This window comes from Mesoplodon mirus (genome assembly GCF_964341445.2).
Source record: "Mesoplodon mirus genome assembly, chromosome: 15".
NCBI lineage: Eukaryota > Metazoa > Chordata > Mammalia > Artiodactyla > Ziphiidae > Mesoplodon > Mesoplodon mirus.
In genome coordinates this window covers 66749352-66810299 of record NC_138991.1, presented here as the reverse complement: position 1 = coordinate 66810299, position 60948 = coordinate 66749352, and the positions used below count along the sequence as shown (strand labels likewise).

General features: G+C 45.7%; 2 protein-coding genes across 5 annotated transcripts; one reads left to right on the top strand and one right to left on the bottom strand.

Moving 5' to 3' along the window:
* Window positions 1-409: 409 nt before the first annotated feature.
* Window positions 410-10491, bottom strand: MGME1 (mitochondrial genome maintenance exonuclease 1). Of its 2 annotated transcripts, none has more exons than XM_082644728.1 (5): window positions 10404-10491; window positions 8585-9162; window positions 5244-5463; window positions 2182-2314; window positions 410-1565 (listed from the first exon to the last, which is right to left on the bottom strand). In XM_082644728.1, the coding sequence occupies exons 2-5, from the start codon at window positions 9093-9095 to the stop codon at window positions 1404-1406; spliced, it is 1026 nt and encodes a 341-aa protein (XP_082500854.1). In that variant the 5' UTR covers window positions 9096-9162; window positions 10404-10491; the 3' UTR covers window positions 410-1403. The 2 variants fall into 2 exon arrangements, with proteins under 2 accessions (XP_082500854.1, XP_082500853.1); XM_082644727.1 differs by lacking the exon at window positions 10404-10491 and adding an exon at window positions 10243-10344.
* Window positions 10492-10564: 73 nt separating this feature from the next.
* On the top strand, window positions 10565-33416 carry SNX5 (sorting nexin 5). Of its 3 annotated transcripts, none has more exons than XM_082644726.1 (14): window positions 10565-10679; window positions 10923-11000; window positions 20580-20684; window positions 21796-21906; window positions 22963-23084; window positions 24147-24270; window positions 24947-25042; window positions 26253-26358; window positions 26441-26516; window positions 27782-27821; window positions 27911-27997; window positions 29229-29388; window positions 31901-31986; window positions 33233-33416. In XM_082644726.1, exons 2-14 carry the CDS (start codon window positions 10950-10952, stop codon window positions 33281-33283), a joined length of 1215 nt encoding a protein of 404 aa, XP_082500852.1. In that variant the 5' UTR covers window positions 10565-10679; window positions 10923-10949; the 3' UTR covers window positions 33284-33416. The 3 variants fall into 3 exon arrangements, with proteins under 3 accessions (XP_082500852.1, XP_082500851.1, XP_082500850.1); XM_082644725.1 differs by having other exon boundaries at window positions 10594-10679; window positions 10919-11000; XM_082644724.1 differs by lacking the exon at window positions 10565-10679 and having other exon boundaries at window positions 10772-11000.
* The last annotated feature ends 27532 nt before the right edge of the window (window positions 33417-60948 follow it).

Genomic DNA, 60948 nt, shown 5'->3' with positions numbered 1-60948 from the left:
GCCGAGAGAACCTGCTGGGTCTGGGCTCCTCAACTGTAGGGTGAGGCTTGGTGGAGCAGTGGCCACACCTGCTGGGACAACTCCGAATGCTCTCACTTGGTTTCTGACTTTGGAAATTACAGGCTACAGGAATATACGCTGCTTGAAAAATATGCGAGGTGTGTGGAGTCAACACCAGGTCTCCCTCAATCCTCCCCGCTCCGACCCGAAGCTTACTTTCCATGTGAGGTGACCGTGGTCAAGGGCACCTCCTTCGTGTGTGCATGTACATACAACACGCCCCAGAGCTACTGGGTCAATGGTAAAATTCTGAATTTAAAAACAAAATCTAAACAATTCCAGGTTTGTGAAATCACTCTATAAATGTACAAATTTAAATAAAAAGCAAAACCAGAAGCCTCATTCCTTAATCACATCTTGTATTTTATTTCTTATAATTAATGGCTAATGAAGGAAAAAAGTGTTACTATTTTAAGACAGCAACTGTAACTTAAATGCTAATCTACTCCATAACACAGGGAGCCTTCCCCCAGGGCTGTAGTGGGCGTTTATTAAGTTTCCCGAACCCAGGGGCAACTAGTCAGTTTTATTACTTATCAAACATAGGAAAAAATTGCATATTATTGTTTCCCATAGCTGGAAAATTCCACAAACAATACATTTTCTCCCTGCACACAATCCCTCGACTCAAACCAGAAGCTAGCTACCAAAATACCTACAATTAGGATTCTCAGACTGGAGCCTGGCTGCTTCTGAGGGTTATTTGGTGGGATGCCAAGGGGCACTGCCCACGATAAGGTGAGTATGCTCCATCTGTCCAGAGAGCAATGTCTACTTGAGGCTAAGGAATCATGTTTATTTTTCAAAAATGTCAAATGGAAGCTTTTCCCCCAAAATGAAATACAGGGAACCACATACATAAAACAAGTTTTAGGAGCCGGCACTAGCAGCAGTTAGTTGGCTGATACGAATTCTCACTGCACACATACCCTAGGGGTGCGCGCAGCCCTCCCCCACGGCGTGCCGAGGGGAAATGCTCGGCACACCAAGCCTCACCGCCCTGAATCTCTCAGTTCAAAGACTGGGCGTCCTGCCTGGGACACAGAAAGGTCTATGGGGGTCCAAGAGCCGCCAACACTGTGGCGGTGTTGCTGCCCTTTTTTCGGGTAAATGCTAGTCAGAGGTAGCAGAGCTGGTCTTTTATGTGCTAAAGTCCAGCTCTTTAAATTTAACTTTTCTGGCTTTGCCTTTTTGGTTGCAATAAACTTCAACAAATTACTAGTTCTGCTTGTGTTACTGCAGCTCTCAGACCCTGTGGCACCTCGTTCCAGATCACAGCAAACAGCGATACATGTTCCCAAACTCTGAGAAAGCCCTGAATGTTCCCACACAGCTTCCTGCCCTTAATCTAGTTTCCGAATATTCTGGTTCTTTTCCTTCTTTGTATATTCTTCTAGTCGAAGAAGCCACTTTGCCCAGTACTGGGAGCAGAGCTCTGCGTCCATGAAGTGTGGGTGGGCAGGGGACCCGTCTTTGTAGGCAACCACAATCAAGCCGCACTGAACCTAGGAAGGAACACAGGGCAATTCCAGCATCTCCACAGTAGCAACACAGTTGAGGTCCATTTCCTTCTCACTCCAGGGCACACTCAGAACAAAACAATCTACAGTAACAGCTCCTAACTCAATTTCTTTTTTTTTTCTTTCTTTTGCTGTATCCGGGCCTCTCACTGTTGTGGCCTCTCCTGTTGCGGAGCACAGGCTCTGGACGTGCAGGCTCAGTGGCCATGGCTCACGGGCCCAGCCGCTACACGGCGTATGGGATCTTCCCAGACCAGGGCACGAACCCGTGTCCCCTGCATCGGCAGGCGGACTCTCAACCACTGCGCCACCAGGGAAGCCCCCTAACTCAATTTCTAAGATGGCTTGATGAAAGACTGGCCCAGGATACATACGAACACAAAGATGACAGTTAAGACGCTAAAGAATGGACTGTGATCATTAAAGAACTATTAACACCAACAAAAAGCCCAGGAAGAGGGGGAAAGTGCTTTTTAAAGTGGTGGAAGGACAGCAACAGAGTAAGCAGTGGGTTACAAACAGAATAAAACCCTAAGGAGGGAAGGAGCTATAACCCAGCATCAAGCAAAGCTTTAAGTAAGTGGAGGCTCCGCGTCCTGACCTGAAAGCTGTAGTTGATGTCATGGTTTATGGCACCAACATACGCCACGACTTGCAGCGGGTTGTCAAATGTATTTTGGATGAAAGGCTTTCGCTTCTCCGATGTCTTCCAATCAATCACACACAGCTTGCCCCTAAAGAGAAACCAAAGGAAGCCCTTGAAGGTCTTACACATAGTTTGCTACTTGTCACCCAATGACTGTTGCTTCTATTCCCCACATTCCAAGAAGACGGCTCTCCTGAGCTTTACTTAGGGTTGAAGAGGTGTGACGTTCTTTCCTTTGAGCCCCTCATTCAGGTCAGCCACGAGGTATGACGGAAGATGCTTCCTAAGTGCACCCATGGGAGCTGCAGGTGCGGGCCCAGGTGCAAGTGCTGGGAAACAACTTCTCCAGCACAAGCTTCTAAACTTTCTAGAAGTTTCTTTGGACCTCCATGGTTTAACAGTTGACAAGGGAATTGAAACTATTATTATCTTAGTTGATTTGGGTTCAAACGTCTATCAGAACGAACCACAACAGACCAGTAGCAAAGTCCCCATCGTAAAGGACTAAGCATCGTGGTGCCTCAGAAACCAAAGCTGGAGTTCAAATCCATCAACACTTAACAGGCACCAACTATATGCAGAAATACAAAGAAGAAGACCTGGTCCCTGTCCTAAAAGTTTATATACAGGGTAGAGATATTACTATTAGGGATATTGGGAGAATAGAAAAATTCCTGCCACTTTTTTTTAGTTAAATAACCAGTACATCCCCCACCCCCACCCCATCCCGGTGGACTTTTACACTTGCCAAGCACAGATGTCAAAAGGGCCGCAGGGCGGGTGCACTGAGAACCGGTGATTCTCAAAGGGCTCTATCTGCTCACTTCAGCTTCAAAACCAGCAGTTTAGAGGGAGATTTGCACAGAGTTACCTTTCTGTCACCATAGCCCTAGATTACAACTTATGCAAGGTATTTATAAAATCTATAAAGTCTAGAATAGCACCGTCTGAAGAAATAAAATGCGAGCTACACACATCATTTAAAATTTTCTAGTAGCTACATCCAAAAAGAAAAAAAAAAGGTGAAATTTTAATATTTTATTTAACCCAACGTATCCAAAATATCATTTCAATATATAATTAATATTAAAAAGTTATTAATGAGATATTTTACATTCTTTTTTGTACGAAGTCATTGAAATCTAGTTTGTATATTTACAGCATACCTCTGTTTGGACTGGCCACAGTCATGTGCTTAATGATGGCCTTTTATGGCTAAAGGCTACTCTACTGGACAGTGCAGGTATACAGGTAACATGTCATCTTTATAACTGTTTTCTATTGCTGTAGAGCTTGACAATCTATGCAAATGAAGAGAAGGCCCCAGCATCCTCAGGGCACTACGATTTCCAGTTCTCTCTCTTGAAAAAAATCAAAATACGCTACAGTAAAGACTTCTGCCATGTACCACTGTTTCTAGCAATGTACTATAACTTGTAGAACTTAATAACATGGAAGAAAACTTAGTAGTATAAACCCAAATTAAAATTGCAATGAGACAGTCCACAAATAGCTCTTTAACAAATAAAAAGAGCTAATTTATTTTGCTCAGCCTAATTTATTTTGAAATGCAGGCTGAAATGACGAAACAGTGTTAAAACGCATGTTCCCTGTGGCCCCGCAATTTCCCTTTTAGGTCTGTACCATAGAGCAATGCTTTGCTATCCTGGGTGCAAGTGACACATGCCTGGAAAATTTAAGAAGTATTCACACCCAGGCCTACTTCAGATCAACGGAATTTATCCAAACCTCACATATCATTCACCAAAACAAACAAACCAACGAACCCACGCACCTGCCGAGAGAAACTCACGACAGAATAGGAGGAGACACAGTCATTGCTGTAGTTTGTAACTGAAAAACTAGAATAACCTGAGTGCTCCCAACAGGGAACTGGATATGGTTCATTCATACCCAACAGCAGTTAAAAAGAGAGAATAGGATCAAGAGAGAATAGGATCAAAATAATGTTGCTAACATTTACTGAGTAGATAGTGTGCACTTTAAGTACCGTACAGGGAATGTCTCATTTAACGTCTATAACAAACCTATGAGGTAGGTACTATTATTTGTCCTATTTTACAGATAAACAAATTGAGGTACAGAGAAGCCAAAGCCAAGTAAGTAGCCCAGGGTTAAGAAGAAAAGCCAGAAACCAAACTCAGGCAGCCTGTCTCCAGAGCCCAGTAACTTTTAACTGGAGTTCCAAGGGTTTCACTCACAGATTTTCCCCTTATCCTGTTGTATCGCTCATATGCTTTTTTCTTTTCTTTTTTTTTGGAATAGGGGTATCTGCAGGTTATATCTACCCTTGAAATCTGGAGTAAGTGGTGAAAACAGTAACAGAGCAGCAATTTAAAAGCCACGGGAAGCTTTATTAAGCTCAGAGTTCCTATCCATGTCAATCACTGCCTGGAAGCCAGGCAAAGAGTTGATTTTCAGGGCCAACAGATCAAGGTGCTATTTTTAGGGAAACAGGAAAGAAAATGCAGGAATCAAATTGGATCTTATGGCTGGTACTTTGCTTGGGGTGGGGGGGGAGGGGAGGGGAACATGCTGGAAAACAGGCCATCCTAGGGATACTGGGAAGTTGTACCTTTTCTCCACGAAACACTTTGACTTCGGAATGTAGATTTACAAGGATGAGATGGCTCTTACCTGATGTGACTTTACAGAGGCCACACCTTGAAGCAGGAATTAAAAGGAAAAACTAGCATTGGAAGGGAACCATGTGTCCCACCCAGAATGAATTCACCTCCACACTTGATGTAAAAAATTGAATACTGGGGCTTCCCTGGTGGCGCAGTGGTTGAGAGTCCGCCTGCTAATGCAGGGGACGTGGGTTCGTGCCCCGGTCCGGGAAGATCCCACATGCCACGGAGCGGCTGGGCCCGTGAGCCATGGCCGCTGGGCCTGCGCGTCCGGAGCCTGTGCTCCACAACGGGAGAGGCCCGCGTAACGCAAAAAAAAAAAAAAAAAAAAAAAAAAAAAAAAACAATGAAAAATTGAATACTTACTGATAATCAGCTACACAGTCCAGCAGACCTACATACTTTAGGGTCTCATGTTTAACAGCACTTTCCAGAGCCTGCACTCCACTGACATCTCTCAGAACATGCTGGATACTTTGGATGTAGCCAGATTTGAGGAGATTTTCATCAGGTTCTTTTAAGTTCCCCTGGGGTGACAGTATGCTTTCCAAGGCTTCATGAAACCGTTTCCCTTGTAAAAACATGTCTGAAAAGAAAATCGGGGAAAAGGAAAACAACAGCAATAACAAAAAACCCCCAAACAAAGCTAATACTAAGGAACAGATACTAAACTCTCAACAATCAAATTAAAAATTACATGAATTACCTTTAAGTGATAACCCCTAAGACTTGTGAAATACACTAAGAATGCACTTTGAAAACAAAAGGGACTAGAAGAGCCTAGATAATAAGATAGATTAAAATGAAGTATTTCTAGTAGCATTAGGTCAAAGCTAGAATTGAAGATCTGGGGGCTACAGGACCACACCTAGTGAATTCACACAGAATGTAAGTGTCCGTTTAATTTAGGTAACCAGTAAGTTAACTAGCTGTGATAAATAGTTATTAGACATTTAGGGAACTGTGCTTGTTTACAGTTCTTTTTACAACCAAATCTTCATTATGAACTTAGGTGGAGGCATCCTTTTACCAACAGGCTTAGTGACTGGCAAAGAGTGAAAATCAAGGCACACACTAATGTTGTGGGATTTGGGGCAGAGGGGAGGAAAATATATGACATTCTTCTCCTGCACTTTCTTTTAGGGCAAGAACAGCCTAAGACAGTGGCTCTGTCCTGAATTTTTTTTCCTCATACACTATTTTTTTGGCCTCCATGTAGCATGTGGGTTCTTGGTTCCCTGAGCAGAGATCAAACCCGTGCCCCTTGCAATGGAAGCGTGGAGTCTTAACCACTGGACCACCAGGGAAGTCCCTTCTCATACACTTTTAAGAAAAGAGGACACAAACATATTCAACAAATGCAAGAAACACTACATATTCACTTGACTCTTGATAAGGGAAGGAGAGAAAGAAAGAAAAAGAGGGCATTGTTGTGCTAAGCAGTGGCCTTGGCGCTTTCAAACTGTTAACTTTCAAACACAACAACCTGGCAAGATACGGATCATCACCCCCATTTTAATGAAGAAGGCCTAGGCAGTGCTGTTAATTTGCCCCAGGCACCAGAGCGTAAGGTCATTCTGGTCCCTCACACAGCAGAGTGAGAGATGAAAAATCAGGGACCATCAGTAAGATACACACAGAAACAGAGCAGGAGCTATATATGCTTGGAGACAGACCCACAGAAAATGAGGAAAACCATCTCATCTAATGAGGTAATGTCAAACCATATTACCTTTGTCAAGTATTTTTTACAAAGATTTTGAAAGGTCAGTTCTACCATTGGCAAAAAGTGGAACTGCTTCAGGGAAATTACTTGGAAAGAGAGGTGAAATTCAACTGAGGAAATAAGTTATTCTACTCCAAATTTACTTGGCTTAATTGGACTTATTAGCACATAAAAGGCCTACAAATTTAAGACTTACGGAATTAAAACCTAGGGAAAAGAAGAGCAGTATTTATCTACAGACTAGCTTTACTGAAGCAGAACACAAACATGTTAAAAACATGAAGGAAAAAAATTCGTTTATCAACAGCCAAGCAAACAGACAACTCATTCCCCACTGCAGTCTTAACCCCAGGGAGGTCTTCATATGTAAGGGGCAACAAACATGGGATCTGGGTTACAGAATCCCTTAGGATTGTAAAGCTAAGAACATTAAACATGATTAAACTTGTGAAAATAAATCTTAAAAGATTCAAGAGTTATTGCAGATAGCATCAAGTCAGAGTATTCACTCAATAAATTAAAGGAATAAAAGTGAAATATTTTCAAGTCCCAGTAAATAAAATGTATTATAAAAAAAAACATGAGTCTCCTATATTCTGACTGACAGCGTGGATATTTTAGAATTAAAAAAGTCAGTGTAGGACTTCCCTGGTGGCGCAGTGGTTAAGAATCCGCCTGCCAACGCAGGGGACACAGGTTCGAGCCCTGGCCCGGGAAGCTCCCACATGCTGTGGAACAACGAAGCCCGTGTGCCACAACTACTGAGCCTTCGCTCTAGAGCCCTCAAGCCACAACTACTGAGCCCACGTGCTACAACTACTGAAGCCTGTGCGCCTAGAGCCCGTGCTTCGCAACAAGAGAAGCCACCGCAATGAGAAGCCCGCGCACCGCAATGAGAAGCCCGCGCACCGCAATGAAGAGTAGCCCCCGCTCACCGCAACTAGAGAAAGCCCGCGCGCAGCAACGAACACCCAACGCAGCCAAAAGTAAATAAAATAAATTTATATAAAAATAAAAGGCAATTAGCTCCTGCATATAGTCCTTGCCCCAGGGAGCCAAGGAATTTACATGGGGCTCCGACCTTGACCATTTTGGCCATGTCCAAGTGCCACCTAAATACTTAATATTTTTTCTTTAAAACACGTGACCACAGGTTTAATGTGTTATGCATACACACAGGTTTTTTCTAAGATGCCTCAAAATAAGTGCATTGCTCTTAAATTAAAAATTAAAGTGCTTGTGTACCACGAGGGGTACATGTACTGCTCTCTGGGAAGCATGGCCTAAGGAATGCTCAGTGTAAAACTTAGCTTCAACAACTATAATCCTGATGGGGGACCAGGTAATTCTCCTGTACCATTGGTCTTTTCTTTCATCTTGCTTTTGAATGGAATCTATTTTAAGAAAGCTATTCTCACTTGTCTAAGAAGTTAGTGAGTTAGGAGTTGAAGGCTGAAGTTTATCAATTCTCAGTTCCTAATGAAGAACATCTGATCATCTCAATTTACTAAGACCTAAATACAGATCACATGTTCTGGCTTATTGACCATCTTTAAATTTATGGGTCAGTCTCTGATGATAAGCAGAGCAAGGGGGTATTTACTAGATTCTGAACAGAATGCCTAGCAAACAACTAGAATTCCATTATGAGGCGATCGACTCTCCCATAATCAAACAAAACAGGCAAGTCTAACACTTAAGTTTGTAGCTTATAAAATAAATGAATTTCATACATCTTTAGTCAAAGTACTTGATCTCTGTGCTTCAATTTCATCTGTGAAATGGGGATAATAGTATCTGTGCTTCATAGGGTTGTCATGAGGATTGAGTTAATATATAAAAAGTACTGTTAATACTAATTATCATTTGAAAGTAGTTTCTCACTAGTTAACGTTAAAAAAAGAACAACTCATCCTTTTGACACTGGTGCTGTGTTCTGGAAAACATAATAACCATACAGAATCAGGATTAAGAAAATTACTTGAAGTATATTCTGCAAAGCCATCCTCTCCCAGTTCCAGAATCATCCGACGTTTCCACCTCTCCAAACAGGAAATCTGTTCTGAGGTCATGGTCTGCTGAAGGATTCGGGTCACACTTGGTATCATATTCCTTTGCAAAGGGATTTTCAAAGGAATTGTAGGATCACTTGTTGCATTTGGTTTTCCGCTTTTCTCTGGATTGAAGAGAGGACACCAGTTTCGTGGAACTCCTGCTTCTTCTTGCTTTGGGGCCTTACACTTCCTCACAGGTCCGTAGAGTAAAGCATCTTCCTCAAACAAAGACTGTGGCGGCTGAGCATGGCCTCTGAATGACAAGACAGACCTTACTAAATCAGAGTACTTTTCTTGGTCCACTTCTTCATAAGGGTTCACTTTTTTCTTCCGGCCACACAAATAAGAGGAAGTGGAGAAGACCACACGGGGGGCTGGTTCTACAGAAAACCCCTTTGAACTTTTAAGCTGCCTGCAGATGGTCTGAAATACCTTCATCTTTAGATATTTTTCCACTTCCCTCTAGTCCTCTTGTAATGTCGAGGACCTTTTTAATTTTGCTTTCCTATCAAAGAGAAAAGTGGTGTTAGATATCAAATGTGTTAAATATTTGAACCATCAAAGCGAAAGCTGCAACAGTATGATATTGCACATTAAAATTGTATTCGGTAAGTTTTTTCGACATGTTTAACAGAGGAAAACAAACCTGACTCCATACTGAATCTATTACTTTAGCTCTAACCTTTGTGCCCTGTTGCAGGGGGCTTAGTCTTTCAGGCTCTGCATCTTTTGGAAAAGTACGTTGCCTATAGCCTGAGATACACAGGAGAACCCATTCTCAAGGCTCTGACCTTTAAAGGTATTAACACTTTTCCAATCATATAGAGATTAAAAATTCTGCAGGACAGAAAATAACGATCTTGTTGCAGGTATATAGGAACACTGTGACCAGACCTGCGTGGACAGCTGTAAGAACAAAGGATTCTGGCACCGAGAAGTGGGCAACAAGCAGCCACACCCCCTCCCCTTTTAGTATAAAAGAAGCCTGAACTCTAACTGGGGAAGATAGTTCTTTGGGACACAAGTCCACCATCTTCTCTGGCTGCTGGCTTTCTGAATAAGGTCTCTATACTTTGCCCTAACAGCTCATCTGTCAATTTATTGGCTTGTCCTGCAGCCGAGCTTGGACTCGGTAATACTCGGACAAAACTATTTCTAAAGAACCGGCACCTGTTAAACGTGAAGTAGACAGCTTGGGGCCACATGTCCCCAGCTATGGAGCCATGTGCCGGCCACGAAGGGAGGCGTGTGTGAGACAAAGAAACACAGGACGCTGGAGGGGCGGCGACAGAGTTAACAGTGCCTCCACTCATCCCTGAACACCAGATTCTCTGCTACGTATCCTGCGTGGAGAGTTCTCATCTAACCCCTCACACCCTCCAAGGTGGGCACCACTGCGACCCGGCCCGCTCAAGACACGGCACTCGCGCTCCGGAAGGGTCCCCATTGATCTGCCGGCCAGAGGCCATCAGCAGGGCCCACGGCCCAATCCCCGCTCCGGCGGAGGCGGAGCCCCGGCGGGGACAGGACGGCGGCGGCCCCTCGGGCGGGCGTCAGGGTTAGGGAGGGCCGGCAGGGGAGGTACCTCGGAAGCCGGCGCGCTCCGCTAGCTCCAGGGCGCGACAACCCCGCGAACAGGTACTTTCGTCAGTCCCGCGCTTTGCTCCCGACTTAGGCCCCGCCCCAGGCACGGCGGCCCCAGCATGCACTGCGGCGCTCACGCCCCACCCCTAGCCCCTCGTGCACCTCAGTGGACACTGGAGCGATCCGTGGGGAGACCCTCCCCGCACGCAGAAGCGCGGGCGCCTCCAAATCTCGCGCTCTCTCTCTCTCTCTCTCTCTCTCTCTCTCTCTCTCTCTCACGAGATCTCGTTTACGTCAGAGCTCGTCGCCATCTTGGACTCTGGCTGAATAATAAATTCCCTCCCTCCAAGAGCGCGCATCCGTTCTTGAGAAGCGCCTCGCTGGGAGAGTGCCCGTGGCGGCAGGTGGTCGGCGGCTTCTGCGTGGCTCGGAACGAGGGTAGGCCCCGCGTAGCTTGTTTGCCCGGCTCCAAGATGGACGGCAGCGGGGACGGGGGAGGCCGCCCTGGGGGAGCACGTGGGGCGCCGCTCGCCTTTCCCGGGGCTGCTGGGACGGTGGAGGAGTCGCGAGGCCTCCCGCCGCCGTCGGGCAGAGAGGCTGGCGGAGGCGGGGCTGCGGCCGCCCCCGAGACGAGCCCTGGCGGCGGCGGCGGCCCAGCCTCTTCTCTCCTCGCACAGCCAGGCGGCCACGCTCGAGGCCCGCGTCGCCATGGCCGCGGTTCCCGAGTTGCTGCAGCAGCAGGAGGAGGACCGCAGCAAGGTGAGGCCCTGGCCGCCCTCGGCCCCCGGGCCGGGAGGCCCTGGCGGTCACCCAGACCCCACGCTCCTTGCCTTGGTTCCCGGGAGGGGCTCGCGGGGCAGGGGCCGGAGACGCTGGAGCGCGCTCTCGGCGTGGAAAGTTGCTAAAACTTCTCGGGGGAGACAGCGCGGTGCACGCGAGACCCGTTTTGCAGCAAACGACGGAGCTCGAAACCGCGCCGCAGCCCCTCCAAAATACTGGGGAAATTCAGTCGAGTCAGGTATCGGGAGTGTGTCTCTTGCGACTTCATAAGCGCTCAGTGCGCCTCTCTGGGAGGGAGTTTAGTCATTTTTAGGAGGTGCTCAAATAGTTGAACTTAATTTTCGCTCTTAAGATTTGCGTGTTGATGTAAGGTACCCCCATGCCGCTTGGATCTTGAGGTCTAAAAGGTGACTAATGCAGTCAATTTATGTCACCATAGCCAATTGAAGATTGAGGCAAGCCTCTACTTTGATTGGACCTTTACTTGTAAGTTAGTTTGAAATATACAGGGGTTGGTATGAGCCGCAACGTTTTGTGTAGAATCGTCAACAGAAACGTTTTTCTAACAGAAAATGAAAAAAAACTAATCCAGGAATTCGAGGCGCTCTGACATTTAAGTAACGTGGAAGGCATTTCTTTAGAAATCAGAGGCATTTTTGATCCACAGCTCTTTGGAGAGACCTTTTCATCTAGTGGTGCCAAAGCTCGCAGAAGGCTGCCGGATTCTTCAGCAAGGGGGTCACTGCTGTATTAGTTACTGAAATGAAGCGTGAGGATAGGGTCTTGGTTGGGGTATTTTTATTTCTTTCAAAGTGGAAAGAAGTAATTTTTTTTCCCCTCCCTAAAGCCGGAAGTGGGAACTTGAGAACCATTTTTTCTAGAACTATTCCAAAGGTAGTTTTCTCTCTAGAAGTTTAGATGGCTGAATAGAAATTTGGGTAGATGGATTCCCCCCCCCATCCCCCACCTTCCATCTTCTTTCTTGGTCGAGAATTTATTTTAGACAGCTCTTTACAACTTCAATCGACCTTCCTATTTGTTAGTATAGTATACCTGTGGTTGGTTTTTAAAATAACTTCCCCACCATTCTGATTCTCGAGCAGAAGAGGATTCTGAAGGCTGTTTCCTGCCTCCTGGTTTTAGTGACTACAGGAAAGGATTTTATAGAATTATCTTCCTGCTTTTCTTTTAATTGCAGAAATAAGGAAATAATAAACTTAATAAAATATTACTCTAACACGTGGTTTCATTTTTCTTCCTGGTGTCCGATACTAGTCCTGGGATGTGGATCAAGTCTAGATGATTTTTACTGTTCACCAAAGGGGAGTTTGGGACAAGAGTGAAATAACAGGAGGGCAAATCTTGGGCAAACTGTTCTCTTGCTGTAATTTAGCTTTGTTAGTTAACTGAAATATTTTTACGTTTTTGCTGAAAATGTAAGTTTAAGCTTTCTGATTGCCTTGGAATTTCCATGAGGATAGGGGTTCTTGAGGTTTAGACCTGCTAATAAGGCAAGGAACATAATTAATTCTTGAGGATTTTGAGTGCTCCTGCAGAACTTTTGGCTACTTTAGCAAAACAGGAGTACTGGCCTATATCCGGTAGCCTGGCACTTCCATTTAGTCGTATCCTTTTGAGCTGAAGGTGTTGATTTGTCTCCTTTCCCAGAAAGCAGTTGTATGATTAATTTGTTCTTTAGTCTTCTACTGATGGGAAAGATGGTGTTCTGGTCTTTAAATTTAGAAAAGTAAGGATTTGCTGAGTCGAGCCCCTGAGAAATTTAACTGAACCTTTAACACCATTAGGCCGCATCTTCATGATAAAGAAACTGGTGTAGTGCAGCCCCCGCCCCGCCTCCCTCACTGGCTGCATCAACATTCTAAGGTGTCTGGAGTTTTTAATGGTTGGGGGGAGAAATAGAGATTATGCAGAACCTTGTTCCCATAAGGTATTTACCCAGGCTTCCTGTTTGCCAAGAGGTCCTTTAAACAGCGGGCGTCACGTTTAGGCTCCCACTCACACTCAGTGTATGTCTATTGTGATGAGTCTTGGTCCCGTTAGTCTTGCCAACCTCCCGGCAAATGGAGTGCGAGTCCTGATTGTCTCCTGGGATTTTTATTATTCTTAACTTGTTAGTGGACTGAAGCAAGTGATCACACAGGAGAAGCTTTGTAGGGGCCCTCCCCAGCCTAGCGCTGTTACTTTCACTAGTTGGTTACATGGGCTTTGGGTGGACAGTGTTTCCTTCCCAGAGCCAGTCATTAACGTTTTACCTTTATGCTGCTGCTCTTGTTTGCAGATTGTTAACTGGTGTGGAAGTTGTCTCTAGGGACACCACTCTCCACCAGCTTAGATGAAGAGTGTTAAAATTTATGTTAGTATAGGAACAGTCCTGAATTTTCACCAATACTGTAGCAAGTCCAGAGTAACTGATTCTTGTGGAGTTACGTTTTCTACTATGTTTATGACTTGACTTCTTAAATTCGGGAAGTGTGGCTTCTCAGAGCTGCCTAAGCCTTAGTTCTGGATCAGTAACTTGCAGGCAGTGTCTTAAGATCCCCATTTGTGAATACTACTATAGCAGGTCATGATCTGCCTACTGGTTTTTTTTTTTTGGCTGTAGGAAGAAATGGCCTAGGGCGACTATGAGAGTATTTTCTGGATTCTGAGATCCAAATTCTCATTTGGTATGAGACCTAGTAAGTGACTAACATCTAATGTAGAGCTTCAGTTTAAACCAGGGTTTCTTAACCTGAGCACTACCGATTGACATTTTGGGCTTGATAATTTTTTGTTGTGGGGAATTGTCCTTCCTGCACATTGTAGCAGTATTCCTGGCCTTTATTGGGTGACTGTAGCTCCCTTCCCTTCATCAGTGACAGTCAAAAATACATGTAGACACTGTCAAATGTCCCTTGGTTGAGAATCACCAGTTTAAACTTTCTAAAATGGTGTGATATGGGTGGGTCAGATTGTGTTAGAGGCTAATCTTTAGTGTGCCAGTCTGTTTCAAGTTTTTTTCAGATGCTTGATAAATTCTAAGGAAATAACAGGCCGTTTAAAACATCAGCATCGTTAACTATCTTTGGTAGAATTAGCCTTCCCCCCGGTATTGAGGAGCCTTACCAAAAAATGGTAAAGGATTCGGGGCAGTTGAGAGTTACAAACTCTGCTGTGTTTACCATGTTGGAGTTCACTGCCCCCTTTGGACGATGGAAACCTGAGGCTCGGATGCCACAGTACTCACAAAGCATTGTGGGGCAGAATTGAAGATCACTGAGAAATGTGCTACAGGGTGGAACTTGGTTTTAAAATCCTGCTTTTTTGCTCTGTTGTCCTGATTGCTTGAGGAAATTAGGACGTACTTCTGTAGGTCAGTAGTACCACTGGCCAGTGGTGAAAGGCATATGCAGTGAAGTTAGGTTGTATTTAGGGAAACAACCTTTTAATGAACCCAGTTATTCAGAGAAAAGTATTTTTGCGCTTTATAAGTTCTGCCTTTTATTTTTGAAATAGCGAAGGGATAGTGGGACATCTTGTCTTGCATGAATAGCAAATTTGTTTTTTACAGGTTCAAATTGAGAAGTTTCTTTACATCTTTACATGAGAAACTAGCTCCCCCCCCCCAAAAAAAAAGATACTTCACCTCCAACACCTGTATATTTTCTGATTGGCCATTGAGTTAACTCTTAAGAAGAGAGGTTTCCCCCTAAAAGGGGGGTATGGAATTTCTCAACTGTTTCATACCCCAAAGGCAAACCGTAAATACACAGGGAGGAGTGAAGTTGCAGTTTGAGGTTCAGGAGAGACTGAACTTTAGTTTAGAGATTGGGTTCTTGGATTGACTCCCCGCCTTCCTTTTAGAAATTTGGTGTGGCTTTTTCAGGCACTGCTATATCGTCTGGAGAGAAAAGTGTAGTTTTCTCAAAATAGTTGCTTATGTTAATCTGTGGTATGCGTTTTTTGCCAGAAGAGTTTATGGTTTGCTTGTTTTTGAGGGGCAGATCCCTAAGCCTTTGGGTCTAGTTAGTGTAAATGGTGAGGAGCACAAATGCAGATGTCGCCAGCCTTAAGGCTTTCGCCTGATCTTTAGTGAAGAGCAGTACAAAGCTTACATGTTGTGCTAGTGGGGACCAGGTACCTGGTGAGTGATGAAGGGCTGAAATATTTATATCTGAAAGAGCTGGGAAATGTGTGGTGCCTCTGACTAGCATACAAGGAATCCCACCAGGAAGCAGGCAAGCTTTTCTTCTCTCCACGCTGCCATTTGTGTCTTAAACTCATGACACAAGCTCAAGCTCAGCTCCATCCACGTTGCTGAATCATCTTTGTTGGTGAAGGTAAATTTTATTCTCACATCTTTTTCTATTTCATCTTGGGTTGATCATAAAGTAAGACTGCTTTGTAGTAAGGAGCTGTGGACTTGATAGACCAGGAACTTTTGGAAGGGAGACTTGATGACATCTAGTAGTAGGTGAAGGGCTTTAGCTTTGAATGGAGGAAACGAGTTTTCTGTTTGTGGCAGCTGCTTCCTCTGTAGCAGTGGTATGTCGTTTCCCAATAGAATTTCTGTGCTAGGAGAGCATTATAGATCATATGGTTCAACAGTTCACTTTGTGAACTCCTGAAAATAATCCAGGTATCTTGCAATTAGATGGATTGTAAGTAGATGGATTTCACAATGAATTTTATTTTAGCCAGTAATCCAACTTAATCTCTTTCTGGTTCCATGTTGGGATTCCACTGGCTCGTGGGCTTGCAGCCTTGTGAAATGATGATTCAGTTTATCCATTCGCTGAGTGCGCTGCACTGACCTTCTTCCAAGCCTGGATTTCTGTTCTGGGAACTCTGGGCTGCGTAGCCTCCAAGTGCCCTGCAGTCTGCAGTGTTCTACTGTAGACAGCTTGTGTGTTGGTGGACTACCGGTAAGAATGGTTGGTGTCAGCAGGGATGGGTCCCTGTGGGTCTCATCTCACCAAGATGAGTGGTGGAAATCTGATCACTTGCTGCAGCTCTTTATCTAGTTGTTAAGCTTGTGGCTAATTTCCATAACTATTATCTATGTTAGTAGACTGAGATCTAGAAGTCGTTGGTTCTGTTGTCCTTGAGGACTATGATACGATATTCGCAGGCCTGAATTATAGGAAGCGGGGAGCCAGTGGTGGGGGGAAGGAGATGAACACATATACCTGTAAAAGCAGCTCATGTATTGCACACAGTCAATTCAATTGTTTTTCATGCACCAGTGCCTCAGGGATAAGTGGGATAGAGCACAGACAAGTTTTGGTTACCTTCAGGGTGGGAAAAAATAGTAAGAAATAATTCAGTACCATTACAGTGTTTGAGCCATGAAGAGGGGTTCGGAGAAAGATACAGTATTAGAATTTCTTACAGAGCACTTCCTTCCTGTGAGCTGAAACAGTAACAAAGTAATATATGTTTCATAAGTATGTATCATGCGAGTCAGTTTTCAGAAATTACTGCAAATCCAATGTGTCTGCCGCAGAGCATTTTTGGATTTATTTCCTCACTAGTGAGTATTGGACTAGGCAAGGTATCCGTACCTGTCTAGCTGAAATATGGCTTGGTTGTTTCTTGCCTGTTCTGGCTCCATGCTGCTTACAGACCATTCAAAGATTATTTGTCGTATTGGCCCTCTCCCTGGTAGGGGTCTTTAGTACCTTAGCCATTGGGCGAAGGGAAAGCGAAGCAGAATCCTTAGGAGAGAAACAGTTTGAAGGAGAGGCACACTGATGTAGCATGTGCCGGTTAAGTACATTTCTGCTTCGGGACTGGAGAATGGAAAGTCTTTTCAGTGTATACATGCAGGCTTTTCTTCTAAATGCAGTAGTTTCCTTGCAACATTCAAATTAAGATGGAAATAATAGGGGCTGGCATATTCAGTTTCTTGCATGTATACAAAACTGGTTAGACTTAAGTGGCTATTCAACTAGACCCCATTCTAGCAGATCAGAGTTACTGTGGAGATGATTTCTTCCCATTGTGTTTTGTCATTTGGCTATATGTCAGTAGTGTAAACTGGAGTCTGCAGCTGCCGTAACATTTTTTATACTTTATGTATCTTCTTCTGTGGGTTCTGAGTTTCTGAATCTGGCTTTCTGTGTTGTCCAGCCACAGAGGTGCTCTTCGCAATCTCTGTGCCACTTAACCTTTTGAAGAGGAGGCTTTGCAATGGCGTTAAATTAAAGTCGTGTACCAAAGTGAGTCATAAGTGAGATCTGGACCAAAAGTGGTTCTTAGCAGCTCAGAGCTTTGCAGATCTGTCCTGTGGCCAGTGTCAGGTGCCCCAGCTGGGAGGCTGATGAACAAGTGAGGGAATGCACAAGGATTGATTTAATTTTTCTCCTTTTCAGCTCTCTTACCAAGCCTTCAGATTTCTTAAAACAGTTAAAATTTTGTTTTCTAAATGAAGCAATGCTTGTTTACCCCCTTTTCTTCTCACAAAGATCACTGTAATCCTTACTGTAAGGATTAGTCTGATAAGGAAGTATATTGGGGACTGAAACTCCATCTAAAACTTGGAGTATGTGATGTAGTGGTTTCTGTGGAAATCTACAAAAGAAAGTCTGTTTTAAAACTTAACATTGCGCATTGGAGAGTAAATGTGTTTTAAATTTGATTCTCACCAGTGGCCTAAGGGAATGGGAAAGGGAAAGCTAACGTGCCTAAGGTTAGACCCCTTTCTGAAGCCTGCCTCTCCTGCCTGCCTCTCCCCGCTGCTTTAAACAGCTGTCCCAGTCATTTTGACACCTGTGGCCCAGGTCAGACAGTGTTGGCCAGCAGGGCTAAGGCAGCACTCACTTAGTCTAGGGGGCAGAGATGGTGAGTGGGCGAAAGTGTATGGAGGCGTGTCACCCACTTGCTGTACCCTCCACCCTGTTGATTATTTAGCAAGTACTGTGCCATGGGGCTATGGAGTGTTGGTTCTGTTGACCAAGCAGAAAAAGGAATGCTGAGCTTTTAATCACAGTTGATGCTTCCGGAGTGAGGAGAGAGTGCTGACTTAGAAGCTTTAAACATTTCACAACTTTTTGCTCCTTGGTGATTTATGGGCTTTATTATCTGGAGGGTTATCTTGCTACAATACAAGAAAGTTCCTTTGACTTGTGAATAGGGATCATTTGAGTTGGTGATGGTCTGCATACTCAGAATTTTGCCACCATCCTTTTTCAGACAATTCTTTGAGGCCCAAATGCAGACTTTTTCGTGTTATCTGTTGTGGGTTTTTTTTGTTTGTTTGTTTGTTTTGTTTTCGTGGTGGGGTGGGAGTGTTTATCATGTCAGGTGGTGGGATTGTTGAGTCCCTTCCTAGGGTGGTATATTTAGGCAGAAGTGATTACTGCCAGAGAAGCTGGGCGCTTGGCATCTTGTTACAGTGCACAGTCTTTCCAAACGTCTAGTGGTTTTTGTTATTTTGTGTCCTCATCACGCTCTTACACTAAAAAACAAAATATCTTTGCTGACAAGAAGATAGTAACACAGTGAATAACCTGCGCTGTTACTTCTGTATGGTTGGAGGTGTGGGAAAGAGGTGACATCTGATGTTCGCTGGTGAAGTCCATCGCCGCTTTGACTGGTGCTTCAATGAGCCCTGTTTACTAGATTACATTCCCCTTGGGTCTTCCAACCCTAATTCCCAAGGCAATCCTTGTGGTGTTCGTGGGCTCACTGGGCTTGGAGTGAGCTAAAATGGAATTGACAGTATGTTCAGAAATTGAGAGACTGCCGGAAACCAGAATTTGTGACCTCGTTAGGAAATGGAATCTCAGGAAACATGGCTGTTGTTGCTGAACTCAGGGAAATGCACCTTAGACACGGTCCCTGGCCCGGCCCCATCTTTCCACCAGTAACCTGACCCACTTTATTCGTGTACTTACTCTTGACGCATACAAACATGAGATCAGTGGGGTGGCCAGTATTCTCTGCAGTCAAATTTAGTGTATATTTTGAGGTCTTTTTGAAAGCTGCATTTACCCAGTGGTAAATTATCAGGAGGAAGGAAGCTTTTATCAGAAATGTGTCAGAGCTAGAGTCACAGCTGTGATAAAATGAAGTATCCCTGACCTTGAAGCTTTATCTTTGTTTGCAGAGATTTCATAAAGGGACATGTGAAAATTAAGCCAAACAAGCAAATATTTCATAGGAGTCATCAAGAATCCACTTGGAAGATGTATTTAGGTTGACATGTCAGGAACTGTTAAGTATATTGTGACCTTAAAATACTTGATGTTAAAAATCAAGTTCTGGTGGCAAGACCGTGAGCCTTAGTTCTTAGAGGAAAGCCATTGTTCTAGGGCTCACTCTGGTTTTTGCAATTAAAATTTTTTTCTTGGTCACAGTGCTGAAGGAAAAAGGGAAGTACTGACAGTTTCTGAGATACTACAAAGGAGAGAGAAGTAATCCATGTGTTCTTAGAGAATATGTTTCATCTTTTCATACCTAATAGAACCAGTTTTTCTATTTTCAGAAGTTCATCAGTCTTTGGTCTTCTTATTTTGAAGAAAGGAATTCAAAGGGAAATTTAGAGGGAAATACTCAGGATTCCCTGTTCTCTCATCCTCTTAACTCCAGTCTTCACTTGGCATTTCCTGTGTTAATAGTCTAGAGGGTTCTGGCAACTTTAGCACTAGCTTACAATTGGGGGCTGGGGGAAGGATGAGATGTTTAATCCCTGCAATCTCTTATTTGTGTCGGGCCTTCAGATCCACTGTCAGCTTGTCTGTCTTAAGAATGAAAGAATTTATCATATTTTAGATTCAGTAGGAAAGCTTTTTTTAAAGGAAGACCATTTTTACCACTTTTTCCTAACAGTCCACTTCTTCCAAGAATTCTTTTTAAACAGGCAAAACTGGAGTTGGATATTATTTTCCTCTGAGTTTCCAACTCACAAAAATCATTTACTTTTGTTTCCAGGGCAGTGCTCACACTTCTCCCTTATATGTAATTGCAGTGGAATTCTGATAATTAAGGCCTTTGTTGGTTTTTACAATTCACTTCTTGTGTCTAGATTTCTCATCTCCTTGACAGTCCCTGAATATCAATAGGTCCACTCTTGAGTGGATTTTTATCTCTCCACGCAAGATCCCATACCACCTGACTGTTCTCTGTACTTCCAAATTTTACCAGCCTCTAACTTTCAGATAGTCTGTTAATGCCTCTTGAATGTTCTTGTAATTTGGGCATTTATGTAAGAAGTTCAGGATTTCATTCTATCCAGTTGAAGCCTTCTTATTCTTAGTACAGTTCTTCAAGTATTTGGTTAAATGTATTTTTCATGTACACACAAAGTATGTAACATACATGATATTAGAATTATATAGTTGCTTTGTTTAGATTACAGGAATTCACTGGACCCACCCATGCATTTAAGAGCAGGTTTTCCCACAGTTTCAAATACTATCTCAACTGAGTTTGTTCTAAATAGAACAATAGAAGTCTTGTATAGACTGCTTTTTAATTACTAGCTCCCCATTTTTGGAAGGATACTTTTTAGGACTAAAATGAACTTGAGACTAATAGCCAAAAAATGTATTTCAGCTAAGATCTGTATCAGTGGACCTGAATGTTGATCCCTCGCTTCAGATTGACATACCTGATGCACTCAGTGAGAGGGATAAAGTCAAATTTACAGTGCACACCAAGGTAAGTGACAGAATGACTTCAGTAATAAAAACAGTGCCAGGTTGCAGCCTTGGTACTCACATTGGGCATGAGAAGAGACCTAGTGACCTGAGTGCAGTGTGGCACTCCTGCTAAGTGAGGCCCCTCCCTCCGCTTGCTCCTAGTAAGCGTCAGATGAGTGCTGTTCTTACAGCATCGTCTACTGTGGTGGAGCCCTGGGGCTGTGGGCTTTGCTGGTGTTTAGTGTGGCTTGTGCTCTGCTGCGTGGGGAAGCAAGCCAGGCAGAGCGACAGAGCTGGAGCCACCTGCCACAGAACTCCACCTTTGTTTTTAATTTGCACGCGTGGGAAGTGCTTGCTTTTCCCATATTTACTAAGTTCTTGGCCGTCACCCCACCTATTATGATTCAGAAGAGTTTTTTTTCTTCCAGATTTTTTAAAAAATTTACTTTGAAGTATAACCGATTTATAATGTTGTGTTAATTTTTCTCCAGATTTTTAATTTGACAAAAGCAATATGCCAATCTGTGAAAAATATAGAAAGTTTAATTTCTTGGGATCTTTTCAGGAACATTTTTAGTCTCCTTTCAACTTCCATACTAGTTAAAATGTATTGAGTGCTTGTCTTATGCCAGGCACTTTTGTAAAGGGTTTACATGGGCTTAATTTTCTCTTTCTAACAATCTTATGGTATTCTGTTATCCCCATCTTACAGGTGAGGAACTGAGGTACAGGTTTAAATGAAGTAAATGGCTGAGGCACAATTTGAGTCAGGAAGTTTGAAGCTAGAGCTCTTGGTTTATGCCATCTCCAGCATAATATTGGTAATATGTTGTCTATGAGGTCCTCGCCCATGAGGTTTTCTCTGCGTACCTTGGTGGCTTGATTAACATACCTGTCACTCAGGCAGCGTGAGGCCTACGTGATTATATCTGTCTGAGTTGACCTGAAAGGTGGAGTTGTGTGACTAGAACTCCGTAAAGAACGTGTTGAATCTTAGCTTTGTTCTTTATTGGATCTCATTAAAAAACTGGATGTTCTATTATGCAGAATTTTCCCATAGTGTACTGCATGAAACCCAAGCCACTTTATCTGAAAATAGTAGTTAACAGTCACTTCTTTTTTCTTTACAGACCACGCTGCCCACGTTTCAGAGCCCAGAGTTTTCTGTTACAAGGCAACATGAAGACTTTGTGTGGCTACATGACACTCTTATTGAAACTACAGACTATGCTGGGCTTATTGTAAGTATATTTTGGATAATCAGGTAATTACTGAAGCCAATTTCTTCTACCTTGCTGTTCATTTTGTTTTGAGAGACTTTTACCCACTTTTTTTTATAATAGATTGTGAAAATAGTCTGATTTCATTTGTCAACTAGAGTATGTGTTAACTATTACTGGTAAAATCTAAAGTATGTGAAAGTAGCGTTTTAGCTGTAAGATGAAGCATAGTCTTATATTCTGTACAGTAAAAGAGAGTAAGCAGTTTCATGGTGTAAAGTCTTGTCTACCTTTGGGTTTAGCATTTCTCGGGCATTTCCTTTCAGCCATCAAGTGGAATTGATCTTTGCTGGTGGTAGTGTGTGCTGGGTTTCTCAGGTGTGTTCTGCTGAAGGCATAAAGGGGGCAGTTGTCTTTGTGCTCGGCCCTTGAGAGTTAACGCGTGGCTCTAGGAAGAGACTTAGCTGATTTTATTTATTTTTATTTTTTGGCTGCACTGTGCAGCTCGCAGGATCTTAGTTCCCCAACCAGGGATTGAACCCGCGCCCTTGGCAGTGAAAACACAGAGTCCTAACCGCTGGACTGCCAAGGAAGTCCCTTAGTCGATTTTAAAGGAGAGAAACATGGCTTTTCCTGCCAGGCCAGCTGAAGAATCTGGCCAAATAGTTAAACAAAATCAGTACTGAAGCTTATGTTTAAGAATGTCCACGCAAATTTAGAATCTTTTATCCTCTGGAATAAATTCCTTTATAAATCCAGAGATTATTATCTTCATCGTACTTCATTGGCTTCATTTTAGCATTGATTGTAATATATAAATTAAACTGACAGTTGAAGCAGGATAATAAACTGTCATACCTACCAACTGTCCAGTGATTAACTGAACAAATGATTGCAGTCAAAGTGAGTGCCCATTGTAGGGGATACTTCTTTTAAATGGCTGAAAGGAATAAGGTTAAGAGAGAAGTGCAAGTTGATTTTCAGGCAGCCCCACTGGGCTCCCTGCCTCCTGTGCACAGGCACTGAGTTGCACGTCTCGGGGGCGAGAACCCTCACGAGTTACTGTCTTGACTGCAGATTCCGCCCGCGCCTGCAAAGCCTGACTTCGACGGCCCTCGAGAGAAGATGCAGAAACTGGGAGAGGGTGAAGGGTCTATGACCAAAGAAGAATTTGCCAAGATGAAGCAAGAGCTGGAAGCGTAAGTGCATTTTCTTGATGGGGGCTCTACCCTTTGAGAATAAAAATGGTGATGTGTGCAGAAACGAGAATCTGACAGCTAATTTCAGTTAATTAGTTAACGTGTCTGTTGTCTTCTCAAGCCACATTTTGCAGAGTGTGGGTGAAGGGGCATGGTCTTTGTACTTTAGACATTGATTCCCTGGGGACTGCTGACGTTGAGTAGATGGTGGTTCTGTTTGTAGACCATGCTTGTCATGGAGTGTTGGTCTGGCATAAAGTGAAGAACTAAACGTTTGTCTTTATATATAAGCAAGTCTTCAGGCTGTGATAATGTACAAAACTTTCTTCCCTGAAGTTTGTTTACTGGAAGTATAGTTGAAACTAGATGGCAGTGAGTGCTGCTACAAAGAAGCATTCTAAGAATAGCCACAGCTATGGCTCTTTTAATCTGGTTGTAATTCTTCCAAAGAAAAATGGATTCTTTATTCTGTATCATCGTTGGAGGTTTGCATAGTTTCTTATGACGCCGTCCTTGCACTTCTTTCCCTTGGCTCCCTCCCTTCTTTGGGGTCCATCTCAGCGAGTCTCTTCAGCACGCTGCCACAGGCCCATTAGCCTGGTACCCCGTGGACAGCTCTGAGGATAGAGCGCTGAACACAACAGACGCAAGTTCCTACTGTTGGGAAGTTTAGAGTCATCTCTAGTGTGTAGATTGAGATGAAGCCACTTTGTAGTTTCTGATGGTTCCAGGCTTTGTTAGACTCACTGCTGTGTACATGGCTGCAAAATTAAAGGGTTTTCATGGTTTTAAAGAAGCCAGTGTTTTGTGCTTAAGTACACGTGGGTTTGGGCTTCACAGATGTACCCTATCAACTCTGGTTATATTGCTTCCCCTTTCGGTGGCTGTTCCACAGATTCCAAAACAAGAACTGCCTTATTACCTAGTTGGATGCTACATTATACCAAGCTGCTTTGGGTCCAGTTGAGGTGTTCTGCATGGCTGCAGGAGCAGCGCAGTGAGGTCCCAGGGAGCAGTGTTGGGTGGTCAGCTGAGCTGAGGCCTTGTGCGCTTCTCTTCCAGTGAGTATCTCGCGGTCTTCAAGAAGACTGTTTCTTCCCATGAAGTCTTTCTTCAGCGGCTCTCCTCTCACCCTGTTCTCAGTAAAGATCGCAACTTTCACATTTTCCTGGAATATGATCAAGATGTAAGGCATTTTTATTCCATTTCCATGATCCAGTTAAAATGTACAAAGAATATACTTGATATATTTTCTGAAAAATTGACTTTCAAGGTTGAGTTTCTTATCAACACAACAGAAACCTTTCTTAGATGCTCCTCCCCTTGCTCACCTCCCCCAGGGCAATAGATCCAATGTGTAAGGCATTTTTATAAAATGTTGCATGTAAATATTTTGACCTTTTTCCCCTCAGTTAAGCTTGGGATTATTCGAAAGAATTTAAGTTGATCCACATTTGTCTTTTTCGTTGAAAGGGAGACATATGCTTGCTTTTTTACAAAAATACGTTACATTTCTTGGTGTTTAATATGTATGAGGCAAGCCCTGACCTACACATTTCCTCACAGGTCTTCTAACTAGTGAATAATCAGCATAACAGAACAGTAATTCTATCAAGAATTTAAAGGCACTAAGACTTGATATTGATACCTAGATAGTTTTTCAAAATATCTCCTAAGTCACACTTTTAGAATTACAACCTGTGCTTAGATTTAGCTGTTTATTTGATATTTTAGGTCTGTTGTTAACGATGGAATTAGAGGTATCTTAAATGTATACTTACACTAGTAAACAGTTACTTGGAATGTGTTCAGGACTTGATGGGAAATATATGTACAGTTAACTGTTTTGGATTTCTCTTTAGCTAAGTGTTAGGCGGAAAAATACCAAAGAGATGTTTGGTGGCTTTTTCAAAAGTGTGGTGAAAAGTGCTGATGAAGTCCTTTTTTCAGGAGTTAAGGTAAGTGGCCTTTAGCTGTTTGAGAAAATTCTCTTTGTGTGAATAGGTGACCTTTTGTTTCTTCAGAATAGATATTTGTGAAACAAATGGTATTAGCTTCTCAAAAATGTAAATAATTTTTTTCAAATTTGGTTATTTTTATCTACTCATTGAATTTTCACTTATTTTCCGAAAATACTCCGTTCTTTCCCAGGAGAAGGGATAAGAACCTTTCCACACTTAAGTCTTCATTTTCTCCTTTTCTGTAAGGAGAGGTTACTCAGTTATTTTTTTTTTTAAATAAGCTACAAGACCAGTATTTCCTGCTATTCTCCAGAATTGCACTGTCCCCTGGTAGCCCCGGCCTCAGGTGGCAGTTGAGCACTTGACAGATGCAGTTGGCTGGTGTAATAAAGGAACTGAATTTTATGTTTTGTTTACATGCTGGATTTCAAGGACTTGATAGGAAGAAAGAACCATAAAATATGGGTTTTACCTGTTTCTTTTTGTAACATGGTTACTACAAAAGTTTTAAGTGGCCCCGCACGTGTAGCTCACATGTTTCTATTGGACAGTGCTGTTCTAGAACATCAAATAAATGTACAAGTTTCTCACTAGCCTTGTAGGTGTGGTTTATTTCTTCACTCCTCAGCGCCCCTCCCTTCTACCATAACAGTTACTGTCTGGTGTCTGACTTTGCCACTTGAGGGCTTGAGTAGGGAGCCCAGGGTGTAGGTGCTGAGAAAGACAGGGCATTGTCAGAAATGTGGAAGCTCTGGGGCTGTCTCTGGCACAGCTGAAGGTGTGCTGTCCCCATGCATTGCGGGGGCGTTTGACATCCCTGGTCATTGCCCGCCAGATGCCAGCGTTGCCTCCCAGTCTGGAACCGAACACATTTGTCAGGTGCAGGTATCCGAGGCGAGGGAGCCACCCACCAGGCGGAACCACTGCTCTAGCGGAATTACTGGAGGTTAGAGAGGATGCTGAGTTTTACTGGGCTGTGCTAAATGGCTCTTCAAAATGGTTCTCTGTTGACATTTCCTGCCAACATTTCACTTTTCCTAATCCCAGGTATGAAAAGTGCATTTCAAAAAAAATATTTTTATTTCCCTAGTCTTTAGAGTTTAAACTTCTTATGCATAAGCTTATTTCTTTAGTGCTTTTTTCTAATATAAAATACATATTTGTAAGAAGTTTTGCTTCTTAAACCTCTTTTTTTCCTTCCCTTTAGGAAGTAGATGACTTCTTTGAGCAAGAGAAGCATTTCCTCAGTAACTATTACGATAGGATCAAGGGTTCCTGTGCAAAGGCTGACAGAATGACCAGCGCTCATAAAAGTAAATACGTTCGCCCATTAGCCCCTTAGTCTGCTAATGTGCCAGCTCTGCTCACATAAAAGGACTATCCTTGTTCCTGCAGATGTAGCGGACGATTACATCCACACCGCAGCCTGCTTGCATAGCCTGGCTTTAGAAGAGCCCACAGTCATCAAAAAGTAAGTTTTTGTCGGAAGACATTTTCTCTAATCCCCTAATTGAAAACTGTTGGGTGGTAAAATGGGTAATGACTGCACAGGTTCAGTTCCGCTCTTGAGCCAAGCCCACCTCGGGTCGACCATAGTCTCCAGCACTCACTTGATACTATACAGCCTCTGAACGTAAATACTTGTAAGACGTTTGTAGGGGACTCAGGGCACTTCTGTACCAAAACGTGGTAGCTGTTGTCAAAGCCTTTATTTCTGTCAAACTTACTTGTGTCTGTTGTTGATTATTTTAGTTTTGGAATTGTCTTTGAGAGAAGTTTGCTTTGTGTTTGCTGGCAAATGGTGCTTGCGCTTTACTCGGTAATGCCCTGGGCTGACTTGAAGAGGTTTGGTTAAGGTGGCCATAAGGGTAAAGTAATGACCCCAGTCTGATTTTGAGCATTTTTTATATTAATTTTTCACAGTTTCTTCATTCTAGTTATTTCTGGTATGAGATGGTGTGGTTGGCCCCTTCCATATCTGTGGGTTCTGCATCTACAGCGTCAAACAATTGCAGATCGAAAATACTTGTTTTTAAATTCCAGAAAGTTCCAAAAAGCAAAACTTGAGTTTGCTGTGCATCAGCAACTGTTTGCATAGCATTTACATTGTACTTACAACTATTTACATAGCATTTACATTTTAGGTGTGATAAGTAATCTAGAGATGATTTAACATATACAGGAGGGTGTACCTGCATTATATGCAAATACACCATATAGATAAGGGACTTGATCAACTGTGGGTTTTAGTCTGTGTGCAGGGTGGGCACTGTATCCTGGAACCACCCCTCGCTGTTACTGTCAAACGACTGTGTTCTACTTACACCTAGGCTTGGTCTAGGGGGCGTTAGTATTTCAGACTTGAAAATGGGAGTCAGGCTGATGGCAGAACCAAGACAAACTAGTAGCGTATTTATGGCTTAGAACCTGACCTTGGCTAACACAAGTTTAACAGCGGATAAGAACTTGGGGACATAGGTTCTGCACAGCAAGGTGGCTGAGGGGCAGCAAGAGAGGCCAACGCCGGTGAGTGCGGCACTGGACGTGTGCTCGATTTCGTAACCGTGTTCTCTGCTATATTGGGCCACTTGTGATGAAAGCATTGCTTTGATATGTTAATTCTAAAGCGCCACAGACTAGGACCCCTGAATTTGCCCATTCATGTCTTAGAGCATTGATAAGATCATATTTCATACATGATTTAAGACCGTAAGCCAAAATCGTGTATATTTGCAGGTACCTGTTGAAGGCGGCTGAGCTATTTGAAAAACTTAGGGTAAGGATTTTTATGTTGGTCTTCAAGGTATCTATTTTATAATCTGTAGATTTCTGCTTAGACGATGGTGGCCTTTGATTTTTTAACAGAAAGTAGAGAGTCGAGTCTCCTCAGATGAAGACTTAAAGCTGACAGAGCTCCTCCGATACTACATGCTCAACATAGAGGCTGCTAAGGTGAGGGAGTTCTCCCAGAAGAGGTCTGGTGATACAGATGTATTCTCTTTGTTAAAAATGAAAGAAGATAGGAATTTGTCAGGATTGTTCATGTAAGTGATGTCAGCCTAAATAAAGAAGTAAACTGAGGTAAGCTCGAGTTTCTTCAGGAATAGCAGAGGAGTTGCATGCAGTATGGGAAACACTGTAGCAAGCCACAGGAGAGTCCATTGAGGGTGTGGGGTGGGATGTATTTTGGGGCAAGGGGTGCAAAGAGGAAGAGTCTTTGGCAGTAAGATGGTTGGCGTAGGGGAGCTGGTCCCCAGCAGTAAGCTCATTGGCTGGTGTTCACTGGTCGGGAGGTAAGTCTGGGTCTCCTGTATATCAGGTGTTTGTGGGAAATCAGTCTCTCAGTTCTTAAGTTGTATAGTTATATTCTGAGGGTGCGGGTGTGTCTCCTCCAGTTCTGTTTTAGATGGAAATCATCTCACAGTGACGTGCCTTTTTGTTACGTTGTGTCCTTAGTTTGTATTGCTTAGGAACTCAGGGGCAGTAGGGCTGGTGCTGAGTAGGCAGGTAGTGGTTTGGGAGATTATATGCCGTTGGATGCAGAGATAACTGGACACATGCCAAAGGGGCTGTTTCTGAGGCAGAAAAGTCTTTGGGGTTGTGGTCTTTCATTGAATTGCAGTTGTCACTGCAGCCTTTGAGTCATAAAGCATTACTTAACCAAAGCGAGATGAAGTGGTGAGCAGAATGACCTTTGGGAATGGAACATGGATTCTTCACTGTCTACACTGTCCTGAAGAAAAATGTTTAAATTATTTTTATATGAAATATACTAAACCTGGCAGCATAAAATTAGGTAGGGAAAATACCTAATGGGAAAATGTCATCAGGTAGTAGAAATTCATTCCTTCCCTCATAGTTTAATTTTAGGTGACTTGTCTTGTGACATGTTTTCTTAGAGAAAAAAATCCTGTAGTTGTCACTGTTTGGTTCCTCCTCTTGATCCACATAAAGAATTCTGGAAAGGCCGTCAGCAGTGCATCAAGCGCTGCCATTACCAGCCTAATGTTGAGATTTAAGGGGGGGGCGGTGCAGGAGGTGGTTGATGGCTGACATGTTAGGCAGTGCCCCAAGGTACTTGTCTGTTTTTTAGAGTACTTCAGATAGTCTTCCTGTTCTGTTCTAGAGGTTTTTCGGTATAGGTTTAACTACCATGCATTATACCTGTTAATTTTCTTCTCAGGATCTCTTATACAGACGCACTAAAGCCCTCATTGACTATGAGAACTCAAACAAGGCGCTGGATAAGGCCCGGTTAAAAAGCAAAGATGTCAAGCTGGCTGAGGCACACCAGCAGGAATGCTGCCAGAAATTTGAACAGCTTTCTGAATCTGCAAAAGAAGGTTGAGTGGGGCCACTCTTTATTTACCTTTTGCTTTTTATTAGGAAATAATCTCAAGCTTACAGAGAGAAGTTGCACGAATGGTACAGAGAACACCCATACATCCTCTGCCTTGTCACTTGCACACGTACATGTGCTCCTACTTGTGTGATTTTATAAACATATCTGGGTTGGTTTTTTTTTTTTTTAGCCATTTGAGATTAAGTTGTATCTTTCTTAGTCGTTTTATCCCTGAAAACTTGGCTGTGTTTCTCTTACATCCCTACAGTACAGTTACCAACTTCCGGTAACCTTTGATACAGTACAGAGTTGTCCCCTCCCCCACGCCTCCAGGTCCGCACTTGGTGCTGTCTGTCCTTCATTAACACAAGCCTTCCCTTCTCTCCCATATTTTTTTTTTATCATCTTCATGAGACTCATGGATTCCTGTTTTCAAAAAGTTTTAAAATTCATGACTGTACAAAGTTATTTTGGTGTTCATACTGTCCAGACTGAGCCAGTGAGAGTGCCTTTAAAGCTGGCGTGTCCTTATGACACCCCCATATTTTTGAGGATTAGATGTTTTGTGCTAATCTTAGACCTTTTCTACTCCAGCCATGAAAATCGCCATTTCTTCCAGGAGCCCAGATTGAGTGCTACGTGTGCTCATTTCTTCTGGGGTGCCTCTGCTTCTAGACCTTTCAGCCAACAGTGGGGAAATGTCAGGATGTGTGCATACACGTATATACTCTTCAGGGATCACGAGTCTGTGATAATGACTCAATTGTATTCCATCTCCACAGGGTTGGTTCTTGCCTTCCACCATTCCAGAGTAAGGGGCTTTTAAAATATAATTTAGGACTTCCCTGGTGGTCCAGTGATTAAGACCCTGTGCTTCCAATGCAGGGGGCACAGGTTCAATCCCTGGTCAGGGAACTAAGATCCCGCATGCCACGCAGCGTGGCCAGAAAAATAAAACAAAATAAAATTGGGAGATGGTGTCCCCTGTCCACTGAACATGAGTGTAATAGGTAGTCTTTTCCTTAGTGGGGATCTCCCTGTCCTGAAGTTCTTAGGGGCCATGGAACATGCCAGAGCAAAAAGTAAAGACTGTGTCTTCCAGGATGTGAATGTAACTTAGAGTGGACACTTGATTCACCCTCAGAACACCCTCCCCCTTCAGAACTCAGGTTTCCATGTGGAATCCGTATCTCATCATAAGACTGTTTCCTCAGAACCTCCCCCTCCTCTGTGGCGCTGCAGTCCCGGGGTATCTGGAAGAGCTCCGCTCCTTTGTCCTGGCTTCTCTCTGTGCAGGACTCCGGTGCCCTCACTGAGGGACAGGGCTTCTCTGTACAGTCTTTGCAAATGGCCTGCAGACATTCTCCCATGGCTGCCCTTTGTATTCTTTCAGAGGAGCCTCCTTCTCACTGCCCTGTAGTTTAAATAAAAATTCTAGCTTTAAAAAAAAAAAAAAAAAGCTAATTTAAATTTATAAGGAAAAAGAACACTTCAAAACTACTGAGTTGAAATCTTAGGTTATTATATAGGTCAGAGTTTAGTGGCTTTGAGAATTTTTTTTAAAGAGAAGCCACAAAGCTTTACAGTGGTGCCGGGTTAGGCCTGTCTCTATTGCCCAAGGTTTGTCCCTTTGTTGTTTGATCGTATCCTCCTCATTCAAAATGTAAGCCTGGGTGTACACTATTTAAAAGTGCAGTACTCTGTAGAATAATGAGATAAATGGCTCCTAGCCTGTTTGTCTTAGGTTGAGGTTCTAAGGTTGTGGCTGAATTGATGGGAGCTCTTGCAGAAGCACAGGGCAGTGGGCAGGTGTCCTGGGAGACAGATGGGTCAGTCTGGAGTTCTGGTCCTGGAGGGAAGGAGAAGAGCTTATTCTGACATCTGACAAGACCAGCCTGATCTATCCGAGTTACTGTCGTTAACATCACTATACATTTTTTGAGTTTTTATTTTTTAATGTGGCTGCTTGTATTACATTTCTGTTGGATGGTGCTGTGTAGACAAGATACAGGACTCTGAGCACCAGCTTAAGCTAAGGGAGGATTTTGATCACAGGAATGATGGTGAGAGCTGCAGGGTAGAGCCTGAGTTCACAAGTGTGTGGAAGGAATCAGAGGGAGTCTGATAGGACAGTGATCCTGAATTTTCATGATGGATAGACACAAAGGTGGCATGTTTTGTAGAAATAGCCACAAAAAAGCAGTTTTCAGAGTTTAAAAATGATCCATAAAAAAGGTCATTGGTGCAAGTATGTGTGGCCCACTACCTCCCTAGCCCACCCTCCACAAGCACTGGTTCCTAGAGGGAAAGGGCAAGGCAGCTCAACTCAGAAACCTCCAGGTGTTAAGGGGCCATTCTTGGTGACTGGGGGTGTGTTCCAATGGCAGAGATAACAAAAATGTGAGAAAATGTGTGGGGTACCAAAGCTTTGGAGATCATTTTATTTGTAAGAATGGTATTGGAAGTTAAAGATGAAGATTGTTCTGTTTTACTTGGTAAACTTTGCTTTGTAGAGCTAATCAATTTCAAACGGAAGAGAGTGGCAGCATTTAGGAAGAATCTGATTGAAATGTCTGAACTGGAAATAAAGCATGCCAGGGTAAGTGTTATCTTCACACCAAGTCAACTTTGGGGGTCTTTTTCAAGTTATTTACCAATTCACTATTCCAGTGTCATCAAGCAGATGGCATTTGTTTTGTGGTTTTAATCCCCTGAGGTGTGGGTGGGAGCCACTTGTCAGAGTATTTTTTCCACTGCAAACCAAAACTACGTATGTCTTGACGAAATACTGCTTTTTGAGAAGGGCATTCTTGGTGGCGGTTACCCAGCTTCTCTCTTGACATCCTTGCGGGCCACACCCTGAAGGAATTTTTCCAGTAATTTGTGAGCATCCATCATAGCATTTATAAGCTCTTCGTTATCTGGAGTTTTCATGGAAGATTTTTTTTATAAATAGTTTTCTAATTTGCTAAGCGTCTTCTGATATTAATTCCCTTTTGGTTTAAAAAGGAGGAAAACTTCCTCATAATGTCTGTAGCATAATTTAGCCCAGAAAAGATGGAGAACAGTGGCTCTCAGTGCTAGAGCATAGTAGAATCCTACTGGGGAGCTCTTAGGGGTTTTTCGTTTTTGTTTTTTTTGTGTCCAGGCTCATTCACTCAGGGTTTCTGGGCTCTCTGGGTGGTTCCTGGGTGCAGCAGATCCTGAACCTCAGGGTGCTGTCTGAGCCAGGGCAGTCAGGTTACTGTCACTGTCCATCTGTGCTGGTTAAAGCAGGAAGACTGAATGTTTGTGTGTATTTTGAATTCCTTTATTTTGACCACAACAGAGATGCTTACTCACTTGCCTCTTTAAGTCCTGCTGTATATATGACCTTTTAAAGTGGAGTTTTAAAGTATCATTTATGGGTCATTTATGATAGTGTTCTGAGTATTCTAGGTTTTTTGAATTCCTTTAAAGTGAGAACTTTGTACAGTATTTCCTGCCAAGTCCTTTGTGAATATTTATCATTTGTAATCTCATTTATAATCTCACCCATAACTACTTTTTAGCAACTTTTTATCCAGTCTTTCCAAGGCTTTCAAATACCACATTTAGGTTAAGTCACATGAGTGGGATTGGCATGATTGCAGTGGGAGCAAACCTGGGGTGTGGGGTGGAGGTGCTGAAGTGCTGACCAGCCCTTCTGAGGGTGAGGAAATCCCCAGCGTGAAATTGGGATGAGGGGAATTGTGGTTCAGGGGTCATTGAATGAAAAACAAGCACCCGGCCACATGTCTTGTGACAAGTGAAGTCTGTGGGTCTGAGGTCCGTGCCTCACCAGTGCCCTGACGTCTGTCTTCTAGAACAACGTCTCCCTTCTGCAGAGCTGCATCGACTTGTTCAAGAACAACTGAACGAAGGATGTGAATGTGAAGAAAGCCCGCATCACTTGCACTCAGATCATTACCACGGAAGATTTATTACCTTTGACTTTAGTTTAAAATTATGTGAATAAATATTTTGATTTCTAAAGATCTTAACACTTAACCATGTTGGTTCAAAAATATTTCTATTGCATGCTACTTGGACATAACTGATCTTTATGCATTTAATACCTCAGAGTGGGTAGAATCTAAGTACTGGGTTCTCCTCTAATTTGTCTTTCGTAATTAAGAAAGGGTGTGGGAATCTTGCGCCTTCTGGAGTCTGTGTAAGCAGTGGTCTGGCACACACTGCCTCACTGTTCCTGTGCCCATGCCCCTACAAACCGGTTACTTTAGGGTAGGTGCCGATTATAACAGATGAGTCAGCCGCTTGTTACAGGTAAGAGACATTCCATCTCTTCATTAGGTAATTTCCCCCTTTCTTACTCTCCTGGTTCTTTAATCACCTTGAGTTGTTTGTACTATAACAAGAGCAAGAAAAATCTCATATCTTTATATACACCCTTTGCAACTCCATTTTTGTAGTTGGGAGATAAATATTTGAGGGGAGAGAAGCATCTTAAGGGTATAAGAACAAGTAATAAGACCTAATTTAGAAGGTGGCCAGATCTACGTTAAGAAAGATGTGAACTCCCTACCTAATGGGGGGGGCGGTATGTGTGTGTTTGGACTTTTTATAAAGTGTACAATAAAATAATCCATGCTCTACTATGGAGTGTTTTTGTGGGAAACAAGGCCAGGTGCGCCTTGAGACTGCAGTTGCAGCTAAGCCTTGGGGGTGGTGAGGGCTTTGGTATCTGCCAAGCGTTGTCCCAGCCTCTGTTCTAATCTTAACAGTTTAGAAGACTGCAGACCTGTTTTTAAGGGTATATCTGTCCCATCATCGGTGTGACTGAGCCTTAAGGCGGTGCCTGCCAGGTTTATGTCTGTCTTTTGTAATTATTCGAAAGATACTTTGAGACTATGTAAAAAGTTTACCCACTCTTTTAGCCTGTGTTTTAATCAGCTGTAACTGGTGTGAGGGTTGTAAAACTCTGGTTTTGGACACCATAGGTGACTTTTTCTGATGTTAAACTGATGCCGAAGTCTTGCCCTCCCAGCCAGTTACAGTGACTAAAATTTACTAAACAAGCCTAGACACAGTAATTCCTGCTCCCTTCACGTAAAGCATTTGGGAGGTGTGGTGCAGGAAGCGAGTGCATTTAAACAAGCTGTGCTCCAGTCTGGGTTCCTAACCATATCTCGGTTCCCGCACACCTGTCACCCCCGGATCCCCCACAGTAACACAGGCGGCGTGTGGCATTGGGGTGTGTGACTCTGCCTAGTGTGCCTGGGTCACAGCTGGTCCCAGGAGTTCTGGCTATGGCTCACCTTGCCTCAGCCCTTGACTGGGGGCCACTTTGGACTAGGTCTGTTGCTGGATGTGGAACAGGTGGTTGGGATGCTGGGGTCCAAGTCCCAGCCCTGCTTGGTGGCTAAGGGGGCACCCTTCTGAACCAGACAGATCTGTAAGGTGCAGCAGTGCTTTAAACTAGGTGCTCCTCAAGTTAATTTTATACGAGTGATTTCAGATTGTTTGCGTTTACCTTCTGCACTAAAGTCTTCATAGGCCTGCCGGTCATTCATGAAACTGCACGGGGTTCTGGGCGGGTGAAGGTGTTTCTAGTCCTCCCCTTCCCTGCCCACGTCGGCCAGTGGAGCCATTGCTGCCTCTGCAAACCTGGGCTGTTCCTCAGGAGCCAGGCGACCTGGCTAAATGGGAGCCAATGCCCTGATGCAGGAAGGCAAGGCTCGGTGTGGGACTGGGTCCTGACATCTGCGTGCCGCCTGGGGGGGCGGCGGAGGGTGCAGACCCCAGGGAGGGGCTCCCTTGTGCAGCCTCGGCAGGAGAGCCAAGTGGGAAACTTAGAGCTGCCCAGGCACCTTCCAGGGGCACAGGTGGGCACAGAGCATTCTAAAGTGCTTTTCCTCAAGCCCATGGGTGAATTGGGGCCACTTCTGAGTGGTGCGTGGGAGGCTTTTGTTGGGGTGTCTTCTGAAAGCTTCAGTGAGTGTGCTGTAGGGTTGAGGATTGCTCTGAGAGACCTGGTAGCTAGTGACCCTTCTGTACCACATACAGCGCGTGTCAGGTACTGCCTTCGAGGTTCATCTGAGGTGATGCCTAGACCCAGCTCTGTAAGAGGTGGTTTCTATTGGGAAGTCACCTTGCACCGTCAGCTTCCACCTGTATGGGCAGAGGCAGCCAGAGCCCACACGTGCCCTCAGCTTGTGGGACAAAGGGGCAGCCCGGTGTCTGCAGTTGTTTCCGATGGTCTCTTCCCAGAGCAGCAGCCCTCTCTGGGTGACCCAAGACACTCTGTTGCTGAGGCTGCTCCTTGCGTTCTGGGACTGGTGTCAGACAGGTGGCAGGTAATGGGTTCGGAGCTGGGCCGTGTGACAAGTCTGGAAGGAAGGCAGGGGGCACCACAGCTGGGCAGGGGCCGGTTATGAACTTGAGAGACAGCTGGGAGTTGAGCGGTCCAGGAGGAGCCTCCCCCATCCCTGTTCCCCATGCCCCTCAAAACAGATGCACGGCTCCCCTTGCTTGGGTGGGCAGAGCAAAGTGACTCCTTATTGCAGGTTTAGTTTGTTGCCATTCAAAAGGCATTTCATTGCTGTTTTTAATCTTTACTTCTGACTACCAAAAAGGAATTCAGACGATACAAACTAAACTAGGAAGTAAAAATCCTATTTTACCACATCCCATAAAAGTCAGTTAATATGTTTCTGATTTTCCCCCTACCTATGTAGGTAGTGTATTTTACAGAGAATGGTTCAGGATGCCAGAGTAGGGCTTGGTTTCTGGAGGTTCCTAACCGTTGAGTACCTTCTCTCTCCCTTTGGAATGGTCTCCATGGTCCAGGGGCCTGAACACCTTTTGTTTCTTTGTCTTTCCACTGCCAGTCCCACCAGAAAGAGGGCAGGACCCCCTGGGGGTCACGTGTGGAGGAAGTGAGGGTTGCTTGGCCTTCCCACCCTCGGGCCTCTCCAGCAATCTTTTTTCCCATCCCGCAAAGTCTTCACTTGTTAAACCAAAGACTTACATAGCCATTTTAGGAAGATTTTAATTTTAATTGGGTCTTACTTTCATGTTTTACAAAACCTCTTTTTAAAGCTTGTTAAATTGTGAGACCTGTAATCTTCAAAACACTCAGGAGATAGGAGAGCCCATAATCCCAGCCCACAGCCATTTTATTTCTGATGGCTGCCTTCCAGCTCTTGCATTAATTCATCTGGTGCACCCTCAGCTGAAGGAGGATTTTTTAGCATCAGTCAAAGGGGAGAGGCTTGTGGGGTCGGGATAGGATTTCCGCTGAAGCTTGCTGCACAGATGATGTAGTGGAAGGCTGGCCAGGTGCTACGTTTCAGGAACTGTTTACTGGCCTCTTTTTTTTTTTTTTTTTTTTTTTTTTTTTTTTTTTTTTTTTTTTTTGCGGTACGCAGGCCTCTCACTGTTGTGGCCTCTCCCGTTGCGGAGCACGGGTTCTGGACGCGCAGGCCCAGCCGCCATGGCTCACGGGCCCAGCCGCTCCACGGCACGTGGGATCCTCCCAGACCGGGGCAAGAACCCGCGTCCACTGCACCAGCAGGCGGACCCCCAACCACTGCGCCACCAGGGAAGCCCTGGCCTCATTTTTTAACTGCCACGCTGCAGACTCTTGTCATTTTCGTGGAGTTTGGAGATGAAATGGAGATTGTGTGTCTGTACTTTGCCATGTCCCCTCACAATGCAGAATCACAGGAGGGGTCTCTGCCTGCTCTGGATGATCAACCTAAGACAGCAAGATTCCGGGACGCTGCTGCTGGGCTTAGGCTAGTACCAATTTCCCCAGATACAGGCCTGGTACACATGCTAATTCCTGGCCTAGTGGTGGGAGTCCCAACGCCACAGTGGCCTGTCCTGTCTGGGGAAGGGAGGTTCCTGCAAAGCAGCTGAGCAGGTCACTCGAGGGTGAGTTAGCCTTTGGCTCCAGCAGAGGCTCTTGGGGCCTCCCTGTCCTCGGGGATTGATCGTATCACGAGCCCATTTGGTCTTGTTGGGAGGCATGCGGCATGGATTTGGGGGCAGAAAAAGTGGCCAGAGGAGGAGGGGGAGGAAAAGGGATCCTCAGGAGATGAGGGGAGAAGCAGCCAGTGAGCGCCCACAAACAGGTGATGGATAAAGCCCATGTCGAGAGGGAAACTCTGGAAACGCCTGCTCAGAAGCCTGTGGGGCTTGCACAAGTGTTTTTCTAGAGTCTGGTTTTTGTCTTTGGGCCCGTTCACACCGCCTGCAAAGTGCTTGTCCCACTGAGTGGGGTGGGGACAGGCCAGCGTGGGGTGCTGTCGCGAGGGTCCTTGTTGCGTAAGCAGAGAGGAGGTGGGCAGGGGCCGGGATTGTCGGGGAGCCTCCGCATCACCAGCACTGGCAGCCACGTGCTGGACGAGCTCACGGTCCCCCACTTCGCTCCTAACGTTTCAGTTTAAAACTGAGTCTGATCATTACCCTCATCCACAAAACACCCTTCCAGGATGCCCCCATCTGATGCAACATAAAGGCGCAAGTCCTTCCAACGACTGCAAGACCCCACCTGATTTGTAGACCCCACCCTCAGGTGGTATTTTCCAAAGGGGTCCACGTCCCCTGTGTGCTTCCTTAATGTGACTGCCCGGCACAGGAATTTAATTCCCCTCCCCTTGAACCTGGGCTGGCTTTAGTGACATGTTTGTAATCCATAGAATGGGACACAGTGACACTGCGGGTGGGGTGGGGGTGGAACTTCCCGGTAGGGACCAGAGGAAGCCTTGCGCTCTCTTCCCTCCGGTCTCTGTCTCTCTCTGTTCCCAGTTGCTGTGCTGGGAGAAGCCAAGCCACATGCAGGAGAGGTCACAGGTCCCAGCTAAGCCCAGCCTTCAAGCCATCCGGACGCAGACGATAGAACTTACCGTGTGATGGGAAGGTTCTGTCTGTGCGGTCTCGCGAGGTGCCCGTCGGCCACATGGTAGCTCTGGTGTAGAGAAAACACAGAATACCCTGTCAAATTGGTTCTGAATTCAACACTACTTACTTAGTGTAAGTATGTCTCATGCAATATTTGGAATATATTTATACCAAAACAATTGTGTTGTTTTTCAGATATCCAAATTTACTGGGCATCCTGCATTTTTATTTGCAAAGTCGCACCCGGAATGCAGCTAGTACAACTGAGGAAGTGACTTTTTTTTTTTTTTCTTTCCCACGGCTTGTGGGATCTTGGTTCCCCAGCCAGGGATCGAACCTGGGCCACGACAGTGAAAGCACCGAGTCCTAACCACTGGACTGTCAGGGAATTCGCAGGAAGTGACTTTTCAATTTTTAAAAATTTGAATAAATTTAAACAGCCACATGTTCCTGGTGGCTACTGTATTGGCCAGTGTCCTCTAGAGAAAGCCAGGTCCAGTCATTCACCCCAGGACAGTTGCCGCTCCCCAGCTGAGGCCCCAGATGATGTGTAACAGAGACTAGCTGTCCCCCTAGGCCCTGAGTCCTTGACTCACAGAATCCCTGAGCGCGTCGTAACGTGGTGCTTGTTTCATGCGCTAAATTTGTGGTCATTTGTAGCTGGAACTCCCTCAGTCCCCCAGGAACCCAGCTCACTTCCACCCCGGGCCCTGAGCTGGAATGTTCTCCCACACGCCCTTGGCTCCTTCCCTCACCTGCTTCCAATCTTTGCTCAGATCTTGCCTTTCACTGAGGCCTCCCTGACCATCCTACTTAATTCCTGATCTCCTTTACCTACTTTATTGAAAAAATGTTCACAAACCTCTCCATCTTTACTCTTGGTATGTTCAGCTCATTTTCTGTCTCTTTGCTGGACTGTGAACTCAAGGAGGCTGGGCAGGGCTCCACACCTTTTCTGTTCCCTGATGTGCCTGGACGCCTGGAACAGTGCCTGCCATGCAGTGGGTCCTTGGCAGACGTCTGTGGAAGGAGTGACCACTGCTTAGTGGAGAGGCGGACCTGTCTTTCCAAACGCCCTCGAGTATTCAGCCCGGCTGATTGCTGACCCTAGATTCCTTGTAGGTGTAAGGTTTCGTTCTGTTACCAGCATTCATTCAACAAACACTCTATGCCATGTACCGTCCCAGGCCCTGGGGCTGCAAAGGTGGCTGTGACAGATGAGGGCCCTGTCCTCAAGTAGTCTCTGTTCTAGGAGGGTGGGGATCTGGGAGGGCGACCCCAAATCAGCCATTTAACTTGGTGTTGGTGACACGAACCAAGGAGTTGTAGCCGCTTTCACAGGCCTGGTCTAGTCTCAACCTGCTGTTGGTGTGGGAGATTTTTAAATGCTGATGCCTGGGCCCACCCCCAAGGTTCTGATTTCAGTGGTGGGGGGTACAGCCCCAGTGCTGGCAGTTCACAGTGCTCACCATGGTTCTGATGGAGAGGCAGGATCAGAACCATTTGTTAGGCATATCCCTGGTCATTGCCTGTGAGCTAGGTTCTCGTAAACCCCATTTCACAGATGAGAAAAATGAGGCTTGGCCGGGCACGCAGGTCAGAGGGTCCCTCCGGGAGCCCCTTGGCTTCTTCCCTACAGTGAGGGGACAGGGTGTGCCCAGAAGGCGGAAGCCAGGGCTGGGGTGCCCTGGGCTTCAGAGGGGCCCTCAACCCCCCAGGAGGTAGGTAACCCCTCCTCAGGGCCTGGGCTCGCACTGTACAGCTCACCAGCCTAAGGAGAGGCTCTGTGAACCGCCCACTCCCACCCTGTGATTTGCTCACTGCCCTTCCCTCTAATTTTGTTGTCCCCCCAGCAGTGTCCCAAGGCCTGGGGGCCCTGTTTGCAGTAGGATGCCCCTCCCTGCCTTAGTGAAGGGGCTGCTTTCCTGCTGGCTGACCCCTCTGGGGGAGGGCGGAGGGGGACAGCGGCTGTTTGCAGAGCCCTGCAAGGGGTGGGAAGATCTGTTGCGAACAAACAGTTTAGAGTAGGAGGCAACAGCCCCTCCATCCACCCAGTGCTGTTCTAAGTGCTTTTTCAGACACTTGTTAGAAACTTCACAGGGTTGGTAAAGAGCAGGGGCAGGACAGCTGGTGCCCAGCGTCTGGCTCTGGGTGGCACCCTCTCCTGTGTCACTGCGTTGTGTTGGGGTTTAACTTCTCTTGCTCATTTGCATCCGGGGCTTGTTTCTCTGCCTGGACTGTGTCTCTTGTGGGTAAGGACTCTGTGATGCTTCCGGGTCACCCAGGCCGAGTTATCTACCTCCCTCCCATCAGCGGTGACCGGGGTTCTGCTCCCGAAGCTCAGGCCTCTGCACATGTGTGCAGGGATGGGGGACAGGGTGGGGCTTGCTCTGAGCACAGTAGAGGGTCCAGCTGGGGAGGTACGGGCCCCTGTGCATACCTGAGATGCTGGAATATGAGTGTTGTCTCGGATGAGTGTCATAGCTCAGGCTAGATGGAGGGGCTGTGAGGACCCAGGGACGTGGTCTACGCAAAGCCTTGAGCGGCACAGTCAGTACCTCACAAAAGTGAGGTCGTCCTGTTATCCATCCCGCCATCTCCTGGCTGAGGGCCGTGCGCACAGCAGACTCCCACTCACTGCTGTTTGTTCCACTGGTTTGGAGCCACTTTGCTTGGGGCTAATTCTAGGAGTTCCAGCTCTGCCAGAGTTCATATCTCAGGTGCCCGCAGGGCAGCCAGAGGCAACAGGCTTTACTCTGGCCAGGTGGGCAGCTCCCGAAGTGGCCTAGACCTGCTCCCCAGAGTGGAGCTGCCCTCCGAGAACACTGTGTCCACACAGGGGCCTTTGCGGGCAAAGGCCCTTAGCCAGGTGGGCTCGGAAAACCCAGCGTTCGGCCTGGAGGTGGAGAGTCAACCACGTGAGCCCTCCTCCTGGCCCTGCTCTCCTCTGACAGCCACTGGGGAGCCACTCTTTGGTCTCTGTCCTGCACGGCACTGTAGGTACCCTGGGTTCAACCCTGGCCACCAAGGCCATCTGCTGCTGTTCCTGCACATACAGCTGGCCCTCTGCCCCCGGGCCTGGCTGCTCCCCTGGGAGGGACCCCACCCGGAGAGGGGCTGGAGCTGGGGGGGTCCTTGGCCCTCGGTGGAATGAGTTAGAGGTGGATCCACAGTCCCAGACCCTGCTCACCTCCACACCCCCTTCCAGGGCTTCCCGGGCCACGTCCCAAATACAATGTTGTGCCCAAGTCCTCTCCCCATACGCTTGGGAAGAGCCAGAACCACGGCAAACAGGACGGAGCGCCCACCTGGGAACTCCAGAGACTTGCCCTCGGTGCTTTTCCTCCCAAATTACTAGGACATCCCCGAGGTGCCCTTGGGGGCGGGAGGGAGGTTGAGGTGCTGGCGGCAGCAGCCCCGAGGCTGCAGGGGACCCCCTCCTTGCCCCTCTTCCTTAGACTCTGAAGCTCTCGGTGTAGAGGGGCCCTAGGCCAAAGTCGAAGACCCCTGTGGTGTGCTTCACATTAAACAATGCTGAGGTCAGCGTCATGAGGCACGGTTGTTGGAACGTCTCCTGCGGGGAGGGCAGGTCAGGCCCCAGTGCAGCCTGGAGCAGAAGAAAAGGCTCCAGTGTGGCCTCGCGACCAGGGTTCCAGTGGGTCCCTGGGCTAGGAAGCAGGAGGTTCCTCTGTCCAGTGGTCTGAGGGAGCTCTGGGCAAGATGTGCCTTGAAATACCCCCATCTCCTTTGGCAAGTCACTCGGCCCCCAGTTTCCCCTCTGAAAAATAGGGGTGAGAGTGTCCCCAGTGGTGCATGGAGGGAAAGGGGACCAATAGATGGTGTGGAGTCCCTTTTACACTCTAAAGGGACCATTCGAATGCAAAGACCAGGGCAGTGAGAATCCAGAGCAAGGCGGGCCAATGGGGGGCTGCCGGCCTGAAGCTACCAAGGGTGGTCCAGAGCCAGCTGGGCAGGAATCACTGTCCTTGTGGAGCTTTAATCTACTGTGAGTGTTGGGGTGAGAGAGACAGTAAGCAAACAAGCAGGCACATAAAGAAGCAAGGTGATGGTGCTCTGGTGAGGTACACACCTGGGGGGTGAGTGGGGGTGGACCTGCTGCGGTGGCCTCACCGAGCAGAGACCTGAGGACAATGAGAGAGAAAGGCATGTGGGTATCTGGGGAAGAGGGTCCAGGCCGAGGAAAGAGCAAGGGCAAAGGTTGCAAGGTAGGGGCATTTTTGGTGAGTATATCTGTTAGCTAGTGCTGCGTAACAGCCACCCCAGCACCTAGTAGCTTAAAATAGCAGCTGTTTATTTTTACTGGCTGGACCCAGCAGTGCAGTTTTTCTGGTAGCTGGGCTTTCTCAACTGCCTGAGGTCAGCAGCCAGGCCGGCTGGGGTGGGGGGCTTCAGATAGCCTCCACTGGGTGAGTGTTCTCGGCTCCCGGCCCCCAGCAGGCCTTACCCAGCTTGTGCTCGTGGCCACTGGACAAGCTTCCGGGAGAGCAAATCTGGGCTTGGAACAGGCACAGTCACTTCGGACATGTTTTGTCAACATATAAGATTCAAGGGGAGGGAAAATCGATCCAATTTTTGATAGCAGGTGCTGCAAATATTGCGGCCACATTTGCAATTTACTATAATCCCGCACATTGTAGGTGAGAAGCCAGGGCTCAGAGAGAAAAAGGCACATGTGACTCTCCCAAGGCCACATGACCATGGAGATTCCAACCCAGCCTGTGTAATGTGGTTGGTGCCTTTTCTCATGAAAACTGCCTCTTGTCCCCCAAGTTCCTTAAACTGATTTTTCAATGTCCCCCAAATTACATATTAAGTCACTGAGTGGCAGGATGGAGAGGTGAAACACCCACACAGCCTTCCAGCCTTTCCTTCTGCACAAGTGTGGGTCCCCCACCCCACCCCAAACACACTCACTCTCTCCCTTCCTCTCTCGCAAGTACTTTTTCAGGGGGTGGCTTTATTTAAGACTTTATTTTTTAGAGCAGTTTTAGGCTCAGAGGAAAAGTGAGGGAAGGTAATGAGGTGGCTGGTGTCTTCTCCATCCCACGTGGGAATAAAGAAGAAAAGAGTGGCTACAAGCAGGTCCAGTCCCTAGGAGGGTCAGAGAATCTGGAGATATTTACCTTTTTTATTATAAGTAATCAGAACAGGCTTATGGAATGATGACACTGACAGTGACACCTTGGAGGCCAGATTTAGGTGGAACTTAAACCCCAGAGTGAGGATTCGGATGGCAGGTAATAGGGAGCCGTTGAGGGTTTGAGCAGGGAAGTGGCCACGTGCGAGGAAGGGCAGGTGTCCGTGGCTGGGCAGGGGAGGGGTCTGCAATTCTAGGCAAAGGAAGTGGGAGTGCTGGGCCGGGGATACACCCGTGTGAGGGGAGTGGAGCCTGGGGTGGCTGGGGGGTGGACACGGGAGCTGCCAGCAAGCCTGTTAGGGGCCGTCTGGTGAGTGAAAGGGATGGGCAGGAGACTCAGCCCTCACGGAAGGTGAGACCTGGGTCAGGAGGGGGCGGGCGGGGTGACAGGTGCTGGCTTTTGCCTCCCCAGCTGCTCCCTCCTCTGGGAGGAACCCCCCCATCCCAGGAGCCTCTCCCCCACTCCCAGCCCTGCTGTCCTGCTGGGGCTGCCCCCATGCCTGGTGAGGCCAGAGCACTGAGGTCCGGCCTGGGTGAGCTTCTCCCCTGACCCGGGCAGGCCGATGGGGGACGGCCCTGGGACTTGGAGGACCAGCTCCTCATCTGTTAGAGCTGCCGGGTGGGGGCGGGCAGTGTGGCGCTGCAGAGCGATCCCTGAGGCTGTGGCTCCAGCACCCGTGTCTGTGCTGCTGTGGGGCCTCCGGGGGTCGTGGTCAGTCACGCTCGCCGTAGCCAGTGCCGGGAGAGAGGGCCAGGGGCTGGGGGCTGAGGACAGGCAGGGACTCTTTCCTGGACTGGAGGCAGGGGTTGAGACCCCTGTGGCCCAGAGGAGTCGTCTGGACAATCTGGGTCGGGGGAGGGAAAGGCGTTCCCAGTCAAAGCGGTGGAAGTGGCTGGCTGTTCCTGGGGGGCTGGGAGAGATGAAACCAGGGCTCCCCTCCCTCCCTCGCTGCCCCTCACCCCCCTTGCAGCCAAAGGAAGCCGTGCCCGCACTTCCCGCTCTGAGCCTCGACTTACTCTTCTGCGAAATGGGTCTAACTGGCTTCATGCCTGAACTGGCATCAGAATCACCAGGAAAGGCACTAAAAATGCACAGTCCCAGGCTTCACCCCTGAGTGTATGGAGGGGCCTGGGGAGCCCAGGGATGTGCATTTTTACCCAGCGCCCCAGGGGCCTCTGATGAGAGCCCTATGCCCACACATTGAGAAGCTCCCCTGACCCTGAGAATGCTGGTAGGCCTTTTGGACCCGGGACCCATGAAGCACCCGCTGAAGCAGGACTGTGTTTACCCAGGACCTTCCAGGCCTGGCACTCATCCTAGACCAGGGACAGCCCCTTGGGCTACGCCTTTGCCCCTGGTGTGGCTCCCATCCTGGCCACTGACCCCAAGTCCCCCAGGAGCATCAGCTGAAAGACATCGAGGACGTGTGTGAGGGCCCCTCTCCAACGCCCTGGGGAGAGGACCTCAGTGGCCCGGGGATCCTGAGAGCTCTCTCCAGGGGACCCTTTCTAAGCCAGGCTCCCTCTGCAGCCTCAGCCTCCTGGCCTTGTGCTGCTCTTCACCTTGGTCAATATTTATTCCTCAAACAGGCTGGTATTTACTTAAAGGGCGGCAGCAGACATGGCAGCCTTGCCTCCTTGCCCTCTGCTTCCCTGTCCTTCCCTGGGGGCTCCCCCTTCTCTGCGAGCAGGCTCCCCGGGCCCAGCATGGCTTTCCCAGGTCACTCGACTCCACCTCGAACCTGTCCTCTGTCTCCACACATGTCGGGTCTGGTCCACGGGCCTAGAACTGAGGTCCCGAGAATATTCTAAATGTCCCAAACTGCTCCTGGCTGCAACACGGGCTCCTGATCCCAGTTCGAACAAGCCACATAGAGGTTGTGGTGAAAGGACGTGTTGTCTGAAACAGTTTTGCACATTATTTTCCAGGAAATCAGCTCCTGGCCTTGGCGGATGCCGTGCACAGGCCTGGGAGACCCCAGCGGGGAGCCCAGAGCTGCGAACGCTGTTGGTAAATGTGTGACCAGCCCTCGGACAGGCCACCAAACATTTTTTCTGCCAAGTTCATTCAGATGCGATCCTGTAATGTTTGCCTCCTCTGAACCTGGGGGGCGCGTTGCAGAATGTTGTTGGAAGGGAGGTCCCTCATTTGGGTCCCTCAGAAGCTGACCTTGTTATAACGATTCAAGGCCAAGGGCTTTCTGCGGGAGGTGATCTCGGGGGCGTGGGGAGGTGAGACAGGGAGAGAAGGGCAGCCATTGCTGTATTATTATTTTATTATTGTATTATTGTATTATTATTGTATAATCAAGCACATCATCACCATGAGCAACTGGGCTTCAGTCCTGCTGGAGAGCCTGGGAGACAGTGTGGAACTCATACCTGAGTTCTCTGGCCCCTCAGGAGCAGGGATGCTTATATACCGATTCCTATTAGGTTGGGTTGATGGCTGCTCCTGGGCGTGTTCATTCTCTGGTTCTTCTAAGGATGCAGGCAGAGCGGGCTATGGTGACTGGAGAAAGTCCTCAGGCAAAGTTGTGCCCGGGAATGGTGAGGGTCTACAGGTTACGGGCAGGACACCCACAGCATCCACTCCAGGCATAGCCCCATTTTACAGGTGAAGAAACTGAGGTACAGAGAAGCTAAGTGACTTATCTGGGGTCTAGAAACAGTACTGAGAGCTGGTGCTTGAAGATATGAATTTGGGTGAGGACAGTTCTAAGTCTCCACCGAACACTCTGGAGCCTTCTCCCTTTGCCCCTGCTTCTCACGGCAGGTTCCTCCTCTGCCTGGAAACTGCCTCCCATGCTGCGCAGGGTGTGTGTTTGTGATGGTTCTGCCTAGTGTCTTGGTAGTTGCAGCTTGGATGTTTGAGTTGGTTGGGGAAAAGCCCCTGCATTATTTCAGGAGGCTTGAGTTATGTCAACCCCTCCAATAAACAGTGTTAAAAGATCAGGTGAATAGACAGAAGAAACGCCTGGCGTCTTACTGCCTTAGACTGTCGGGCTGATGGATAGTCTGCTGTCTCTCTGGCCCCAGGTGGCCCCTCTGACGGCTCCAGAAGAGGGAACCGAGTCACTCTTTGTGTGTCCCAGCTCTGCACTGTTCCCCTGGCCCTCCTGACCTCCTGCAGCTAGTTCCTGTTTCATGTTCTCACTACTCCTCCGGCCCCTCCTGTATTTGCAGCCTGTTCTCCTGGTGAACTCTTTTGCCTGGGCTTTCGTTCCGAGTCTGGAGGGAGGGGACCTGGGCTTTGCCAATAAATATCCGTGGATGTGGGGCCCGGGTGCAGCCCCCGCCTCCATTACCCACAGGAGGAAATTTAAAGAGGAAATTACCCTCGTCTGGTCCCCCTCCTAGGACTGCCTAGGGCTTCAAAGCAGATGAGGTGACAAAAGGGTTGTCACAACCCGGGCCTGGCTGACTTCCTGGCCTCCCAGGAACAGAAAGAGACAATAACCATATAAAAAGAAGCTCTGGGACTTCTCTGGTGGTCCAGTGGTTAAGAGTCTGCCTTCCAATGCAGGGCATGTGGGTTTGATCCCTGGTCAGGGAACTAAGATCCCACATGCCCTGGGGCAATTAAGCCCACGCACCACAACTACTGAGCCCGTGGGCCACAACTAGAGAGAAGCCCATGCGCTGCAACCAGGAGTCTACCCGCTGCAGTGGAGGATCCCAACGAAGAACCCGTGGTGGCAACTAAGACCCGACACAGCCAAAAATAAAATAATTAAATAAATATTTTAAAAAAACAAACAATCTAGAAAGAAGCTCCACCTCACTGGTTTTCAGGAACATATGAATTAAAAATACTAGTGAAGGGGCTTCCCTGGTGGCACAGTGGTTAAGAATCCGCCTGTCAATGCAGGGGACACGGGTTCGATTCCTGGTCTGGGAAGATCCCACATGCCGCAGAGCAACTAAGCCCGTGCGCCACAACTACTGAAGCCCGCGTGCTGTAACTACTGAAGCCTGTGTGCCTACAGCCCGGGCTCCGCAACAACAGAAGCCACTGCGATGAGAAGCCTGCGTACCGCAATGAACAGTAGACCCTGCTTGCCACAACTAGAGAAAGCCCGCGCGCAGCAGTGAAGACCCAGCGCAGAAAAAATAAATAAATAAATTCTTAAAAAAAAATACTAGTGAATTAAAGAGGCAAGTTGAGACTATCTATTGCAATAAAAAAATGTCCACATCCTATAACCCAGAGAATCATGTCTTTGAATCTGTGGGACAGAGACCCTTGAGCAGGAGGGTAAGGTCTTGGGTGTGCGCGAGGTTGTTCACAAAAGCAGGGCTTCTCAGCGGTCCTGGGCTAGCTCTAGCCTTTATTTCCAATTTGTCAGAAACTCATACATTTTTACTTTTACAGTAAAAATGAATCACTAGAGAAAGTTTTAAAATTGAAAGGCTTACAAAATACAAGCCCATGATTTTTATTGTGAGAGTTGACATAACATCACTGCCAAATCGCTATAAAAGTTTCTCAGTATTTACCACTCCCTCCCACCCCCTGCCTCACAACTCAGGGCCAGCCCTGGATGCTGGACCACAGACTCTGAGTCATGATGCTCAGCTGTGCTGCTTGCAAAACAAACTGGAAAGAGCTTAAATACTTATCAATAGAAGAATGACTATATAAACATGTTATGTCCATAGCATAAAATCCATGTAGTAGTAAGAAATAAAGATGGGAGATATATAAGACCTGACATGCAAAGGTGGCTGAGACATGTTATTGAGTAGAAAAAGGATATACAGTTTTCTCAAGTGTTAAATGTAAAAAAGAAAACCTGCAATAAAACAGTGCTCTATGTTTTCTATGGGCTTGTGAATATGTATGAAAATGTATAGAAAAGGGACTGGAAACGCATCCCTCTGGTACAGGCACACCTCGTTTTGTTGCACTTCACTTGATTGCACTTTGCAGATATTGCATGTTTTACAAATTCAAGGTTTATGCCAACCCCACGTTGAGCAAGTCTATCGGTGCCACTTTTCCAACAGCATTTGCTCACCTCGTGTCTCTGCGACACATTTTGGTAATTCTGGCAATATTTCAAACTTTTTCATTATTATCATATTTGTGATGGTGATCTGTGATCAGTGACCTTTGATGTTACTATTGCAAAAATATGACTCCTTAAAGTCTCAGATGAGAGTTATTTTTTAGCAAGAAAGTACTTTTTAATTAAGGTGTGTACATTGTTTTTTGGACTTAATGCCATCACACACTTAATAGACTCCAGTATAGTGTAAACATAGCTTTATGAACACTGGGAAACCAAAAAGTTCATCTGACTTGCTTTATTACCGTAGTCTGGAACCGAACCTGCAAGGTCTGCCTGTATTGGGAATGCTGGGTAAAGGGGGAATCTTTTGTAAGGGCTTAATTTTTATGAAAAGAATGCATCCAAATATTACTCGTATAATTAAAAAACATGACATCTAGGCAATGTTGATCTAAGGCAGGCAAGTTACACTGGAAAGTGAATTTTCCAGACTCCGCCCCACCTCCCAACCGAGGGATAAAGCGCTCACTCTGCCATGCAGGTGAAATGTGGACTAGACAACAGTAAGAGTCAGGTGCGAACTCAGTGAAGAAGGCACAGTTGCAGACTGAGAGGCTGGGAGGGGACTGGCTTGTTGGTTGTACATGAGCCTTTTGTGAGGTGGCAGAGGAGAGAATTTAGATTTTAGGTTCAAACACAGAGTAGAATTCTAGCACCTGACGTCTGAGTTGAGGGTAGACCGAGCACAGGTATTAGTCTCGGCTCCTTCCTGAATCCAAGTGACAGTAAAGGGAGAGAAACCCTACAGAGACAAGAAGCTGGAGGGGCTGTTACTTGACTGAGAGCCAGGACACAGGCATCCATAGTGGCCAGCAGTGGGGAAGTGGAAGGTACTGACACCAAAGAACCCCAGAGACACTTCTGTTTTCTCCTTCTCTGGGCTCTTCCACCCTAGAGTCCTGACATTCGTGATGATTTACATTTATATGAATCTTTCAATAGGAAAATCACTTCCTTTCATTGTGGTCATTTTGTTGTATAATTTCCTTGATAATCTCCTGCCCCACTGTTTTTCTCTTTTCTTTTGTCTGGAACTCATCTTAGCTGGATGTCAGACCACCTGGATGAATGCTGTATTTTTCTTACGCTTTCTTTCCTAGTTTCCAGGTTATCATGTTTTGTTGCCATTCTACTTTTGGAAAATGTCATTGACTTTATCTCCTAATAATTCAATTGGAATTTTTTTTTAACAAATTCAATGAAAACTTTTTTTTTTTACAACTTTATTGGAGTATAATTGCTTCACAATGGTGTGTTAGTTTCTGCTTTATAACAAAGTGAATCAGTTATACATATACATCTGTTCCCATATCCCTTCCCTCTTGCGTCTCCCTCCCTCCCACCCTCCCGGAATTTTTTCAATTAAACTTTATTTTGAGATAATTGTGGATGCACATGTAGTTGTAAGAAGTAATACAGAGTGATCCTGTGTCCATGGGGAGGGCTCTCATGTTGAGCTGTTATAGCCACACCCACTTGCCTCCTGCAGCCATTTCCTCCTTTTATATATTTATTTGTTTGTTTGTCTGTCTGTTTGTTTGTTTGTTTATTTATTTATTTTTGGCTGCGTTGGGTCTGTTGCTGCGTGCAGGCTTTCTCTAGTTGTGGCGAGCGGGGGGCTACTCTTTGTTGCAGTGCACGGGCTTCTCATTGTGGTGGCTTCTGTTGTTGCAGAGCACGGGCTCTAGGTGCACGGGCTCAGTAGTTGTGCATGTGGGCTTAGCTGCTCCGTGGCATGTGGGATCTTCCCGGACCAGGGATCGAACCCCTGTCCCCGGCATTGGCAGGCGGGTTCTTAACCACTGAGCCACCAGGGAAGCCCAGATATTCCCTCCTTAATCCATTTCTATAATTTTGCCATTTCAACAATGGAATCATAAATGGAATCACACCATGTGTAATCTTTTGCAATTGACTTTTGAAAAAAATGTTTGTTTTTTAAAAATATTTTATTTTTCTTGGAGTATAGTTGATTTACAATTTGTTATATAGGTGTATAGCAAAGTGATTCAGTTATACATATATTCATTCTTCTTTAGATTTCTTTTCGCAATTGGCTTTTTTTTTTTCACTCAGCATAATTTTCTGGAGGTTTATCCTGGTTACAGCTCATATCAATAGTTTGTTCCTGTTTATTGCTGAGCAGTAGTCCATGGTACGGATGTACCACTGTTGCTTTAACTATTTGCCCCTTAAAGGAATTTGGGTTGTTTCCAGTTTTTGGCTGTTACAAATAAGGCTGCTATAAACATTCATGTACTAGTTTATGTCTGAACATAAGTTTTCATTTCTCTGAGATAATTTACCCACAGTACAATTTCTGGCTCATATGGGAGTTGCATGTTGAGATTTTTCAAGACCCAGTTGGGCTGTTCCATTTCACATTCCCTCCAACAATGTAGGAGGGATTCATTTACTCCACATCCTTGCCAGCATTTGGTATTGTCGCTATTATTATTTTAGACTTCTGATAAATGTGTATTAATATCTCATAGCGGTTTCAAACCGCGTTTCCCTGATGGCTGATAACGTTGAGCCTCTTTTCAACTGCTTATGTGCTATCTGTATGTCCTCTTCAGAAATCTCTCTTCATGTCTTTTGCCCATTTTCTAACTGTATTGTTTGATTTTCTTATTGTTGAGTTTTGAGAGTTCTTTATATACACAAAATAATAGTTCTTTGTTGGATACATGATTTGCAAATATTTTTTCCCCACTCTGTACCTTGTCTTTCTACCTTTTAACAGGATCTTTCATAGAGCAAAAGTTTTTAATTTTGATGTTCAATTTACTGATTTTTCCTTTTATGAATAGCGCTTTTGGTATAAAGTATAAGCCCTAGGTCCTAGCGATTTTCTCCTATGCATATTTCTAAAAGTTTTATAGTTTCACATTTTACATTTAAGTCAGCAATCCATTTGGAGTTAATTTTTGTATTAAATGTGGGGTTTAGGTTGATGTTAATTTTTTTTTGCCTGTGGATGTCTAATTGCTCCTGTAGGAAAGTCTCTCTTTCCTTCATTGAACTGCTTTGGCACCTTTGTAAAAAATCAGTTGGGCAAGTCTGTGTGCATTTATTTTTGAATATTCTACTCTGTTCCATTGGTCTATATGTCTATTCCTCTGCCAATACCATACATCCTTGATTATTGCAGGCTTACAGTAAGTCTTGAAATCTGATAGGCTGATTCCTCTCTTTTTATTTATCTTTCTCAAGACTCTTTTAGCCATGCTAGTTTCTTTGCCTTTCAGTATAAATTTTAAAATAATCTTGTCTGTATCTAAAAAAAAAAAAACAACCCTCTTCTGGGAATTTGATAGGGTCTGCTTTAAACCTGTATATCAATTTGTCAAGAATTGACATCTTAACTATGTTGGATATTCTAATCCACCATCCTACTATGCCTCTCCATTTATTTAGATCTGCTTTCATTTCTTTCACCTACATGTTGTCACTTTAGCATACAGATCTTGAACAGGTTTTGTTAGATGTGTACTCTTGAGTATTTCCTTTTCTTTTTGTGCAATTGTAAATGGTATTGTATTTTTAATTTTGGTGTCCACTGTTCATTACTAGAACATGGAAATACAATGGATTTTTATATGTTTACTTGTGTCCTGAGATCTTGTTGAGCTCCCTTATTAGTTCTAGAATTGTTTTTTCAGATTCCTTGGGATTTTCTACATAGACAGTCAGGTCCTCTGCAAACAGAAACAATTTTTTTCTTCCAGTCGTATGCATTTTACTCCTTCCTACTTTTTTTGTTTCTTTTGTTTTCATATTTGCCTTATTGCACTGACTAGAACTTACAGCACGATGCTGAATACAAGTTGTGAGCCTTTACTTGCCCTTTTTCCTGCTCTTACAGGGGAAACATTCAGTCTTTTGCCATTAAGTATAACATTAATGGTAGATTTTTTGGGTAGATTCCTTTTTCAAGTTAAGTTCCTCTCTATTTCTATTTTTCTAAGAGCTTTTTTTTAAAAAATCATAAATGGATGTTGAATTTTGTCAAATGTTTTTTTCCTCATTGATTGATATGATTATGTGATTTTTCTTCTTAGGACTGTCAGTGTGGTGGATTGCATTGATAGATTTTTAAAATATTGAACCAACCTTGCATTCAAATATTTTATTGTTTGAAATAAATCTTACTTGGTCAATATGTATGATTCATTTTATATATGACTGACTTTTCTTGCTAATACTTTGTTAAGGGTTTTTGCATCTATGTTCATTAGGGATACTGGTCTCTAGTTTTCTTTTCTGTACTATCTTTGTCTTGTTATGGTGTCAGGATAATACTAGCTTCATAAAATGAGTTGGGAAGTACTCCCTACTTTTCTATTTTCTGGAAGACATTGTATAAAATTGGTGTTAAGCCTTCCTTAAATATTTTATAAAATTATCCAGTGAAAACATCTAGGCCTGGGAATTTCTTCTTTTTCTTCTTTTTTTTTTTTGGCCATGCCGCAGGGCATGCAAGATCTTAGCTCCCTGACCCGGGATTGAACCCATGTCCCCTGCAGTGGAAGCACAGAGTCCTAACCACTGGACCACCAGGGAATTCCTGTCTGCTTAATTTTTTGAGGGACTGCCATACTGTTTTCCACAGCGGCTATGCCTTTTTACATTCCCTCCAGCCACCTCATTTCAGTGAGGAGGTAGAAGCTATCAGATCCAGACAGACTCACCCTCCCTGCCTCAGACTATGTTCATTCATTCACACCACCTTCTGCTTCTCCTTGTTTGCTACAACCAAGGAGACGTACCTGCTGCCAGACAGGTATGTCTATCCCTTCATCTGTTTCCACCCTCCCCATCCCCCGGCCCCGCACCCCGCCTCCGGCCAATTTAAGGATGTTATGACCTCCTTCACTGAGCCAATTTCCCTCCCCGTCATCATCCCTGATCTACTGCATCATTTACATCTGCATTCAAGTAGATGGAGTATTTTCCATCTTTTAAAAACTCTCCCTTGAGAAGCTCACGTCATGTATGTGGTATTCCTGCCAAAAATGTTTAACCTGAATCCAGTCATGAGGAAACAATCAGATAATTCCAGTATGGGGACAGGCAACGTGACAACTGGCCTGAACTCTTCAAGCATGTCAGTGCCCTGAAAGACAAGAAAAAGACCAGGGACTGTTTCCGATTAAAGTATGGAAACCTGACAACAAAAGGGAATGAGTGAACCTCAATTGGATCCAGGACCAGGAAATAGAAAGCAGCTATAAAGGCCGTGTCTGGACTTCTGGGGAAACGTAAATATGGTCTGTTTGCTAGATGATGTTACCGATTCAATGTTAAATTTCTTTGGGTGGGATGTGGCATTGAGGTCATGTAGGAGAATGGCCTTGTTCCTAGGAAAGGCATGCTGTGGTATTTAGGAGTATCTGCAACTTTATTTCCAGTGATTCACCCCAAAATGAATATGTGTGTGTGTGTGTGTGGAAAGTAAATGAGGCAGAATGTTAACAAGCGATGAATTTAGGTGAAGGGTGAAGAGCTGTGCGTTGTACTCTTCCTTCAACTTTCTGCAGGTTTGAAGTTTTTCACAATAATATGTTGAGCAGAAGAGAATCAATCCTTTATCCATATTTGCCTGTAGCTGCACCCAGTTTATCCAACCTTCTGAATAGAGTCACTGACATTCAAGCTTCCACTCCCCGCCCCCCTCCGCCCATTCATCCCTTGGTCCATCCCAGTGGGCTTCTGTCCATCATCGCACTGGAGTTGCCTTGTCCAGGTCCTGACCGCCTCCGTGCTGCCCACCCTATGGGCCGCGTCCCACATGGGAGGCCACTTCCTTCTCCAAATCCTCTTGTCTCTCAGCCTCGGCGACACCTGCCTCTTCTGGTTTCCCTTCTGCCTCGCTGGAGTCTTCTTGCACTTCCTTACTTGCTCCCTTTGGTCTACCCAATCTCTAAAGTCTGGGTTCCTAGGAGCTCAGGCTCTTTCTTCTTTAAGTCTCTCTTCAGGTGATTCATTGATTCCTATGGACTTAAAAACTGAATTTATTCTAATGATGCCCAAATATACCTCCAGTCTGGATCTTTCCTACCACTTGACAGCTCTTGTTTTTTTAACTCATTCTCTTGGTTTTTTAAAATTAATTAATATTTTATTGAAGTATAGTTGATTTACAGTGTTGTGTTAATTTCTGTTGTACAGCAAAGTGCTTCAGTTATACATATATATATATACATTCTTTTTTTAAAATATTCTTTTCTGTTATGCTTTATCATAGGATATTGAATATAGTTCTCTGTGCTATGCAGCAGGACCTTTAACAACTCTTATTTGACATCACTCCTTGGCTATTTCACAGACATCTCAAGTTTAACTTGTACTCATTTGTTCATCCGTTGAGCACATATTGAGCACCCACTGTGTACTAGGCAACTGCTCGAAACACCGGGGAAGCACAGGAAGAAGGGCCAGTTATGGCTACACCATTGGAGTCATTCTCATTGGGAGACAGTTGACAGGCAAATAAGAAAGGATTTGAGGGTGGTAGGGGCTCTGAAGAGAATAAATGGTAAAGGTGGATGTGTTAGAGGCTGCGTGGGTGGACTTATATTTTGGGTGATCAGAGGTGTATTTTGAGGGAGGTGCATTTAAATGGAGATCAGGATGAGAAGATTTGAGATGAGGAGTCTAGGTAGAGGACATGGTTAGTTTAGATGCCTTCAGGTGGGAATGGGTTTGACGTGTTCTGGAAGTGAGATGTGTCCCCACAACCAGAACCTTGATCCTTTTCCTCTCTGGTTTGTATTTTTAAATTTCAGGGCATTTAAGACCCTCTCATCAACTCTATCTGAAAAACCTTGAACTGACCTTGAATTCCTATTTTGGGATCTTCTTTTATTATTTATTTATTTATTTATTTATTGGCTGCATCATGTCTTAGTTGCGGCATGCGGGATCTTTCGTAGTGGCACGTGGACTCTTTGTTGCGGTTCAAGGGTTTCTCTCTGGTTGTGGCTTGTGGGCTTAGCTGGTCCGTGGCATGTGGGATCTTCCCCAACCACGGCTCGAACCGGTGTCCCCTGCATTGCAAGGTGGATTCTTAACCACTGGACCACCAGGGAAGTCCCTTTGAGATCTTCTTCAGATCAAGAATGGCTCCCTCTCTGAGCTAGAAAGTACTTTGATCCTTTTATGGGCAACAAGTCAGAATGTCAGGACAAGATGCAGGTGTCTGTCAGAGTTTCACCCATCCTTTTACCCATGTGCAAAGCCCAAATAATCACCCGACATCTGCTTAAAGGGGAAGGATTCCATTGTCCGCTGGGTCTTGGAGACCCACCTCCACCCCACCCACTGTCCTCTGCAGCTGCCCTTGTGTTCCTGGTGACCAGAGGGGAACAATGAGAGACGGTCCTGGGACTTACAGCTGAGATGTTGCTGAAGTGTCCCTCCCAGCAAAGTGGAAAGGGTGACCTGATTCTTAAAACCTTTCTGGGTAGAAGTTGCAGCCAATGATGATAAAATCTTTGCACTTCCCTCAGGCTGGATTCTATTAAGCCTTGCTAATGAGGCAAAAATCTATCTTTTCTTAATAGAGGGTTGAAATTAATCCTTAAATAGATTGGAAACATACTTAGACCTAAATATTTTTTGAATGGGCAATACATTCATATCTTTCTAAAATTTTAAAAAGTGTGCCAAAATTGTTTTCCTTATACCCCTGTCCCCAACCTCCCAATTCCCACCTGCCTCCATCCCCACCCTACAAATGCATAACCATTATTATCCACTCAGAACCCCAGAGTTGGTATAAACACTATTTTAAACTGAAGACGTTTGAGATTCAACAGATGCAGAAAGAAGTCTTCCTAGAGCTTCCTTTATCTGACTAAAAGCATAAACTTCTGAGAAATGAGGGCCACCATAAATTTCCTTTTGGGGGCAGCTTCTACTTCCAGGAGAGAAACCAAGAATAAACCTCCCAAAAATCCCCTCTTAGGAGGGTTTCACGGCCATGAAGAAAATGAAAAGACCTGCGTGAACAAACACTATCACAAACTTTCTCATCGCTGGTTTGTTTTCCTAAAAACCCACTTGTCTTTCCTAAAGAAACCTATTTCTTCTCCTATAGAAGTCTCTTTTCTCCCCCTCCATTTCCCCTACTAAGTTGCACTTCCCTCATAGTAGATAAGGCCCAAATTCTAAAGACTACTTTGTTACTCATCATTGGGCACTCTTGCATGTATGAATAAATAAACTCTGCCTTTTCTCTTGCTACTCTGTCTTTTGTCAGCTTAATTTACAGGCCCCAATCACAAAACTAAGAAGGTGGAGGAAACTTTTCCTCCCTGGCACTTGCAAAGACTTTTGCAGGGTATATATAAATATAGCCACAAGTCGTTTTGTGGACATTTGTTTTTATTGCTCTCTGGGAAAGATCTGAGTGGATTTGCTGGGTCTCAGGGTAGGTGTATGTTTAATGTTAAGAGAAACTCCAGAATTTCTTCAAGTGGTTGTACAATTTTCAATTTCTGCCAGCAGGGTATGAGAGTTCCAGATGCCCTCCGTTCTGTCAACACTTGGTATTGGAAGTCTTTAATTTTAGCCATTCTAGTGGGTGTTATGTGGTATTTTGCATTTCCCGGATGACTAATGATGCTGAGCCTCTTTTCATGTGGTTGTTGGCCATCTGTGTATCCTCTGTGAAGGGCCTACTCATGTCTTTTGGCCATTTTTTTTTTCATTGAGTTGTTTGCCTTCCTACCAGTGAGGTGTACAGGTACTTTCTATATTCTAAATGCAAGTCTTTTTCCAGGTATATGCGTTGTGACTCTTTTCTCCCAGCCTGTGGTCTGTCTTTTCAGAAAAGGAAGCTTTAATCTTCTGAGGCTGACCATGCTCCCACCCTCCCCAAGTGCTGGTCTCCCACCCCTCCCACTCCTCTGGACTCACTTCAATCCTTTTCTTTCCTGCTGTGCAGATCAGCTTGCTCAGCTCCTCTTTCTAATCTTGCACAAAACCCTTTTGGGGCTCAATTGAAAAAAAAAAAGGGTCAGCCTTCCTTAGAAAGAAGACATGTCTCCCTGCCCCACCCCCCAGCTCTCTCTTCCAGCCTATCCCTGTCTCATGCCCGGCCCTGCCCAGACCCTCTTCTTCATTCCATTTACTCCTCGATTTCCCTGCCCTTGCTTCCCATCTATCTTGGACCAAAGATTAACCTTTGAGGGTAAACTCAGGCTTTTCCCCCAGCTGAGACTTTTATGCAAAGTGTTCTACGAGAAACCTCTTCAGGTCCAGGAGTGCCAGAAGACACTCTCAGGGATGGGAAAGTAACTCCTGCCACAGCAGGAACCCCACATTGCAGTTTTATGGGGTGAAAAGGAGCCCCAGGAACAAATTGCACCTCTTCTCCTGTAACATTCTCACCTGTGTGGGCCTCCTGCCCAGGTGTGCCCCTCCTGCCAGGTTCGATGATGAAAGTCCATGGAAGCGCTTATTAATCCTCACCTGCATCAGAGTCACTCACCTGTGTAGCTTTTAATCTCCCCTCCTCCCTCCCCCTCCCCGCTCCCAGAGCTTGGCTCTAACCTTTAGACAGACAGTGGTGGTTCCCAAAGTGTGGTCCCCAGAACAGCAGTGTCTGTACCACCTGGGAACCTGTTAGAAATGCGAACTTCTAACTATAGCAGTGGTCCTCACACTTGAGCATGTGTCAGAATCACTGGGAGGGCTTCTTAGAACAGTTACCACAGAGATTGCCAGGGCCAGCTCCAGAATCCAGGAGGTCAGAGTGGGCCTGAGAATTTACACTTCTGACAAGTTACTGCTTCAGGAACACGCTCTGAGTATCACTGTGCTAGAGTCTGATCCGGTTGCTCTGGGCTGGGGTGGGCCTGGCAACCTACATTAAAAGCTCCCTGTGATTCTGACATGCAGCCGAAGTTGAGAAGCCCTGGTCCACGGGCTGGGGTGCAACACGGCTGAAGCTGCACAATTCCAGCAGAAAAAGTGTTTTATTGGACCTCCCTGGTGGCACAGTGGTTAAGAATCCGCCTGCCAATGCAGGGGACACGGGTTCAAGCCCTGGTCCGGGAAGATCCCACATGCCACGGAGTAACTAAGCCCGTGTGCCACAACTACTGAGCCTGCACTCTAGAGCCGGAGAGCCACAACTACTGAACCCACACCACAACTACTGAAGCCCACGCACCTAGAGCCCATGCTCCGCAACAAGAGAAGCCATCGCAATGAGAAGCCCGCGTACTGCAACAAAGAGTAGCCCCCGCTCACCGCAACTAGAGAAAGCCCGCGTGCAGCAACGAAGACCCAATGCAGCCAAAAATAGATTAAAAAATAAATAAATAAATAAAATTTAAAAAAAAAAAAGGATGTGTCCAATTGGGGAAAAAATGATAAAAGGATTAAATGATCAGTGGTGCAGTTCTGGAATCCTCAGAATCAATCAATCAATTATTTAAGTGACTAATTTTTTTTTAATATCAAGACCAAGCTTTATCAGGAGGTTACATAATCATCACATCAATATCAAAGGCAGAAACCTATATGCCCATTTTGATAAATGACTGGAAAATTCGTGCCATTTACTGATTTTAGATTTTTAGAAATTGAGTAAGTAACATTTATTATGTATCTTCTTGGTGTCAGGCATTGTGTTAGGCATGAGGTATATGATGCTGGAGATTTCAGTCTGGCGATGGATGGATTCTCTGACTCAGGGTCTCCTCCTGGAGTCTCATCCCTGATCCTATCCAGATATGGAATTTCTCCCACACTTGTGTATTCCCTGATACCTCAGTGATGGCTGTTCCACCCCAGCCTCTGGCCTGTTTCCAGTGTCTGATTGTGCTAGGTTGTAATCCCATGTGTTGCCAGTAGGGGCCTCCCTTCTAACACCTGATGTTTCATGGCTGAAAATTTTGGCTTCTATTTGACAAATGAGAACAAGGTAAAAGCACACTTTGTGGGTTTGAAGTTTCATTTCTTTATTTTTTTAAAGTTAACTTGGAATGAAGAGTGACCGTGGGTAGTGAAGGGCATGTAACATTTTTTGGACTAGTGCTGTTCAATAGAACTTTGGGAAATTTGCTCTACAATCTGTCCTATGCAATTTCAGTAGCCACCAGCCACGTGAAACTGTTGAGTGCTCGACACGTGGCTGGTGTGACTGAGAAACTGAATGTTAAATGTTAATTTTAATTAATTTATACGTAAATAGCCACACATGCCCAAGGGTCACAGCTTTAGAATAATTTTTGTTTCTGTCATTTCAGCAAAGGAGAAACCAGAGAGGAAACGCAGGAAGAGCACAGTGGCCAGTTAAGGCTTCTGCTCTCCAGGTGAGGGTTCTGCTTTGGGTTAGTTTATTGTCAAGACGGTGGTGCCAGAGAGATTTGGGAGTCCGATCTGCCCTTGCCACTTAACAGCTGCTGTGGTTTGGGGCAAGCAAGTTCATCTCTCGTAGCCACAGTGCCTTCATCTGTAAATTGGGGCTAATAATAAATACTGACCTCAAGACTCTTGTGAAGAGCCGGTGAAGTGCAGCCTCAGGGCAGCGCCCGCAGACAAGTGCAGCCCCTGCGGTCCGGCAGCGACCGACACCCAGCTCTGAGCTGGTCTCCCTGCTCAGTGTCGCTAAAGGGGCTGCATCAGGGTGAGGACACAGTCCAATGTCAAGAACGTCAAGTGACTGGGCTAGCCAGGAGTCTCCTAGGAGTCAGGCAGCTGTGTCAACTTCATTCTCTGGAGGTCAAATCAAAGGGCAGACCAGGGGGCTCCTGGGGTGTTCACCCCAATTTGTGCTTTCTGGACGGTTAACCCCTACAGGGCCTCTGCCCACCCCCTTCCTCTCATCCTGGTCCAGCAGACTGGCGGCCTCTGCCTGTCTGGGTTATGTTAACCATCTTTTACGAGAGGGCTTTTTGGGTCATACGGATGGGGGTCCTCCCCAGATGCAGTCACCCCAGCCTGAGTCCTGAGTGCTCGGGGCCCTAACACACGTGTATGTGTGTGAGATGGTGGGGATTTCCTTTAGAGCAGCGTGGTTCGGAAATCAAGAAAGCTGGTTTAATATGCAGATTCTGAGTCAGGAGCTCTGGGGGGCCTGGGAGTCTGCAGTTCTAACAGGCTCTCAGGTGGTGCCACCTCGCTGATCCCAGCACCACACACAATAGGGAGATTCTCATCAGTGGTTCCCAAAGTCTTGTCCTGAGCGGCAGCAGGCGCGTCCCCTGACAAGTGACTTGTTAGGAATGCAGGTTCTCGGGCCCCATCCAGACCGACTGAATCAGAAACCCTGGGGTGGAACCCAGCAATCTGCGCTTTATCAGGCCTCACTGGAGACTCAGATGCAGCTCAGGTTTGGGAACCACCGTCCTCAGTCGCTGGTTCTCAAACGTGGCTGCTCTTTGGAATCAGCTGTTTCCAGTTGATTGTTTTTCTTTATTTTTTG

Bases quoted from the DNA above. Each gene is read 5' to 3' on its own strand.
- MGME1 (XM_082644728.1), bottom strand. From the start codon at position 9,095: ATGAAGGTATTTCAGACCATCTGCAGGCAGCTTAAAAGTTCAAAGGGG. The intron at 5,464-8,584 runs GTAATTTTCTTA...TTTTCTTTTCAG, and splicing joins CTTTGCAGAATATACTTCAA to ACATGTTTTTACAAGGGAAA. The intron at 1,566-2,181 runs GTCAGGACGCGG...GTTCCTTCCTAG, and splicing joins ACATCAACTACAGCTTTCAG to GTTCAGTGCGGCTTGATTGT.
- SNX5 (XM_082644726.1), top strand. From the start codon at position 10,950: ATGGCCGCGGTTCCCGAGTTGCTGCAGCAGCAGGAGGAGGACCGCAGC. The intron at 23,085-24,146 runs GTAAGTGCATTT...CTTCTCTTCCAG, and splicing joins ATGAAGCAAGAGCTGGAAGC to TGAGTATCTCGCGGTCTTCA. The intron at 26,517-27,781 runs GTAAGTTTTTGT...GTATATTTGCAG, and splicing joins GAGCCCACAGTCATCAAAAA to GTACCTGTTGAAGGCGGCTG.